This window comes from Equus quagga, chromosome 5 (assembly GCF_021613505.1).
Source record: "Equus quagga isolate Etosha38 chromosome 5, UCLA_HA_Equagga_1.0, whole genome shotgun sequence".
In the NCBI taxonomy this organism is placed as follows: Eukaryota; Metazoa; Chordata; class Mammalia; order Perissodactyla; family Equidae; genus Equus; species Equus quagga.
In genome coordinates, this window is record NC_060271.1 from 24,793,450 (window position 1) to 24,865,538 (window position 72,089).

The following is a 72,089-nucleotide window of genomic DNA, read 5'->3' on the forward strand; positions in this document are numbered from 1 at the left end:
ATTTCTACGGGGAAGGAAAGGACAGGATCCTCTGAGCTCGTTCTGAGGCTCCTTGTCACCTGAGACCCCCTTCCCAAGCTCCCTCCCCTGAGCTTCAAAGCTCAGGGATAAAGGGCCTATTCATGGGGCCTCCCAGAGCTGGGGCTGGAAGCTGGCCCTGGCATCAGCCAGTGGTTAGTCCCTCCCTCCTGGAGACTGCCTCCCTGCCTCTCCCTCTGGACTGACACCTGGTATCTCTTTCCTGTGTCCCTGGGCCCAGGGTGAGTGAGGCCTAGGCAGTCACAGTATCACTTTCTCCCTAAAGTGTCCCTGAAGCAGGGACAATTTTGTGTGCTGCCTGCCCCTGCCGCCAGTGCACACTTTCAAGGGTTCCTGTGGAATCCAGGCTCCGGTAAACACTGGAAGAGGAGGAAGCCGGCCAAGCAATGAGCCTGTGATTGCATCAGGGCTGACGCACTCCCTGCCTTTTCCCCTACCTCAGTCTCAGAGGAGCCCTTTGGGGCCAGGCCCAGGCGCTCTCTCCTTCATTCAGCCCAGGAGAGAGGCTAAGGTCACAGTGAAAAAGGGGATGCTGGAGTGAGAATGCAAACCTCAAGCTGCACCCTCCTTGGACTGAGAAATAGCCAGGCCATTTGGAAGTTAGAGAAGGCACAAAGGTAGAGTAGCCAGAGGAAAGGGTCCAAAAAAGGTTGGGAAAGTAATGTTTACAGAGTGCCAACCGGGTGCCATGTGACAATACTATCAATAATATCTGAGTTAGAACACATCTGGCACTGGAGCTCTACCTCTGTCATCAGAAGTAACTGGCATTATTGTACGCTGGCACTGTGTGGTTTACCTGTGTTATCTAATTCTAGCAACACTCTTTTGAGTTAGTATGATTATGATTACCCTTTTACAGGTGAGGAAACTGAGGCTCAGAGGGGTTAAAGTTCAGAATTATCCAAGATCACCCAGTTGGGCATTGGAGAGTCAGGGTTTGAATCCAGTCTGTCTCCTCTTTGCTTCATCATTATATATTAATTAACATAATTTTTCTCAACAAGAGTAAGATAGTTATTCTTAGCTTTGGTTTATAGATGGGGGAACTGAGGCTCAGGAAAGTGAATTGATTTGCTTGAGGTCATAGTGCAAGTCTCAACTCACCCTTAATGTGATGCCCTCATTGCTGAATTCTTGTGGACCCAAGAGGAAGGAAGCCTTGCTGGAGTGTTCCTAAGAGCCCTTCTCAATGCAGGGTGGGTTTCCTATCGTTTCTCTCCTCCCCACAAGGTCACTTCTCTGGGCAATGAAAGAACCGGCACCTGCCTCTGTGAAATCATCTACCATATTGGCTTGTGATCATGCTGACCCAGCTTTCCCTCTGGACTGCCAGCTTTCTGAGGGGCAACTCTGGCTGTTCAGTCATCTCTCTGTACCTGCTAGTGCCTGGCCCGGAGGAGGGCTTGTTTGAATGAATAAATGGATTCACTGAGGAGCTGGGATTTGAACCTAGGTCAGTTGGGCTCTGCCACAGCCATTTCTACTTCCTCACCCTGCTGCAGGCCCCTTTCACCCAGAGAGGCCTAGTTACACAAGCTGAAAGCAAACAGCCAAAGCAGCAGGCAAGCCGACTTAGATCCTTCCCCTTTCCTCCCCTGTCCTTTCCCAGAAACCATGGAGAAATGTGAAAACTCAAATGTGCCCCGAACCAGTCTCAACCCCCAAGTCAAGGAATGCAAAAGGTGAGGAGTCGCCATGGTAACAGCAGTGCCAGGTGTGTTGGTGAATACTTAGTTCCTGCCACATCAGGAGGTCTGCCCAGGACCTGGCTGAGGGTTTGCGTTTTCTGGTAACGGGGGAGCTGCCTTTCATTTGTTCCTCTTAATGGGACGTTACAGGAGACTTCGGCTTTTCATTACTTCCATTTTCTTATAAGTGAAAGGGGAGGAAAAAAACCCATTTTCTTCCCCCTCCCATCCACTCAGAGAAATGCCAGAAAAACACCAGCATTCCTATCAGAGGCTCTGCTGCCTCTGGTCATGAAACCCCATCATCACTTAAATCGCTCTGTTTTAAAGATTTGTGAAAACTGCACCAAATTGATTTTCCCCATATTACTTCTATGTGTTATTTCTGTGGTTTCCCTTCTTCAGTGCTGCAGTCCCCAGGAGCAGGAGAGCAAGTCTATATGGAAACTGGAAGTACTCTTATGTGGTTTGGGAACCAAAAAATAAAAGTGTTTGAGGGGGTACCCAAATCATTTTTCTATCTTTTACTTACTCATGTCCTTATGTGTTTATTTTTACCTTGGGTCTGTCGCAAAGGATTTGGTTCACAGATTCCAAAGTTAATTTAGCTTTAGGACTTAATCACTGTTCAGCAGAGATTTTTACAACCAGAGAGACAGAAAGAACCTTAGGAGTCACCTGGCTCAGAGGTCCCAGACTTTTAGATGTCATCAATAGTCAAAAGTTTAAAAAATGTGAAAGAGTACCCAGATAGTGTTGTCAGCTTTTAGTTTGACCAAACAAGAAGATTAAAGAAAACAACTGTCAAGTACCACAACCATCACATCATACAAGAAAGGACATTTTAATACCAGAAAAATGGAAGGGTATACTCTCAGAATGAAAGACTGTCCCTTAAAATGATTAAATTTAGCATCTGAAAATTCACCTCTTTATCCTTATTTTTCTTCTTTCCCCATGCACTAGCACCAGTCTGGGGGTAGACATTGGAGAACCACTGGTTTGGTTTACTATTCCTACCAGTATGTCTTGGAGATGGTGTCTTGGCCTCTGCTTGGATGCTTCTGGTGCCTGGGGCACTCACTGCCTTCTCTCTTTGGATAATTCAAGCCGTTCCTTCTTCATCATCACCCTTCTCTTGCCTGCCCTTCTTCAGGCTGGTTAATGTTCCTCCCACAAGCTCCTTTATCTCCCTGCAGCTAACCCTTCAGCAGCACTTACCGCACGGTGTTGTAGTTGCCGACTGGCACGTCCTCGCCGGGACAGAGTCTACAGGTGTTCACTGTCGGATCCTCAGGCCCATCGTGTGGCCGAGGTTCATCAAGAATTGTCGACTGAAGGAACGTCTACTCACCGCACTAATGATATCATGAAATAACAGTAATAATAATCACGAAAATAACTAACATTTCTTTAATGTGTACTATATCCTAAGTACTTTAAGTGATTTTGGTCAGGAACAGGCTTTTATGTCAAGGCATTTGGAATAAGTTGAAATGATAGTTTACGAAGCATGTTGTTTTAAAAGCAACAGTTTCCCTGGGAATTGATCCTACAGAATTCCCCTAAAAAGGCTCCAAGATGTATGTGCAAAAGTGTCCATTGCAGTACTGCTTGTAATAACAAAAAATTGGAAACAATCCAACTATCTATCACCAGGGAACCTGTTAAGTAAATTATAGTTCAGCCATTGTATGTAGGCAGCCTTTAAAAGAATAAGGTAGATCTAAATGTACTGACATGGGAAACTGTCCAAGACATAGTGTTAAGAGAAACAATTCCATTTCTATTAAACACACACACACACACGTGCATGCATATATGACTACACAGAAAAAATATGAGTATACAGAGAAAAATCTGGAGGAACAATGTGATACAAATTGTTAATAGTGGTTCTTTTCCTGGGTATGTTTGTAGGGGACTTTTACTTTATTGAGCATTTATCTCTGTAATTAAAAATTTTTTTACAAGAAGCATCTCTTTTTTTTTCAAATTTAATTAATTAATTAATTTTTGAGGAAGACCAGTCCTGAGCTAACATCTGCTGCCAATCCTCCTCTTTTTGCTGAGGAAGACTGGCCCTGAGCTAACATCTGTGCCCATCTTCCTCTACTTTATATGTGGGATGCCTACCATAGCATGGCTTGCCAAGCGGTGCCATGTCCGCACCTGGGATCCGAACCAGGGAACCCTGGGCCGCTAATTGGAGCATGCACACTTAACCACTGCGCCACCGGGCCAGCCCCAAGAAGCATCTCTTATTTTTTAACAGCTTTATTAAAGTATAATTTACTTACTATAAAATGCACATATCATTTTTAAGGCTGGGGGCACAGATTTTCTAAAACAACTAGAAGGAAAGGCTTCTGACATTGGGGCTAATCTAATCTTTTGCCCTTTTGCCTGCCTTCTATTCCCTTCCCCACATGGGTCCTCCCACCTCCTCCCAGGCCCTCAATATCTCTGAATGGCCTGGGAAACTCCGTTTCTTTACCTGGGCCTATAAATGGAGAAGTTGCACTAGATGAGTTTTGAAGTTCTGTCAGACGTTAATTCAGTGAACTCAAAGTCCTTCTGCTCTCTCTCCTACTGAAACTCATTTTTAGGGAGGATCTGATAATCTTGTTCTCATTACATGGAAATAGCTGGTGAGATCCAGTTTATTTTTCTCTCTTGTGATGTTCGCAGTTTCACAAAAGATGAACTGTCATTTTGGCTTTAAACCGAGAAAGAAACCTTCAACTGTGTACAAGCTGATGATGGGGTTGGGGATATGTTTTGGGGGGCAGGGCAACCTTTTAGGATCCTTGAAAAACATAACAGTAGTCAAGTTAGGATTGTTTGTGTGGACATGGGTACTCCAGGTGACCCCTAGGTAAAGTGGGACCCATTGTGGGGAGAAAGTCGAGATTCTGGCCATGGAGCCTGACAGAATTAAGACAACTCTGGACCATTGGGAAAGGAGTCCTCTCCATTTCACACTGTGACCTTGATTGCCCCATTTAACCTGGTGCTTTGATCTCTCAGTGTGTAGAAACATAATCACGGCCAGAGAGCATATATTAAATATCTATACACACACAGATAATCTAAGTCACTCTGAAAGAGGTTGCCATAATGAAAAGAGCCTACACTGTTAAACCAACATCCGGAATGTAGGTAGATTGTAACCACATTCTCATTAGGAGAGGCAGATGGCAGTGGTTGAGGGAGTGGGGCCTGGGTTCAAATCCTGACTCCATCATACACTAGCTGGGTGACCCTGGTCAAGTGGCTTCGCTGTTATTCATCTCAGTTTCCTCATATGTAAAATGGGGATAACAATAATTTCCTCCTCCTAGGATTGTTGTGAAAATTAAATTAGTTAATACATACACAGTAAAGTGCTTAGAACAACAGTGCATGGCAAATAGTAAGTGCTCAATAAACGTCAGCTGCGAACATCAGTACCTCCTAATCCCTTTGTTGTGTAGGGAGATTTGCTGCTTTTCTTCCAGCAGCTCTTGTCACAGTTATTAATAAATTCTTTGATATTTTCCAGCTGCCAAACGGGGAAACTAAGTCTCCAGGTATTAGAGAATGCTGTGAACTGAATCCAGCAGGCAGGGCAGCGCCCGAGGTTAAAGAGGGGGCCTGGCGTGTGTCCCTGATTTTCAGCACCGCCTTGAGCAGATCCCCGCCCTCTCGGGGCCTGAGTTGCCCCATCTTTAGTAAGATAAAATAAGGAGCCTGAGCTATGTTTGTAAACTTTCCCTTCTCCCTCGCTGCCAGGTCTTGAAGTCGTTTTCTTTCTGGATTTCTGGCTGCAATCCAGTGACACCTGACGGCGGTGGCGAGGGGGATCCTGATAGCTGATTGGCCGCGGCAAGGATCCTGAAGGAGGCCGCGGTCTGCCAGTGCACCCAGGCCCCAGCTGTGACTCAGCCGCCGCTCTCCAGCACGGGGAGAGGGAACTCTCCGCCCGCCCGCGGACCCACCCCCGGCGCGAGCCGTGACGTCTCCCGGAATTCACAGCTGCCCTCTCTCCCCGCTGGGCTCCCCCCATCGGCACGCAGGAGGCTCTTCTGTCGCAGGCGGGAGCTGAGAGCAAACTGCCGGGGTCGTGCACGACTCCCCGGGGTTTCCCGCAGAAGCTGATTGGCAAGGGGGGGTGGGGTGGGGTTCCGGCAGCCGTTGGTAACCCGCGCCCTGTCCCCTCCGCCTCCGCCCCAGTAAGAGAGGGCTGTAAAATTCCGGAAGAGAGATTAGAGGCAGGGGATGGGTGGGGCAGTGAATCAGTACATTCCTTTCTCCCCCTGCCTCCTCCTCCCCTGTTATCACTTTGGGTGGGTTGGGTCCTCTTATGGCCTTCTCCTGACCGGTCCACTGGCAGGGTCCAGACAAGCTAAGCAGTGCTGGGCGGGAACCTCCCAAACTCAGCTGAACTTTGTAGAGCCTGGATCACTTACTTTGCAGTTCATGACCCCATTTGGTTTCGGGTTGGGGAATTTTGGTCCTTGCTGCCAACTGGGTCCCTTCCACAAGAGTAGTTCTTAGGCCTGTCTGTGCATTTGTTAGTAGCTCCCATTAATTGAGCAAGCTCTTGCTCCGAGGCAAGGTCTGTGCTAGGTCAATCAGTCTTATGTTCCTAAAACTTTGCAAGGTAGGCATACCTTCTCTCCTGTTAGGAGCCAGGACTCTGAAAGCTCAGAGAGGTTAGGTAACTTGCTCAAGGTCACACAGTGGCAAAGCCAGGAGTAGTCCCAGCTCTATTAGTTCCATAAATTTTCCACCACACTCCGTGGCTTCCTTTAGCACACTGAAGGCAACACTTATTAGGGGGTGGCGAAGTAACATCTATGGACCACTTCCCACTGTGCTAGGTACTTTAAATATATTGTCTTTAATCATTTACTTTTTTCACAACAACCCCCTGAGAGAGATACGATCACCATGCCCATATTACACAGGAGGAAACTTTCGTTAGGAATTTCGGGGGCAGAGCTGGGATTCCTGTACAGTCATAGTACAAAGCCACAGTTAATGTTTGTATAGTGCTTGACAGTTTCCAAAGCCCTTTCAAGATCTTCATTTCAGTCTATCCCATTTCACAGATGAGGATGAAGTTTCCTTCATGAAGTTAAGCCATCTGGCCAAGGTCACAAACCTAATAGTAAGTAGCAGAGCCTGCAATTTTGAAATAAACTCTATAAAGCCAGTAGTAGCAAAGCTCGTTCCATTTAGTCATTCCACAGTGCCAAGTACCATTCTAATAGTTGTAATAATAGCTAACACTTATTGAACACTTACTGTCTGTCCACTGTGGTGCTACCTGTTATATACACTAACTCCTGTAATGCTCAAAACTACCTTAGGAGGTGGATACTGTTAGCTTTTCCTTACAGATGGGGAAATTGAGACTAGATGAAGTAACTTCCCAGAGTTAACAGCAACTAAGTGGCCATGCAAGGATGCCACATGAAACAGTCTAGAGTCCCAGGGTAGGAAGAAGGCATCTGGGTTGTGTCCCTACCTTTGTCTAAAACCACTTCTCCAAGGGTTTTTGTTTCTTTGCCACACCCCCATTACTCCTTTCTAACCTGTGTGTGTGGCAGGCCCACATAGCTCCCGCTCTCAAGGAGCTAACGCTCTATAAAATCAGTCAAGAATACCACCAGCTTTGCCTCACAGGGGCGCTGGGCAGATTAATAAGCTAATGGCACTTGGAATGCTTCAGCAAAGGCACTGGATAAACTCAGGGCACTTATTATGTGTGAAACTCACTGCCAAGGGTGGTTCACGCTGTAATAAGGTGCCTGCAGCCCCTTTCCTGATCTTTTTGAGGTGTGCAGCCTTACTTGGGAAACTGTGTGGATGAGGTCACTCACGTCAGAGGTGAGAGCATTTCCCTGCTGTCCGCAGGGTGTGGGGAGTTGGTGGCATTGCCGTGGTCTCAGGCCTTTTGCTCTCAGTGGGGGGTGTTTCCAACATCTCGGAAGGGGTTCCAGCTTACGCTAAGGGACACCAGTTATTGACTGGAGTCAGACACTAACATCGCACTTACTTGGGCTTCGGAGGCAGACACTTGGGCTGAATCCTGCTTCTGTCATTTCATCTCTCTGAGCCTCTGATCCCTTTTAAAATGAGGATAATAATATCTTCCTCACAGGGTTATTCTGAAGCATAAACTTGATCATATATTTAAAGACACCTTCCCAGGGCTTGGAAATAGAGTAGATGCTTAATAGATGGTAGCTATTATCATAGCTGTTATCATTATCCTTATGTTATTATATTATTTACTGACATTTTAGGGCCAGGCTGAGAGCTAGATGGAGGGAAGAGCCATTCATTTGTTCAACAATGCGCTAGATTGCCCCAAGTAGGTAGGTCTAAGTAGGAGAGAATCATGAAAATAGGCATTTACAGTACAATGTGGTAAGTGCTATGATAGGGGATTGCATAAGGTGTTTTGAGACTTTAGCGGAACAATCAATAACCAGGAGACTCAGCGAAAGTTTTGCAGAGGAGGTAGTTCTCTGTATCAAGTCTGTGCTTCAAGGAAGTGGAAAATGCTGCCAGCTGGAGGCAGATAGAATGCAAGTGGCAGCTGAGCCTGTGTTCCTCACCGAGGGCCTTGACTCGGATCTGCAGCCCGTCTTGCTTCAAGGCCTCTCAACTCCCACACGGCCCTGCCAGCCAGCCTTGCCCTGGAATACCCTCTCCTGGGCCACCTGCTGGTGATGAACATCCTGGGTTCTGTGCTGTGGCTTGACGTGGCTGAGTCATAAGACCTTTCTTTTTTCTGCTAAGCTCTAATGGAAGCCTTCTGGTCGGGAGCAATGCCCCAGGTCTACCTTGTGGGAAGGCCGAATGATGACTACTGACGATTGCTTCTCCCCACAGAGCCAAATGAACACGTGTGTAGTGGTTGGGGGCGGGGGTGGGGCGGAAAAGGCAGCCTAAGGGGCAGGAGTTCCTTCTAGATAGCTGCCAGTTCTGGGCAGGTGAGACTGCCTAGGGTGGATAGGGAGGACACAGCACACCCCCACCCCAACCCTCCTGGATAACCTTCCCCCCCAGTGCTGCCGGCTGCCATCGGGCAGTGGTCAGATCAGTCTCCCCACTCACCAGTGACCACATTTTTCAAACCAAAACTCAAAACGCGTGGCCTGACAAAGAATTAAAGAATTTCTGGTCACCTTCCAAATGCAAGAGAGAATGCTGGAATCTCTAGGATAATTCCCGTCGTTAAAAGGGACATTAGGTCGGAAACCTTGAAATTCAGGGTCTCCTCTTTATCAGGCATTTTTTCGTACATTATATCATTGATAGGTGAAAAGAACCCCACGAGGTAGCTGATAACTATTTCCATTGAATAGTTGAGAATACTGAGAGTTAATAACTTGCCCAAGATGCTACATCCCGGAAGTTTGAATTTTGGTCTGTCAGGGAAGGTTCGAAGGTGTGTGTGTGTGTGTGTGTGTGTGTGTGTGTGTGTGGGGCGGGGGGGGGGGGGGGTGGCGCAGAAACATCCTTGCAATTGCAGACGCACACGCCATTTATTTGAGGCCTCGAAGAAGGGCAGCCAAGAAGTGAGCTGCCCTGGTTCTCACTTCTGACTTGGAAATCCCCGAGCAAAGGCCTCGGTCGCCGCCCAGTCTCATCAGGATCTGACCCCAGGCCTCACAGCCGGACATGGGGGAAAAAGCCCTTCGACCTTGCGGGTCACCCCGCGGCCTCGGGCCGTGGCCCTAGCCCAGGTGCGGATGGGTGGGCCGCGGCGTGGGCGGAGGACTCCGCAGGCCGCCTTCTGCCCCCTCCCGGGTCACATGGACGCGCCTTCCGCAGTCAGGAGCTCGGAGCGGAACGAACCGCGGGGAGGAGCGGGGGCGGCGCCGAGGGCAGTGGGTCAGCGCCCTGCGGGGCAGGTAGGCGGGCCCAACCGCCCCGCGAGCTGGCCGGCCAGCCAATCAGCGGGCGCGGGGGGCGGGCCGGCGGGCGCGCGCGCCGCGCCCCGCAGCGCCCCCTGAGGGGCGGCGGCAGGAGCTGGTTCCGGCTGCGCGCGCAGCGGTGGTGGCGGCGGCGCTATCGGCCGGGCTGTAACCGTCGTCCGTCCGGTAGCGGCTGGAGCGGCAGCGGCGGCCGGGCACGGCGCGAGGCGACGCCACAGGGCAGCGGCGGCAGCGGGGGCAGCGGCGGCAGCAGGAGACGCAGCGGCGGCCGCAGCAGTTGCAGCAAGACGGACTCGTGGACACGCGCCGCCGTCGCCGCCGCCGGGCCGGGCCGGGTGTCGCGCGCCGAGGCTGGGGGGGAGTCGTCGCCGCCGCCGCCACCGCTACCGCCGCCGCCGCCGCCGCCGAGGTGACTGAGGAGAGAGGCGCCTCCTCGCTCCCGCCGCCGCCGGACTTCAATGCCCAGTCCCCAGCTCGCCAGCGTGAGTGCGCGCCTCCGGGCGGCCCCGCGCCGGCTCCCGGGGCCTCGGGGAAGCGGAGGGCGGGAGGCGCCGCAGCCATTAGTGCAGGCCCGAGACACGTCCCCGGAAGGAGGGCCGGGCCGGGGCCGGGCGGGGGGAGCGCGGCCGGGCTGCGTGGAGGACGAGGGTGGGTGCGGAACGGGGGATCGTGCGCGTGGACGCGGAGGGACGTGTGCTGTGTGGAAGAATGCTGGGTGCGGGGGGAAATGCGTGCGTGAAGGCGAGCGCGAAGGCGAGCGCGTGAGTTGGGGAGAGGGCTGGGTGTGCGTGTGGGGTGAGGGGCGAGGGTGGGAGTTGGGGACAGGATCTGGGGGAGTGTGGGTGAGTGTAGAGGAGAGTGAGTGTGGGTGTGAGTGGGGGGGACGGAGCGTGTGTGGGTGAGTGCAGCGGAGAGTATGAGTGAGCGGATGAGAGTGAGTGTGGGGGGGCGTGTGGGAATGAGTGAGCGAGTGTGGGGAGCACGAGTGTGGGGGAGAGAGGGGTGAATGGCGGAGTGGGAGGGGGAGAGTGGGGCAGCGCGGGGGGAGAACAGGAGTGCCGTGTGCGAGCAAGGGGCCGGGGGGAAGGTGAACGGCGGGCGAGGGAGCGCGGAAGGGTGTTCCTGCGTTCGCCCCTGTGGGAGCGGGCATCCTGGAGGTCTTTCTCCTTGGTCACTGTGAATGGCGATAGTGATCCTGGTGCCCTGGGTTAGGGAGTTCTTTCCAGGAGCATCTTGTCCCGGGTCCTCGGGTTCAAGTATGAGGGAAGGGTTTAGGAATATATTCCACTGGTACTATCATTTTTCTAGCTCTGGGTCTTTTTAAAGAAAGGGTGTGCTTTTTTTTTTTTTGTAAATTTTTCCCCCATGTTTCATGATATCGACATAAATTTCCAAATTTGTCACAAATACGGTGGCCATCGCATCCTACTCTGGGGCTCTAGGAGCTAAGTAAAACAAGCTTGTCCATTGCCCAGGATCGTAGGCTCTTGCCGTTAGCGTGTTCAGAAGCGTAGACTCTTGTAAAGTACTGCTAGTTTTTCAGGTGAGAGGAGTTTTATTGATAGGTAAATTGAAGTAATATTTTTTAGGTTGTGGCTCTTTCTTACCTTCCTGGAGAAAAGCTCTTAAGAAATAATCATAATAATGTAACATATTGATGATGAAGAAGAACCATAGGCTAGTTTATTATTTCCTGGAATTTGTCAGGAAACATACAAAATGTCTGGCAGTTGTACCATCACTATAGGCATTCAGCAAATGCTTGTTTGTTTGGAGTCACCAAACTACAACTCCTCCTGGATTAGAATACCGTGCCTGCTGAGTTGCTGCCATGCTCGGTATTACAGAGTAGTTTCTGACAGGAAGTGAATGAAGTTGTGCTTTGTTCAATGTGCAAAAGGAAATTAAGGCTGGAGAATGACACTTTTTTAAGGCTTCAGAATTACTTGCCAGCACACCATTGTGTTGGTGAAGGTGGTGAGCAGCTGTTTGCCGGTATTCTGATCCTGACGTTTTTTAAGTTGTTTCATATTTGTATTCTGATCCTGACGTTTTTTAAGTTGTTTCATATTGGCTAGTGAGTGGACTAATGATTGTCACGGACTTTCCCCAGATTCTTGTGTTGTAGAATTAGGGGTTCTTGATGAAGAGTACTTTGATGGGTTTTACATGTTAATGATGGGAAGTTTCTTAGAAGTTGGGAGTCTTTCAGTATGATAAGCGAAAGTAGGGTGGTCCTTTTGATAGTAGATGTCATAGATTTACAGGCAAAATCATTGACGTGTGATTAGAAGTCAGAAACTATATTTTTCTTAGAGTATCCTTTTTCTCAATAGCATGCTCTCCAATTTCAGAAATAGTGAACAGTATTGTTACTATTCAGTAGGGGACCAGATTAATTAGTATTAAGCGCCTACTATGCACCAAGTGCTTTTTATACTCATTTAATTCTCACAGCTACTGTAAGGTGGTAGGTGTCCTCATTTGCGTTCACTCGGCACATATTGGGTGGTTTCTATTTGCCAGGCACTAGGGATACAGTGATTCTAAGTATAAGCCGTTGACTTAACAGTGCTGAGATGAAGAGGTAGAGAGACTCCCGAAGGGGGTGAGTAACCTGTCCCAGGCTACAAGATGGTAAGAGTTGGAGCTGGATTAAACACCTAGGTCTGTCTGACTCCCAAGTCCTTGATTTTTCCACTGTACCCTTATTACCCTCACAGTAGCTCGTCTCACTTGGAGCTTTCTCATCCACACAGTGGCCTAGCAGCTTGTAGAAAGATGAGAGATGTTGAAGTTAACGCAGAAGACTGAATGGCTGGGGGCAAGGGGATCATTTAGGAGATGCTGACTTGAGGCTCTTTGGGGCCTGAGCTAGGCTTTTATGTGGGTGGAGATTCTGCCTTGAAACTCTCTTGGGGCCTCAGGGTGTGTGCTTTAAGACAGAGTTTTTATGAGACACCTGGGATATGTCTGGGAGAGGAAAGTCTGATTAAAGAAACCCAGCAGCCTTTTATGTTTTTTATTTTGGGTGAAAGAGAAAGAGTGTTTATTGGGGCTGAGAGTCAACTAGAAGTTGTCACTTCTTTGTGGAAGTTTTTCTGTTCAGCTGTGTGGGATATTTACCTCAGGAGATTGCGAAGATCGAGTGAGAAAATATATATGAAAGCACTTTGTTAATTATAAATTGAACTACAGATTCAAAGTATTATTACCACTCAGACTTTCCTACTAAGGCAACAGTTTAATTGTTATATTTGGTAGCTGGAAAAGGCCAGCGTTTTGGACACCTATACAAGTGAGAAATTGTTTAGAACTGCTGAACCAGGTGTATTCTGACTCAGAACGGCAAGAGTCAAACCACTCCCTCTGTGAGTCAGTCAAGTAAAATTTAGTTTGAACGAACCAAATTTGTAGGCAGAAACCATTTACAACATCGTTGAACTCTGGTGGCAGTAGGGAAGAGTAAATGTTTGAATGCTTTTGCACATAACTTTCTTAAAAAGTCTGAAAGCCCCATGTTTATATTTTCCTTGAAAAGACATTTGTGTAAATGAGGTAAAACAGATTATTTTTCTTAAGATTTAACTTTTTATTTATTTTATCTTTTAAAGGTAGCATTGCTGTATGCAGTAGTTTACAATTTTGAGACGTAAAATTGAAATTCAGTAGAGATTTATTTTACAAGATTTGATTGTACTGTTCCTTTTTGTTGGACTGTGGGATTGGTAACCAGTGACGCATCTAGCAAAAGCATTTACAGTTCAGTTTTAGAGGAGCAGTACACACATTTTTAGCTGTTGCTCTTGGAAGAGTGCAACTTAAGTTAGAGTGAAAGCTAAGTTAGGTTGATTTCTTCAGGTGCTATACCATCCACCTATTCTACTTGTAGAAGTTGAGGGTCTTGAAAAATTTTGAGCAACTGGAAATTAGGATACAGAGTTTTAACATGGTAGACGTAGTTATGTTATTGAGTGGCAGAGATCTTGAGGTCTTGAGATACTTGTGAAGTCCAACATGATGCTTTAGGTTTCAGCATTCCCTTCTTGGGAATCTTCTTTGTGGTAAATCACAAATCATTCTATTTAAAATTCATAGTCTTGTAAGTGGCATTGTTTCAATTTTACAGATAAGGAAATTGATTTATAGGTAAATTTTTGAATCCCAGGTTTTGGAATCCAAGTTAAAGAGTATCAATAAATATATGGTAGTGGACAAAAAACAATTTTTTCCCTTGGGGCTTAAAGTACTTAAATCTCTGGCTGAATTTTTTTTTTTTCCAGTTAACTCTAGTCGTTTTACAGAGAGCTATGTAGGAGTTAAGTACATGGTAAATAGATGTTAAGAAAACTGGCCTTTTTTGCTTGAAATTTAGTATTTTGTTTTTTTAAAAAAAGGATACTTCAGTTACTTGCGTACTTTTTTTACTCTTTTGGGGATGTTGCATTGAGATTTTTCTCACGATACTAGTTGGGTTATATAGAAACTGATGATTATATAAGTTTATGAAGCAAGAGTCCTTGATGTTACAATTCAGATAATTTTGTGCTTTGGGTTTGTTAAATGAATAATGGATGCCACCAATTATAATTACTTTGAGAAATGGTGACTTGAGTCTGTTAATCTGGAGTATCAGAAGAGCCTTTTACCCATTTTCAACTTCAAAACTAGTATATGTGTAGAGGTGTCTGGAAGCTTTCTCCTGGTAGCCTTTGTTTTATTGACTGAACCACATTCTCTGGCTCCTTTGACTTGCTGCCCGCTTGCTTGGGACTCAAAGCCATACAGGATTGCTTGGTGTAGAGCTCAAGTAGATATTGTATGTAAATCTTTTGCTCCTTGGAGTCATAGAGGTCTAGGCTGAACCAGAAACTGTCACTACTCTAGTAGCTCCACAAAACGAGCTGTACAGCACTGCAAACTTTGTCCACTTTCCAGAGATAGCTTGTGGAGTTACCAGGCCCCAGGTGAGAAAATGACCCTTCTTCTTACGTCTTATGGTGGTTTTCCCTGGCACTGTCTGTTCTATCTGTAGATTTACAGGGCACAAAATCTTTCCCAGAAAAATGACTATTAGGAGTTGACACATTATACCAGTAGTTTTTATGTGACTTGAATACAAGTGTTTTTTGTTTGTTTGCACTGATTTCTTGCCCATAGGTTCTGTAACACAGCATCCACTCCATTTTAAGTGGCCTAGAAAGTAAATTTCGTCACTGGAATATAAATTTACATTGCACAACATTGGCTTTAAACTGCAGGGAATTTTAAGATTAAGCTTTTCTATGACCCTTTCTTTGGTAGTTGAGCCTGTTTTGAAAAAATATGTTGACTTAGAATGGTCTTTACCTTTAGAGAACTGTTGTATTTAATTCCTTTAAGAGTATTTTTGGGTTGAAATTTCATTCTCAGAAATGTTAATTCTTTTGGCATAAAATGCACGCATGATATATTTGCTTTAGCAGATCAGCTAAATTACTTTATATTTTTATTTCTGCAGTGGTCAGAAATGTTGGCTCTAAAAGTAATGTATCATTTGACAAGAATTCAAATTCACAATCAGATCTACTTTCTTCCAGTCCTTTAGTTTTAGTTGAGATTTGAGCATAACATTTTTTTTTGCACTGTTTTATAGGAAGCATTCACTAGGTTGTACCACCATAGTATTTGTAAATTGGATTTATATTCATAAGTTGATATTTACTGGTTTTAGTAGCAAGATAAATTGATGTGTTTTCTATTTTCCATTGTTGGTGAAAGCCTATCATGAGGGAACAGAGTGACTGGTTAGTGCAGAAGGATATGAGTCATCAGCAGGATTTGTCAGCAAATTGAGAAGGATATGATGGAGAAACAATAGACTCTAGTGACATTATTCTTCATTTCCACACGTGTGGTTACAAACAAGTTTCTTTTTGGTGACCGGTTTAAATTATTCAAATAATTTAGGTCTTTCTGGATGAAAGACCCTTCTAATGTAAGTCATAGACTACACTCTGAATTGTTTTTCTAGTGAGGTTAGATCTTCATTTGGGGAGGGAGCATCAACAAGTAGAATTTAGTTAAACTCATATGTATTTACTAGGGAAAATATTCAACTATCAGGTAGGGTTTAGTAAGTTGAGAAGCTATATTTGTGAAGCTTATTGGTAATTATGGAGCTGCGCAGCACATCAGAAGATGCCCACCAATATGGCAATATTTGTTCTCTCTCACTGAGCAAAGAGTTACTCCTTGACTCTACTACTCTACTTTTAAATTCCTAAGAGCTTTTATTGTATTTGAATGGGTCTTAAATTCTCAGCATGTTCAAGGCCTCCCCATAGTTGTCTAATCGAAGACTCAGCTCCTTTCTCCTCATGCCACCGTGGCCCTTCACTTTTTCTACGAGTCTACTATCGTAAAAGTTTTGCATTTTCTCAGAAGTCTCAATCCTGCTTTATTCTACTCACGCTTACTTTGTGTTTTTGAAGTATGTAGCATTAATATGAAATTTTAATGTCCATCATCAAATATTTTTATCCACATTGATATTTCTAGGATCTTGATCCTGGATAGTGTTTGTATGATGTGCACACAAGCTCTGCAAATGCTTGTTGTCAGATTGGATGTGCTGCATTTTAGTGTCCTTCAGAGGTGACATATTGTCCTTCATCTCAGTAAGTCTTGGAGGAAGAGCACAAGAAAGATGGAATTTTGCATTCTTTAAGTGGGAAGAGAAGGAAGGATGTTGAAGTAAGCTATTGAGCAAAGAATAATAACTCATTGACATGGCATCTTAGAGGTATTTCACCATTTTTACTTCACATTCATATGTAATGTGAAGCAGTTGCTTTCACTGTATGGTTTTTAAAGATTGTGAATGTTATGTTTTATGAAAATAAACATCAAGCCATTATTGGGCAATTAGTGAGTAGACAGTATATTTTAAAAGGCCATCAGCAGCTCCAAATAGAATGATTTGGGTTCTGGTCGGTTTCTCTTGTACTATACTCAGTACACAGAGAGATGGCTGTGAATTATAGTGTGATTTATAAAAAGCAAATTTAGGAGAGGAAGTGAATTGTAACTTACCCAGTTTTAGGGGAAACTTGGACCAAAATGCCCTAACAGCAGAAAAATTTCTGGGGCTCAAACAAAAGAATTTATGCTGACAAGATGTAATTTGGAATGTTTTTATTCTGTATCCTGTACATAGAGAGCTTCCTTCCCCCCTTTCAGTGGTGAATTCTTGAACAGGAGCTTTAAATATGCTCAATACATTTGACAAAATGGGGAAATGAAAGAGTTAAGCTGACCCATAAACTGCTAAGTTCTGAAACATATATTTTAAATAATGCTAACAATAGCCTAGAAGTTTTAGCTTTGCATGCTGCTCCTGTGCTGTAGGTTATTTTGAAAGGTGATTCAAATAACCTTTTCCCAAGTATGTATTTTGCAACCTCAGGGCACTTGCAGCTGTTACAGTCATTCTAACTGTCCTGATATAGCTCAGAAAACATTTCAGAGTGGTGTTGACAGGGTGAATCCAAGTGTCTTTTTACTACTGAATTTGCTTTATTAAGTTGAAGTGCAGAATCTCAGATACATTTCTTTATTAATGAAATAATCGATTCAGTAGTTCTTGGGTTAATGTATGTTTAGTGAGGATGTTGGAAACTAAATTAAAATGGTTAACACTTAAATTGTTCCCCAGGAAAATTACGTAGCCTTTTGAGATTAAAGAAGGAAGGTTGGAAGGAAAGAAGAAAACAAACATTAGGATTTAATTTTATGAGGATGCAGCTGAATTTGAGGTAGTTCTTATTGTATAAAGGAGGTTACCACAGTTGTTTAGGGGAAAGATGTGCTTAAACTTTATAACAAAGAGGCTTGGGAGTCTTAAAATGCATGTAAATGAAAGTCTTTAAACATAAAGCCCATGGAGAGGATAGCCATGATAGCTTTTCCTGGAAATGAAAGTATGAATGAATAGAATTAAATAGAGCTATGTAACTTAATTTTTAAAAGATTCACTGAAAACAATAAGATTAATGCCCGGTATTAGAATTGTGCAGTTAGGATTTTTAACGTTATTACCACTATTCAAATAATTTTTTAGAAAAAGTCAAAATTGGCCATATTGTTACCGCCATTTAAATTTTACTTAGGAAAAATAACATTTTTGGACAAGAGATTCAGCTGGAGAATTGCTAATCATTAGAGGAATGATGGAGTACAAAACTGAAAACAAATATTTTTGAGTGTAGCATGAAAATATTTAATGCAGTTTTTGTCTTAGAGTTATTTGTAGAAGCAGGAGTTGCTAGAAAAGGACAACTACTTCTAATCACCAGGGTACATACAAATTTGAAAACCACTCCCTTTCCATTTGAGTGGGAACAGGGCCCACAGGACTTCAGTAAATAACTGTCACTGTTCTCAGAAGTGTGATTGTCGGTTAACTGCTTGCTTGCTTTTCTGAGCGGCGGGCCATGTATCTCCTGCTAGTTCTGAAATGTTAAGATATTTTCCCACCATCAAGGTCATAATTTCTTTTTATAGAACTGATTATTGATTTCTGTACTGGAACTTGATTCTCAAGTTCCCTCCTTAAATGAGGAAGTGAAAAGTGGGAATAACCAGGGGAGCAACTATGAAACTTTTTTTGTAGCAGTAAAAAAGCATCTTGCTATTTTTAGCTTGTTTACAGATATTTTGGATCCAAATTTGTGTAGAATTTAATGGATACCTCTCTCCTTACCAACTCCCCAGGACTGTAGCCAGTAGGGGAGGGGGACTAACATTAATTGGAATCTAAGTCTAAGTTTTAAGGAGTCAAATGTATTCGATGTTAGTTTGATAAATGCGGCAGTAGAGGGATGAACAAAGAAAAGCAGCACTGAGTAGAGCTGTTGTTTCTACAGGGCTCTGATGAGTTGGGTGTAGGTCCTGAAAGATGAGTAAAATTTCAGTTTGAGACCACGTAACCAGAAGATGAGCGTTTAGTTAGCAAAATTGAATTCTCTTTAGTTTACACATCTCAAGATACTTTTTTCCTGAAATGATGAAAATGCAGTAAGGACAGTAGTACTTTACAGAGGAATTTCCCTACTTTCTTGATGATTGAGAAGATTTTGTGTTCTGCCTTCTGAATAGTCTCTGAATATTAGGCTTCTCCAAGTTCTTGCAGTTACTCAGGGCCTTGCCTCTTTTTTCACAGTCCTCCTATCCAGGCTGTGGACAAATCCTTTTGAGTTCTACCTCAGAGTACATCTTGAAACTGATCCCTTCTTATCCTCTCCACTGCTGCTACCCTGGACAAGCAACCGGTACCTCTCTCCTGGATTATAGCAAGAGGCTCCTCCTCCAGAATCTCCCTACTTCTACCCTTAGTGCTCATATAACCTGTCTCCACAAGCAGCTAGAGTGATCCTTTTCAACATATGTTGCTACTCTTGCTTGAAACCTCATTTTTCTCCAAATAAAAGCCAAATACTTAAGTGGCCCTTAAGACTCTCTTGTTTCTCTGACCCCGTTCGTTCCCTTGCCCTCTCTGCTCCAGTAGCTCTGTCCCCCTTGCTGTTCCTAGAACACTCCAAGCATGGCCCCACCTCATAACTTTTGCGATGGCTAATCCCTCTGCCTAGAATGCTCCCTCAAATATCTATTTGGCTCACACCCCCAGGTCTTGGATAAATGTCAGTTTTTTCAGTGAGGCCTTTCCTGATAGCCTCACTTAAAATTGGAATCCCCTTTCCCTCTGGCACTGCAGTTTCCCCTACTTTGCATTTTTCTCCGTAGCAGTGGCATATTTTATTTGCCTTTTTCTGCCTACTAAAATATAAAATCCATCCTGACAGGAATTTTTGTTTGTTTTGTTTACTTCTCTTGCGACATGTATAAGAGTATGTGACACGGTGTATGTCCAGTAAATATTTGAATTCATTAATAAATTCTTAACTAGCCAAATTGCAAGGAAAATGTCTTAACTCTTCGTGAGAATGAATTATTTACTGTTGACAGATTATCTATACTTACTTTAAGGGGAAGTGCAGGTGTTTTCATTGAAGTGAAATGAATTTGTTTTAGGAAAAAATTGTGGCAAGGTTTTAGTCTTACATACAGTATTATGCTTTCATGTTGCCTGTTTGTAGAAACCAGGCTAACTCAAATTTGCATGACTTCCTGTAGAATTTCTGGTAAGAAAAGTAACACAGTAAATGTATGCTTGCTGGTTCTTCAGACTTTTGCTTTTAGATTTTATTTTCTTAGATCTAGAATTCTTGATTGTGCATTTCTATTGTCATCTACTGTTTTAATTTGGTGAATACTGGCATAAGCCATTAAATTAGAGGGCTTATGTATCATTTACTTTAATTTGGAAATAGAAAGAGGTGCTTTCTCAGTGGAAAGCTTGATGTGAGTGGCTTGACAGGAATTTTAAAAGGATGCCCAGTAAGTTTGATTACATTAAGTGGGGCTGATTTTGTAAAGTTCCCTCACACCCTTGAATTCTCTATGTTTATATTTGAACTTAGTATTATAGTTGCCAAAGCAGGACCTGAATTTTACTCAATAATTTTGTATTTTTAACAAAAAAGAAAACTGTCTTTCTGGAAATGTATAGATACAGGCCTGTGTGGGAGAGAGGACTTGTCTTTGGCTTGAGGGTTCTTGTAATCCCATGGTTATAGCATTGTTAAAAATGTAGTTATATTGTAAATCGTAGAATTTTTTATCACCCTAAATTTAAAAAAAAGTAAGGTAATATATGTACATGGAAAAAAATTAAAACAGTTCAAAAGGTCTGTATTATGATAAAGTAAACCATGGTCCTGGTCTCCAGCCTCCAGTCTCTTCCACCCCCAGGCAACCACTGTTCCCTCTTATCTTTGTAACCTTCCAGATAGTCCATGGGTATGAAAGCATGTAGAAGAGTACTCACAAATATTTCTCTATATATTGTTCATACTGTCATGTGCCTTGCTCTTTTCACTTAGTAGTTTCTCTTAGCCATCTTTCATGTCAGTTCATAGAGATGTTTTATTCTTTTTAACCTCTGCATAGTTTTCCATTTTGAGAACATGCCATGATTAAATAATGGATATTGTATTACTTCATGCATTTTTGTTTTTGATTCTTATCTAGGTCGATGTTAGCAGTAGTGTTGACGGTGGACATTTAAACTCTAAACATATCCCTCTTCACAGTTTTAAGTAGTCTCTGTTATTGACTTAGTCTTACTGGCAGTGCACTATCTTAGCTTGGTAGGCCGCTGCTTACTTCCTCTCTTCTTTCAGCTCCCTCTTCATTCTTTCTCTTTCTCCCTTCCCTCCCTCCTTCCCCTTCTTAATTTAAAAGGATTTCTCTGTTGCAGAACATCCTTTCTAATCCTTCAGTGAAGTTATATTCTTTTGTTAAAAATGGAAATGTTGTCTAGGAAAAGGAAATATCCCAATTTTGACATTTTACAAGTTACAGTTCTGTAAAAGATAAAATTAAAGAGTGGAGAGAATATTTGGATGTGTATTTGAATTTGACTGCTATTGTATGTTAAGTAAACGAGCTTCTTCCATCACCTAGTAAATAAAAAAAATAATAAATTTCTACTTAAGTAGGAAGAGCAGAATTAATGCTGGAGAGACACCTTTAGAAGAAAGTTTTCCTGTAAGGTGTACAGGTGCTGAGTTTATGCTAAAATGTAGGGTTCTGTAACTTTTGAGTACTTTTCAGCTGTGGCAGGTTGTTTATGATTTTTTTACAGACTCTTTGCTTTGCATTCTTAACATTAGTTTATCTGAATTGACGGGTGCAAGAATATTTTAGTGTTGCTGTGTAGTTGAACTCTTAGGGGAAGGGAAAGGAGCAGAAGCTTGCTTTTATCTCGTATCTGTTAACATTGGTAGAACATACTGTTTGATTTGGGAGAAGTTCCTTTGCTGGGGATCTCAGTATGGTGTTAAGAATTGAAAATCTATTAATGAATTGTCCTTATCCCTGGAAGTGGTCCTTCCAAAATGAGCTTGGAGGAATAGATGGAATAAAGCTTGTTCTGTTTGCTGAGCAGATGAACACTGGAGGCAAGGTAGAAATCTTAATGCTAGAACTGTAACCTTTTAAGCCTGGCCATCACTGCAGTGCAGGTCTTTCATGACTGCTCAGCTGACACACATATTAGCTGAGATAACGTCATTAAACCAAAGGGATTCAAATAGGTGAGAATGTCCTCGTATTGTGCTCTGCACTGCATGCAAACTGTTGTTCTTTGAGTATCCTACTTTAATAATCTTTTAATAATGTTGGTAGTACTTTAATAATCTTTTCTCCGCTTGTTATAAAGTCACAGAATTGCAGATAACTATCCCAGCAAATATTTGAAGAAAAGTTACACTTACGTGAAAAAGGTTATGACTTGGGCCGGCCCCATGGCCAAGTGGTTAAGTTCATACACTCTGCTTCGGCACCCCAGGGTTTTGTCAGTTTGGATCCTGTGTGTGGACCTAGCATCGCTCATCAGGCCATGCTGAGGTGGCGTCCCACATAGCAGAGCCAGAAGGATCTATAACTAGAATATACAACTAGGTACTGAGGGGCCTCAGGGAGAAGAAGAAAAAAAATTTTTTTAAATAAATGATCTGTCTTAAAAAAATTATGACTTAAAAAATATGTAGGTACCTCTGTTAGTCAAAATTGAAGGAAAAAGGGGCCGGCCCCGTGGCCGAGTGGTTAAGTTCTCGCACTCCACTTCGGCGGCCCTGGGTTTTACCAGCTTCGGATCCTGAGTGCAGACATGGCACTGCTCATGAAGCCATGCTGAGGTGGCATCCCACATGCCACAACTAGAAGGACCCATAACTAAAAATACACAACTATGTACAGGGGGCTTTGGGGAGAAAAAGGAAAAAAGGAAAAAAATCTTTAAAAAAAAAATTGAAGGCAAAATAAATAGGGAGTAGGAGACCTGGATTCTTGTCTTTGATCTGCTACCAAGCAGCAATGTGGTCTTAGTTAAGCCATTTTAACCTCTCTCGATCCCACACTTCATCTTTTTTTGAAATGGTCAGAATAGTTGATCTCTAAGTTTCTACTAGTTTTAAAATTCCTTGAGTGGACAAGGAGTACTCTATGAAATGTGTAATCTAAGGTGGCTATGTTCTGGAGTTACAGTTAGAATTATGAGTTAGAAAGAGTGGTGGTCTTTTTGTTTTTCTTAGTTTGAGTGTAGAAGTTTTATGTTTTTATGTAGTAGGTAACTCATTCTGTTGAAGTATTGAAGTTCTTAGAATGCCATTTTGAATTTCTTTTTTTTTTTTGAGGCATATTAGCCCTGAGCTAACTACTGCCAATCTTCCTCTCTTTGCTGAGGAAGACTGGCCCTGAGCTAACATCCGTGCCCATCTTCCTCTACTTTTTATATGTGGGACGCCTGCCACAGCATGGCTTTTGCCAAGCAGTGCCATGTCCGCACCCGGGATCCGAACCGGTGAACCCTGGGCCGCCGAGAAGCGGACTGTGCGCACTTAACCACTGTGCCACCAGGCTGGCCCCCATTTTGAATTTCTTACGTATCTTTCCTATTTTAGGAATGTTTTAGTTTTGTGATTGTGTCCACGGTAATACAATCACAAGTATGTAACTCACAAAATAGAATGCTATAAGAATACCGTAAAAAGAAGACTTGAGGATAGAAGAATAGGCTTGAAAGTTTGCAGGCCTATGTTCTTTTTCATCTGTATTTCAGTTTCTTCCTGGAAATGGTTCTGTAGTCATATCTTTCATGACATTTTCTATCTGGTCACAGTCATCTTTTTTAGAGACTTCTAAATAAGCATTTATTGGTGGCTTAGGGAAGAGGCAAGTGAAAGAACTTAGACCTTGTCCGTGTTTCCGGAGGAATTTAGGATTATGTTGACACTCTGAGCTAGTTGTAAAAATTACTGTGTTTCAAAGCAGCAGGCTTAAAATCCTAATAAAAATTCTGCCGCGTCTCTTTCTTGCCTTTTTTTGGTAGGGATTAATATTTGGGCAGGAGACTGCTGTGTGAATCAGTGACCTTTAGATGCTTTTGTACTCTTGAGGTAGTGATATGAGAAGTAGTAAAAAGGTAAACTGGACTAGAAAGGAGATGATGGGATTTATACATTAGTTGAGTGAGCAGGCATTATGGTACCTTGGAAAAAACCTGGGACTAACAGAAGACTTGGGTTTGAATTGGGGCTCAACTAATTTCATTCACCTTAGACAAGTCACCTCACTTTTCTGATCCTCTTTCCTCATTCCTCATAGGTAGTAACAACAACTGTGAGTTGTGAGAAAAAGGACATAATTTTTTGAAAGTACTTTAAGGATGAATATTATAATTGGGGGCCAATGCATATACTTTGCATAGAGAGAATTAAATCCTCAAAGTGGAATTTTGGTAAATATCCTCCTTCCATTTACAGATATAGCTTATTTTAAGCAAAGTGTATATGTGAAAGACTTAACCGTCAAAGCAGAAAAATGAGATCATTGTGAACTTTATCAAGAGTCCATGCAGGGAAGGTTTCTTTAAGATCTTTCAATCGCTTAAAAATGATTTAAAATGAATTTTAAAATTCAGTCATTTAAAAATGATGTGAGTTAGAAATAATCTTAACAGCACAGAAACTTTGTTGAACCCCATTTTGGAAAAAAAGACATACTTAATCTCTGACTTTTAAAACTCTTGGTATACATCTTTGTCTTCGTAGACAGTAGTAATTTAGAATGGGTGGCATTTCAGATGTCTTTGCACTCATAAAGTTGTGTTTACTGTGCTGTCAGCCTCCAGTTCATTTCACTTATGCTCTTCTCCTGCAGGTTTTTCGTTGGAATATACGTTGCACATTTATGGCGATTCTGAGCGTGAGGGCAGACTTCTGCCAGGCTCAGCACAGCGTTTTCGCTGACAAGTGAGCTTGGGGGTTCTATGTGCCATAATTAAAATTGCCTTGAAGATTCTGGACACCGAGACTGGCCTCAGAAATAGTTGGCTTTTTTTTTATTGCAAGCATATTTCTTTTAATGACTCCAGTAAAATTAAGCATCAAGTAAACAAAAGTGGAAGCTACCTACACTTTTAACTTGTCTCACTAGTGCCTAAATGTAGTAAAGGCTGCTTCAGTTTTGTATGTAGTTGGATTTTTTTGGAGTCCGAAGGTATCCATCTGCACACATTGAGGCCCAAGTTAAATTTGGATTCAAGTGGATTCTAATACGTCTGCTTATCTGGAAGAGAGAAGCTTCTTAAAGAATACACAAGTTGAAAATACAAAACACGGATCGATAATAGGCATTTAAGTGGTCTTTTTAATGTTTTCTGCTGTGAAACATTTCAAGATTTATTGATTTTTGTTTTCATTTTCCCCATCACACTCACACACGCACGCTCACACTTTTTATTTGCCATAATGAACCGTCCAGCCCCTGTGGAGATCTCCTATGAGAACATGCGTTTTCTGATAACTCACAACCCTACCAATGCTACCCTCAACAAGTTCACAGAGGTAAGATTGTAACATAGTCTACTTTTGGACTGATTTATACGTAAAAGCTCATTAAAAATTAACACCAGGGGCCAGCCCTGTGGCCGAGTGGTTAAGTTAGCGCGCTCCACTTTGGCAGCTCAGAGTTTGACTGGTTCGGATCCTGGGCACGGACGTGGCACCGCTGACGCAACGTCCCACATGCCACAACTAGAAGGACCCACAACTAAAATATACAGCTGTGTACTGGGGGGATTTAGGAGGAGGGAAGCAGGAAAAAAAAGAAGATTGGCAATAGTTGTTAGCTCAGGTGCCAATCTTTAATAAATAAATAAATTAAATAAAAATAAAAATTAACATCATTATAAAGAAATCTCTTGTTACAAAAGCATTTATTTCTGTGATTGGAGTATGGATGAGCATTCTACTGATCTTTCTTTGAATTGGTTCAATTAGTTAACATCAGATTTTTAAAAGAACATTCATGGAATTTGGGGAGACCTTAGAAATTATCTAGTACTATGTTTTTTCTTATAGCCTTTCTATATTATTAGCAATTCTTTTGTCATACTTTCAATAATAAAATATTTATCGAACACTTAGTCTTTACCCAGCATTCAATAAGCACTTTTATGCATTATATCATTTACTCCTCACAATAACCCTATGAGGTATAGGTGCCATTTTTATTTCCCTCTTACAGATGAAGAAGCTGAGGTTCAGAGCAGTTTAGTAATGTGCCTGAAGGCATGCAGTACGTGGTAGAGCTGTCTCTGACACTCAGACTCACGTCTGCCTCAAATCTTCTGACCACTCTTGATGAAAAGCTATCCCAGAACTACTTAGCAATGGTAACCATCATATATGAGAGTCCAGAAACGTAGGGGAAGGAGAGGGATCATAGGTAACGTTTTATGTCGGATCCTTCCTTTTTTCCGTCGGTAGTAGTAGAGAAACTCTTTGTACTTCATTCACTGAACATTTGAATGTAAGCTTTTTAATCATTCCCTTGTGTTCACTCTGAATGTGGTTTCTGTTGATGTATTTATGGAGTGGACTTAGAGATCTGGATGAATTGTTAGGGATTCTAATCCACCCCTCTCATTTTACAGATGGCAAAACTGAGTTCAAAAGAAGTTTGACTTGGCTTATGGTCACAAATATTTACCATAAAAAACTCTGCCATAACCTTTCAGAAAATCTTACTATGGAGTTTATTTTAATGGGATTTTATTTTTTTTTTGAAACTTTGTAAAATTCTTGACTCACTAACAACTTTCCTGAGTCTCTTTTGAAAGAGGGCCTTTCTGTGAAAAATAAAGGCCTTTAGCAATAAAAATAACTTTACTCTTTAGATAACCAAATGATAGACACTTCTTGTAGGATATCACTGTTCTTGCTTATTTATACTTTTAATTCCCTGAGCTTCTTAACTTTGTGTACACAGTGTACAAGTTGGTTCCAGGCCTGTGTGCCCTTAGGTTGTTCAGTCACCTTTAAGCCTGGCTGAACTACATGATACTATTTTCAGCCTGTGGATTCCTTGGCCATAGACTCCAAAGTGGCAGAGGCCACTGTCGCCCTGCAACTATAAAAAGATGTTGGTTGCCCCTTGAAGATAGGTAGTCACTGGATTAGACATTACTGTAGGAAAATTTTTAAAGAAGCAAGGCTTCTGGCTGTAATTGTTTGTGTGTTTGTTGGCTTTGTAATCTTAAAGTTGGCTTTTTAAATCTTAATTTCAAACTACTTGTATTTGTTTAAATTTGAAAAAACAGTAAGTACTTACTACATAAAAATCAGAAGATACAGATAAACAAAAGACAGTTTAAAAATACTTAACTGTTAATACCTGGCTTTTAGATGTTTTTCTCTACATGTATGTATATATTTATAAATATACATATAGATAGGATCACACTGTATTTTTAAGAAAATCTTCCCCCGACCTTCTTAGTATTATTTTTATAGCCGTTGTAGTATTCTGTATGGATGTGCCATACTTTCTTTAACTATTCCCCTGTTTTTAGACCATTAATGTTGTTTCCAGCGTTTTACTATTTCGAATAGCCTGTGCTGAACATCCTAGTACCTAAATGTTTGTGTATATCTTTAATTATTTCATTAGTATAAATTCCCAGAAGTAGAATTTCTGGGTCAAAATGTATGTATGCTTTTCAAGTTTTTGTATTATGCTGCCAAATTGCCCTTTATAAAGGTGAGTCTTATTGACACTTCCACTGAGAGTGCAAGAGTGTCCATTATATATGTTGCCACACTGAGAATGATTTTGATCTTTATCTAAGAAGGATGTCTGATTGTTTCAGTTTATCATGGTGCATTTTTAAAGGTTTGGTTGCATATTCTAAAAGCAAGTTCCCTTATATTGGTTGTTCTTTAAAGGAACTTAAGAAGTATGGAGTGACAACTTTGGTTCGAGTTTGTGACGCTACATATGATAAAGCTCCAGTTGAAAAAGAAGGAATCCATGTTCTAGTGAGTGTGTAGTGTTTTAATTTTTCACTGCAAACAACTTGTACCTTTTAAACGTAGATATTTTGCAAACTTGGCACTCAGTGGTTTACTTTTGAGCTTATAATAGGAGTGACAGTGTTCATAGCAGTCTATTTAAAGTCCTTTGGATTGGCAGTTTTGTTCATTTGTGACCTTAAAATCTACACATGCGGAGTATTTTCAGCAAATAAAAATCAAAATTTAGTGCACACTTATTTCAAGAAAATGGAAATTTGCATTTTGTTTTCTCTGGAAAATTAATGCAGTATTTACCTTTGTTTCTAGGCTGCTGGTTTGAATCTAACTGAAAGTAATTTCCATCAGATATTCTTAAGTCACATGGAAATATTCTCTCTCACTTTGCAAGTACAAATTAGTTACTTAATATTTTGTAGATAACTTTTAAGGGACAAAAAGATGGGAGAAGAGGATAAGAAGGGAGGGGGAGAAGGCGTCTTGCTTCAGAGTAATCAGCATCGTTTCTGAGACTTTTTGGTAGGTTTCTAAGAAGGTTTTGTATGGTTAGATTACTTTCATAGTTCAGTTTGAACATAAAGTAATTGGAATGATTTTGAATTAAATTCCTCCCTAGGGGCCACCCCCATGGCCGAGTGGTTAAGTTCGTGTGCTCTGCTTCAGCGGCTCAGGGTTTCGCCGGTTCGGATCCTGGGCGTGGACATGGCACCACTGATCAGGCCATGCTGAGGGGGCATCCCACATGCCACAACTAGAAGGACCTACAACTAAAAATATATAGCTGTGTACTGGGGGGCTTTGTGGAGAAAAAGGAAAAATAAAATCTTTATTAAAAAAAAAATCCTCCCTAGCTCCTAAATATGCTAGTTCATTATCAGAAACAGGAGCCGAAGATTAGGTGAAAGTTTTTTTTGAGTTCATAATAGTTTACATCAATGTGAGATTTCAGTTGTACGTTATTTCTTGACTATCACCACATAAATGCTTCCCTTAACCCCCTGTGCCCACTCCCTACCCCCCTTCCCTTGGTAACCACTGAACTGTTGTCTTTGTCCATGTGTTTGTTCATATTAGATTAGGTAAAATTTTATGCTTTCTTCCCTAAAAAGTCTAAATTGCAGAAGCCTGTAGTGAAATGACCTCATAGTCTTAGAACTATTTTATTTGATTGTTGGGAAGGCAGTGCAGTAGGAAGAGAACTGGAAATTTTTGTAGTAGTTGGTTAGGAAGAAAGTAGTAAGGAAAATATTGGTACAAGGTTATGTTCCTACTTTTTATTGAGAGGTGGTTCTGTAGTCATTATTGCGCTGGTAGTAGTTGGGAAGGCAGTTGATGCAAGAAAATAGATGTCCTGTTGGTCAGGTGGTCATCTCATAGATCCATAAAGTTTCCCCACCTGCATTTTGGTGAAAACAAAAATTAAGTAGCCAAGCATTGTTTTTTAAAAATGTATTTTAATAGTATAGCATGGTAATAATTTGCTTGCATTCCATTTCTAAATGACTTTAAGGTCCCTTGGCTGAAAATCACTGATGATAAGTGTAGCCATGTGTAAAATGTCCTATGTTTAAAAAAATGAAAACACAATTTTAGGTTCTGAAACTAGGCTGAATGCAAGTTCTTTTTCCAGTATTGTGAATATGTTCTCCAGTGGGTAGAAGAGAAATCAGTTTGTTTTGACAGATAGCAGGCTGAGAAAATGAACTGTGGATTGACCGTAGTCTGTTTGAATCGGTAATGTTGGTAAACACCTTTATGAAATTGCAATGAACTAAAGAACTTGAACTAGTTTGTAGAAGATAATGGTAGGTCTGGGATTTACTCCAGGGCTTTAAATCCAGGCTTTTGTTTTGTTTTGTTTTAAATAGCTGTGATCAGATAAAATTAAAAGTCTAACTTAAGCTTGAAAAAACAAGGACATTTAGAATTAAGCTTGGGATTTCTTTCTTTTTCCAAGATAGAGATTTTAAGATGGATTGTTAATTTACTTTTGCTAGGTGAAGAGGGTTTGGAACACTTTATAAGAGGATATCCCCAAAATAAGACCTTTTAATCCTTTGACCAATGCTCTTGCAAATCAGAAGCACATTGGAAAAGACTGATGGTGGTTTCAGCTATGTCAGTTTGAAGTTCAGATGCTTCTAAATTATGACTTTAATGATTTTTTGATAGAAACTGCTTACATGAGAAAGGGAAGCATGTTTCATATTGTTGTTTCTCAACTAGGTGCATTGTAGGGAGTATTAGAGGAAGTAAGCTCTAAACTAAAGTACTTAGTGGTTTTACTGCTATTTACAGTTAAACTATGTAGTGGCATGTATAATGATAACACTGACAGCCCTTTAATTATGGGGCGTAGTTGACAAAGCAAACATAATGTGCTGTCATGGCTAATGGGCTACGTGAAGTGTTCTAGTGGTGCCAGTAATGAGTGCAGAGTCAGTTTAGTGCTCTGTCACTTTTCTCTTTCTCCTGCTCTACTATCTTAAAGTGTCCTTATCCAATCTCATTAGAATAGTCTTAGGTTTAAAAAAAAATTCCCAGTGTTTTTGCATTTCTCTTTTTGAAGCTAGATGGGAGAGAAGGTATATGAAATATGAATCTCCCTTCTCCCCTTTCTTCAAAGCTGATTTATGTTGGTTTCTTAGGACCTCTTGCTAGGTAGCAAGGAAGATAAACCTCTGCCTGTATGTGAATGTACATGGGGTTGGTCTTAACTAAAAAACAACCCAAATCGATGAATAAAAAGAGAAAGGGATACTTGGGGAAACGGTCTCCATTTGCTCAGGACCCTGTCATGTGGCACTGTGCTTGTTAAATGAGATATGTATAATTTAGGCAGAGCTTTAAAAATATTTGGTACTTGCCCTTTTTTTTTAAGTATATAAGCACAAAGATAGTAGTATGTTTCTGTTATGATATGCTAAGCATTGGAGATTTCTTATCAGAGAGCCTTTCTCTAAAGAAAAGATGTCATGACTTAGAGCTATTGGGGTGATAATTCTCAAAAATATTTGTAGAGACCAATGAGACACCAGTTTCTATTCTTCTTTGTCAGAGTGGACCTTAAATCATATGGACAGATGTGTCCTCTCCTGCTTTGTCTTGGCTTTAATTACAGTTGTCTCTCATGTCTAATTACTGCTCTATTCAGATAAATATTTGAAGAATACTAGCCTCTTATCACTGTGATAAGAAATTTCCATAAGATAAAATCAGATGCCTATGATGCTTATTACACTTCATTGGGAAGGCTCAGTTATTTGGCATAGTTGAATTTCGATCTTGGATCATTTTTCAGCAGTGGTCAGATTTGTGTTATTAAGAATAGGTATATATAGGGGCTGGCCCCGTGGCCGAGTGGTTAAGTTCGCGCGCTCCGCTGCAGGCGGCCCAGTGTTTCGTTGGTTCGAGTCCTGGGCGCGGACATGGCGCTGCTCATCAGACCACGCTGAGGCAGCGTCCCACATGCCACAACTAGAAGAACCCACAACGAAGAATACACAACTATGTACTGGGGGGCTTTGGGGAGAAAAAAGGAAAAAATAAAAATCTTTAAAAAAAAAAAAAAAAGAATAGGTATATATAGTATAGTCGGTTCCCTTAGGCCTGCCCTGTGTTACAATGTAGCTATTCTGCATTAGGATGTTAATCCTGGAGAAAATATCAATTTAATGTAAAAGATCTTTTCTTTCCAGGATTGGCCATTTGATGATGGAGCACCACCCCCTAATCAGATAGTAGATGATTGGCTAAACCTACTAAAAACCAAATTTCGTGAAGAGCCAGGTTGCTGTGTTGCAGTGCATTGTGTTGCAGGATTGGGAAGGTAAGTTCTTATCCTTTTGTCGGTGAATTTAGTATCAAAAATTTCAGTTTGGTGGAAATTTGCGTTTATTACACTAAATATTAAATTGCCTGAAAGTAAAGTTAAATGAGAGCTGGCGTAATGATGTCTCAAAATAGCTTGTTGTATTTCATTGGTTCTCTGATTCTGTTGCCATACTGGATTGAGTGGGTGATGGTTCGGAAGTTGTTCTGAAACTGATTTAATGTAATTATCTTTGAGTGAAAAACACAGTTTTAATTGTGTTTTCTTTTTCTCCCCATTTCAAGTAAGCAAAGGTTCAGGTCTTTGAGATGGGCAACAAAATTAAAACAATTTTAGATTTTGAAGAATTTATGTATGGTTAATTTTGGATTGAGATGACTGGGAAGTTATTAGGTAGAGAGCAAATGGCTACACTTTAAACTCTTGAAAGGAGATGTATGGAGAGTGAAGATTAACTTTGATTTTAAAACCTTTTTCCTTGAGCATTGCATGGAATGGTGTTGCAACACTTCCATCAGCAGCAGATTAAATGGCAATTTATAATGTGCACTTTGACTCAAAACATTAGTTCAGGCTGTTGTTGCCTTAAGGTGGTGGTGACTCAGGCTGTTAGGTCTGCTCAGCCCTTTTATTTGCTATTTTTCTTTTTGGCAGTTTAGTGTGGTACAGTTTCTTCTTCAGGGTCAGAAGTTTCAGTCCTTATCCTGAAGGGTGAAGGATTTGACTTGGGGCAGTTTATAACTAGTAGCTATCCTTGTTAGGTACTCCAGAGTTGGTGCCCTGTAATGGACCTTTTTTAAACATCGCTTCCTTTGTTAGATTTTTTTTTTTTTTTGAGGAAGATTAGCCCTGAGCTAACTACTGCCAGTCCTCCTCTTTTTGCTGAGGAAGCATGGCCCTGAGCTAACATCCGTGCCCATCTTCCTCTACTTTATACGTGGGACGCCTACCACAGCATGGCATGCCAAGCGGTGCTGTGTCTGCACCCGGGATCCGAACCAGCGAACCCCGGGCCACCGAAGCAGAACGTGCGCACTTAACCTCTGCGCCACTGGGCCGGCCCCCTTTGTTAGATTTTAAAAAAAATATCTAGAGAACTGTTTCTAATTACCAATTCTCTGACACTCTCCTAACTCATGAAAATGATTTTATTGAAGAAATCTAGCACCCTTTTAGTATTTGATGAGGAAAGGATATTAAAGTCAATTTGTAATGAAAATTCTGAGACACTCATGATAGAAAATACATTTGGTGATTTATTTTACTGTGATAATGGTTAAAGACCAATGAAGAATTTTTGATGACTTATAATGATGCAAAAACTTGAGATATAATGTGGTGATGTTTTAAAGAGTAAAGATACCTTTGCTGTATAGGGAAATATCAGATATTTTAGTATACAAGAGAAAGGAAGGCTCAAGCTTTGCATTGTTTTGGTAATATGTAATCCTGGGTTTTAAAAAATCCTTTAATTCCAAAGACCTGTGAATATTTACAAATGAGTTTCTCTCTGCAGGGCACCTGTGCTGGTTGCACTTGCTTTGATTGAATGTGGAATGAAGTACGAAGATGCAGTTCAGTTTATAAGACAGTGAGTATGAAGTTTTATATTCGGAAACACATAAATCATGATCATATAAGAGGAAGGAATTACGGAAAGTATCCATTTGTAGTATGGAATAATTTGCTCTCTTTGGCTTAAAATATTGTTTCGTTGACTATATCAAAAACAGCAAGTGATAGAGAGACTCAATAATAATACTGGCTGCAGATTTAAAGGTTTTCTAATTTAGGTGGCAAATTTGGACGTTGTAGAATATGTCCAGCGTGTGACTTGAATAAGTAGGAGTCTGTAAAATGAGTAGCTAAGTGGTAGAGCCTCAGTGATCTAGTGTCTCTTTAATGGATGTCCAGAATACCTTCCAGACGCAACTCTGTGACCAAGAGGCAAGGAAAAATCTAGAGAGGAGCAGTTAATCACCTAGGACTCTTAAGTGACCTGTTCTGGCACAAAATCAGGATAGTGGTGCCCAGACAGAATCTTGGCATCAGTCTGGAATAATGGGCCATGCTGTTTTGTTGTCCAGAATTCTTTGGCAATTATTGTCTAGCCCTTTCCCTTTCAACTTTTTCTTTAAAAAAAAAAAAAAGAAAACAAAGACTGTGACACAGGGCATGGAATGTATGGTAGCAGCTCTTGGAAGGCAACATTTCAAGGAATGCCATCTGTGCTTGCTGCTTCATGTAAATACTTGCTACCAATTCTAATCTGAAGAATATATTAATCTAATTGGGAAGAGAGTAGTCAGATGTCTCTGGATAAACCATTCTGATGTTTATTAAATGATTAATAGACTCTAATAAGAGTCAGCAAAGAAAATTTGTCTCCTCTTCTAGGAAGGCACAGCAAGTTCATGTTGCAACTCAGCCCTTTCACTTAGAAGTGATGTTGTATAGGAAATATGCTGATTTTCAGCTGTGTGGAGTTAGAAAGACCTTAGGCCGTAAATAATGCATTTCAGTGAACCAGGCAGCTCTTTTTTTCACATGACAAAGTTTGCCATTTTTGTATTTTCAGAAAAAGAAGGGGAGCATTCAATTCCAAACAGCTGCTTTACCTGGAGAAATACCGACCTAAGATGCGATTGCGCTTCAGAGATACCAATGGGCATTGCTGTGTTCAGTAGAAAGAAGTGTAAACGAAGGCTGATTTGTTGTGGCATTTAGAGGGAACTCTTGGTACCTGGAAATGTGAATCTGGAATCTTAACTGTGTCATCAAAGTAGTGATGGATTCAGTACTCCTCAACCATTCTCCTAATGATTGAAAAAAACAAACAAAAAAGAAATCCCTCTATAACGTGAATAAAATGTTTAAGAAAAGAAAAAGAGAAAGAGAAAAGGGATTAATTCAGTGAAGGATGATTTTCCTCCTAGTATTGGAGTTTGAATTTCTGCCAGGATTGAATTATTTCAAAATCTCCTGTCTTTTTTAACTTTTTCAAAATAGGTCTCTAAGGAAAACCAGCAGAACATTAGCCTGTGCAGAGCCATCGTTTGGGGAGCACACTCTTCCGTTACGCTTGGCACGCAGATCTCCCTGTGGTGGGATTTCTTTCTTTTTTTTTGTTTTTCCTTTTTGTTTCGGGGGGGTATTTCCCCCCTATTTTCTCTTTTCCCTTGATACAAGTTGTAGATGAAATAGGAGAAAGCCCTTGTTGCTATAGATGTGTGTGCAGTCTGGCAGCCTTAAGCCCACCTGGGCACTTTTAGAAAAAAAACAAAAAACACCAAAAAAAACAGTGTCATATGTATTAATGATCCAGGTGGTTTTTAGTCTTTCCTGATGATGGGGTGTTCATGTTAGTTTCTTTTCTTGAAAACCCTATTCAACATTAGGCAAAGTAGCTAAGAGCCTTTTGTTTTGGTAAATTAGTGGGGAAATGGCATTTTAAGAGGACTCTCTTCTCAAAGAACTTAGCTGAGAGTCGAATTCTTCTCTTTTCCAGCTGATGAAGCTAAGTGGGTATCCCAGAAATGTTTGTTTTCTGAAGGGGAGTACTCCAGGCCATCACTGAAGCTGTGTCCAGGCAGAGAGTTAGCACACTTTCTACACCTTGTAGAATTCTGGGCTGTAGCATTACTCTGATTTTCTGTCTAATGAAGGCAGAGAGTACTGGTAGTTTAAAATTTTTATTTTAGGACTTATCTGTACTCTGAATTTTCAGGAATGGTCAAAGGAGTAGCAGCAAAGATACAATATTTTGGACTTGAGAAATGCCTGTGATGAGTATTTTCCAAACTTCCCCCTATTACAATTCAGTTTAACCACTGATTGCCTTGTTATTTTCTTACTAGGTTCTTTATGAGATTAAAAAAAAAAAAAATCACTGGTTCAAAACCAACAATGCCTAGTGAGTATGTGTCCACAGGCCATAACAGGGTAGAAGAGAGACGTAGAGCAACCCAACGAGTAGCAAAGGGACTGTGTTGCTAGTGAAATGATGTAGTATCATTTTTGCAGATTATTTGCTGGGTTCAATGTGCTGATCTAGAAAAGCTGTTTTTTCGCTCCTTTGCAGAAAGTAGTTGTGACTGGGCTGCATTGACAAAGCAAGTTGAAGGACACCATCAAAGGCTCTTGCACTCTTCATCTAAATATTACATCCTTAATAGTGTTCTGCTTCTGAGGATTTGAATAAAGGCTTAGGGTCATCTTGTCCTGCTGGAGTTTGCTGTGCAGAGCCATAAACTTCCCATTTTGTTAGGATCAGCTAGGCCAGTAGGAATGGACTGGGACCTTGTCTCACACTGATGATACCTCAGATGTTGGCTGGCTATGTGAACTGCCTATTTCCTCTGCCGGAGTTGTTTTGATTTTTAACTAAATGAAAATCTGTAGATTCTCTCCTCCCCTAATCCCAGAAAACAAAACAAAACAATGTTTTTTGAAATTGTTTCTAGGATTTCAAAGTGAAAAATGATGGTACTATCCAAAATTCTTTATTTCAGAACATGACAATAGATTCCTTTAATGTAGGCTCAAGATCAAAACAGCATGTCCTGTAAGCTCAGATAGACTCTGTTGACTCCAAGGGTTTTGATCAATATCATAACAAACTTTTCCCTTTGACATGCTCTGATTTTTGTTGTTTGGGGGGAGGGCGTGTGTGTGTGTGCGTGTGTGTGTGTGTGTGCGCGCGCGCGTGTGTGTGCGGTGTCCACCAGTATCAGTGCCTGCCTGCGTTAGGAGAATTACATTCCTGGTTCTGTATGAGGAGAAGGGTGTATAAAGCAACATGAAACATTACCCCTCATTTTGTTTTAAAGGACAAACTAATGTTAATTGTTCTCAGAACTGGATTTTCTTCCTCAAAATTAAACGTTTTCTTTTCTTTTGGATTTAATGAAGTATTGCTAGCTGAAGCCAGTTTGACGTGGTGAGAGAGATGTCAGACTGATGAAAGGTGTGCAGCCTGATTTAAAACCAAACCCCAAACCCTTTTAAAGAACAATAAAACATATTTTACATGCTTTGTCTGTGCATTTGTTTTCCACCTCCAAGTTGAGTTTCATTTATGTCTCCTTAGAAGACTTGGTATTCTCAAGGCCTGTTTTGGGTCCTGCTAATTACTGCAAGGAGGTGAAATAATTAGAGGTTGGGAAGTTCAAAGATTTTATGCCACCCAGGTGTTCAGTAAGGGCCAACTTAACTTTAGTTGGGATATGTCTGGCACATTTTCTGGCTCAGTTCTTGGATACAACACTGTAGGAACTCAGCATCTGCTCTCATTCCCAAGGATTTGTTTATACCATAGGTTTTGATGAAGCATTGCAACTTTTTATTTGCACTCTAAAAGAACAGTGAGGAAGGAGGAACTTTATATATCACAGGATTGTAGGTGGGCAATTTCTCTTAAACCATGGGTTAGCATCCATCTATCCACTCAGATAAACTATGTGCTAAGATACTAAGAATGAAAAAATAAGACACTGATCCCACTTTGGAGGACCTCAGTCTAGAAGAAGAGTTCGATGCAGACATAAACAGAGTGAGTGTCACAGTACTATGTGACTTACAATTTATTGATCCTCTCACTTAGCTTTAATTTTCCACCTCATGGTCTTCATTACCCAGTTTAGATCCGGTGGTCCATTCTTTTTTTTTTTTTTAAAGATTTTATTTTTCCTTTTTCCCCCCAAAGCCTCCTGGTACATAGTTGTATATTTTCAGTTGTGGGCCCCTCCAGTTGTGGCATGTGGGACGCCACCCCAGCGTGGCTTGATGAGCGGTGCCATGTCCGTGCCTGGGATCTGAACCGGCAAAACCCTGGGCCGCTGAAGCGGAGCGTGCGAACCAGAACCATTCGGCCACGGGGCCGGCCCCGAGTGGTCCATTCTTACACTCACTCTTGGCTACACGGTAAACTGCTTTGCCCCATCTCTTGCTTCATTTTACTTGACTGACAACTCCATTTTTGGGTAAGTTCAGTACACCACCTTCTCTGCACTTAGGTATTTGTGCAACTGAAGTTGCTGATTCGGTCTCTGTGTGATGACTCTGAAGTCATGACTTCAGGTAGACCTCAGTACCATCTGACGATCCAACTACATTTCTCTATCCCATTTACTCTTTCACTTGAAAACTTAAATTTTAACATCTTTCCCATCCTCACTCTCAGCTTGACTTTTTTTTTAAACTTAGAAAATAGAAACAAGGAAATTTCCAGAGGCTCCTACCATCACATCTACTTACCTACCTGCATCTGTGCTTTTATGCTCTCACCTCCAGGTATTATAGACAGGTTGACCTTGCCCTACTTAAGGCAGGCTCTTCTACTCGTGTACTAGATTCCATGCCTTAGCTATTCAGAGGACCCAGATTTGGCCATTCTTTGTGTCCTGTTCATTAATTTTACCCTCTACTAGATCGTTCCTATCAGCCTCCAAATATGTATTATTTCTTCCCTTTAAAAAAACGTTCTTGTCTGACCCACACTCACCCCTTCAGCTATCATCCCCTTTCTCTGCTGTTTATAGCAAAACTCAAGCGTTACCTACCTATTAACTGTATTTTTCAAACCTAGTCCAGTGAGTATTTGGACTCCACTGGAACTGCCCGGTGTAAAGATCACCAGAACCTCTATGATACTTTCCTATTGGTCAGTGCTAAATCCTTAACTTTTTGACACGTCAGCATGTGACAGTTGATCACTCCTGTTTGAAATGCTTTGTTCATTTATGGTGTAGGCAGAATAATGCCCCCTTCCCCGCAGATGTTCAGGTTCTAAATCCCTGGAACCTGTAAGTATGTTACTTTACATAGCAAAAGGGACTTACTGGCTCATTAAGTTAACGATTTTGTGTGTGTGAGGAAGATTGGCCCTGAGCTAACATCTATTGCCAATCTTCCTCTTTTTTCTTTTTTTCCTCCCCCAAACCCCAGTACATAGTTGTATAGCATAGCTGTAGGTCATTCTAGTTCTTCTGTGTGGGATGCCGCAACAGCATGGCCTGATGAGCAGTGTGTAGGTCCACGCCCAGGATCCAAAACGGCGAACCCTGGGCTGCCGAAGTGGAGCACACCAACTTAACCACTTGGTCATGGGGCCGGCCCTTAAGGATCTTAAAATGGGGAGATTATCCTGGGTTATGTGAGTGGGCCTGATCTAATTGCATGGGTCCTTCAAAGCAGAGAATCTTTCCTGGCCGAGGTCAGAAAATGTGACTAGGGAAGAATGGTCAGAGAGAGGCAATGTTGCTGACTTTGGAAAACAGGAAGGAGGCTTCTGGAACCTAGGAAAATCAAGGAAACATTCTCCTAGAACCTCCAAAAAGGAACTCAGCCTGTCAACACCTTGATTTTAGTCCCATGAGGGACTTCTACAGAACTGTAGGATAATAAATTTGGGTTGTTTTAAGCCACTAAGTCTGTGTTATTAGAGCAGCAATAGAAAACTAATACAGATTTTTGCTTTCTAGGACACCACGCTCAAGTTTTCTCCTAGTTTAGCAGCCACACCTCAGTTTGAGTTTCTGGTTCCTCAGTAGCTCCTCCACTTCTGCTCTCTCGACCTGGACTTTATTCTCTGGACTCCAGACCCACTATGTAATGCCCGATTGACATCTGTCATGGACGTCTCATAGTTCAATTCTTGCTGAAATGTAACTTCAGTGAGACTTTCCACAACCACTGTATTTAAAATTGCCACCACCATACCACTCGCATGTTCTATTGCCCTGCTATGCTTTAGTTTCCTCCACAGCACTTAACCCGCATCTCACAAACTTCTTACTGTTGTCTCTCCCCACCAGAGTATAAGCTCCATGAGTGCACAGGTTTGTGTGTGTGTGTGCGTGTGTCTATTTTGTTAATGTTCACCTAGAATGGTGCTTGGCAGGTAGTAGGCTCAGTAAATATTGAATAAATGGACGCTAACAGAGGCATAGGTAAGTGATGGTACTGTGGGAGAAGGGAGTAACTGAACTTGCTGTGGAGCATGTTTGAAAGTTCCACAGAGGTTATATTTGAGCTGGGCTTTGAAGTGTGAGGTGGAAAAAGTTGATGCATGAGATAGCACTTCACATCCACTAGGATGGCTGTACTCAAAAAGATGGACAATAACAAGTCTTGGCAAGAATGTGGAGAAATTGGTACCCTGGTACATTGCCGATGGGAATGTAGAGTGGTACAGCTGCTTTTGAAAAGTTTGGCAGTTTCTCAAAAAGTTAAACATAAAGTTGTCATATGACCCAGTAATTCTAGGTATATCCAATATCCAATTTTAGATATATACCTGAAAGAATTGAAAACAATAGTGGTTGCCTGGGGTGGGGGTGGGAGTGGGGATTGACTGCTAATGGATATGGGGTGATGAAAATGATCTGGAATTACATAGTGTTGCTGGTTGCACAACAGTGTGAATGGACGAGATGCCACTGCGTTGTACACTTACAAAAAAGGGTTGATGTGGGGGAAGTAAATTTCAGGCAGAAGAAATAATACAAGGAAGTGGAAGTATGAAAGAGCAAGGTGTTTGGGAGAAGTGGCATGATTTGGTCCCTCTGTAGGGTATGGATTTGTGCCAGGTGGTTTTGATCATCATCAGACTTGGAAATATGCTAGATACTCCTTCCTTGTGCCTCCCTCACCACCCCCAAGGTCACAACTAATTGGGTCAAAGATAGACAGTTGTCCCAAAGCTAACCAGTGGCCAGCAGATCCTCACTTTCAACCGAAGTAGGCTCTTGGATGTGAGGAGCTAGTAGGGCCAGTGTGTATGTTGGATCCTATGTGAGATGAGAAAACAAAGGACAGAGGGAGGAGGATGGAGTAGCAGCCTAGGGAAGCAAAATGGAGAGGCTATGGCCTGGGAGTAGGGGAGGAATGCCTTGGCTCCAGTCAAATTGCGAGTTCCACTTTCCCATGAGGTCCAGCTGTATGCCCTCCCCTGGAGTCCTTTCAGCGGTTTCTACCCCTTCCCTCACCCCTTTTTTGAAGTAGTTTGAGTCAGTTTCTTAATAACCAATAGAGCCTTGACCTCAAGGAATCATACAAATAGCATGTTAAGTGCTGTGACTGAAGTATCTATAGGAAGAGTGATGATCGATTTGGTAAGTATTTGGGCACCTGCCACATACTAAACACTCTTCTAGGCACGAGCATATAGTAGCAAACAAAATAAACTTGCTGCCCTTATAGGGCTTAAATTCTAGTGGAAAAATAGAGAAGAAACAGGTACACCAATAAGTAATATACTTTCCGATAATAATTAGTACTATGAAGACAGGAAGAGTAAAGCGGGTAAAGGGCTGGTGACGCGTTATGTATGGAGTTAGGTGGAATGGTCAGGGAAGGTCTCTGAGGAAGGTAAAGGAGCCTGGTATGTGCAGATGCTATGTGAAGATGGTGGAAGCACTTTCCAAGCAGTATGTGTAACTGTATGTGTAAACTTGCAAGAATGAGCTTGGTCTGTTCAGGGAACAGCAGTGTGGGTAGTATGGCTGGAGTATAGTAAGGAGTGAAGGCGAAATTTAGGCAAAGGCCAAATTCTGCTAATTCGGTGAGACTGGGAAGGTTGAGGTCATATTGTAGAGGGTCTTATGGATCCTAGCAAGAAGTTTGAAAGTTTATCTTCTCTTCCTCAATCAGGAGGAAAGATCAGACACATGGTTTATTCAAAATGTCCATGTCCAGGCACCACGAAGGTCATTATTAATCGGAGTCTCAGGTTGGGAATCTCTGCTTTGGGCGATGGAGAGCCTTTGAAGGTTGGTAAACACAGTGGTCACATGGTCAGACGTGAACTCAAAAAGGTTATTCAAGAAACTCCTTAGAGACCATACGTGTTATCTAAACCACTGCCTGATTCGTACTGTGCTTGCAACAAGTGTCAGTTGAATGAATGAGAAGGAATTGGAGAGAGAAGCCAAGAGACCATTATGGATGGTGGTTTGATGATCTCTTGCAGGAGGCCAGAACAGAGGTGTTGGGGCCTCAACTAAGGGAACAGCAGAGGAACAGAGTAGAACACTCTTTCCTTTCAGCCACCAGAACCCAGATTACGTGAAAAGGTGACCAGTATATCTGCATTCACATTTCAAGAGATTAATTTACATCAACTGGGATTTCTGGTCATGGGAAAGATTCGCAAAATCGCCCTCACCTCTGGTTTCTCTGCAAATCACACATGCAAATGGAAGCAATTAGAATACCTCGCTGTTTGCAACCTTGCCAACCACTCTGGAAGAGTTCACTGGCAAGTGGTACGACAATGTGACGCCTCTGTCTTCTTTGCTGTTTTGGGGTGGGGGAGTGAGGAAAATGGAGGAAGAAGGGGGTAACCCTAGCCAATATCTGCCAAGTATGGCTGCGTTCAGAATTTCACATGCATTATCTCCTTTAATCTTCATAGGCTTCCACTCATTCCTGACCCCATTTTATAGATGAGGAAACTGTGAAATAATAACAAGCTGGTGGCCAGGCCAGTATTTAAATCTGGGCCTGGCTGATTGTAAAATCGGTACTTGACAGCTTGGCTGTACTGCTGTAGTAGACTGGGAAGATGTTTATGTTCAGGGCACTGCTGTGGGTTTTTCATTCAGTAAGTCCCTGTTGACTGAGCTGCATCTTTATGTCAAGTTGGGGTTGGGGAGCGCATGTGCGTGTAGCAGTTCTGTCTAGTCAGTGGATTTAACTTGTGCAAACTGTGTGTAATGGGCCCTACCAGTAACAAACCAGAACATTTGAGCAGAGTGGTTTATAGTTTATAATTGGCTCCCTATTACTGTTGGCTGGTTCTCCCACACATAGAGTATTACTCCAGGATTGGTATTTGATTTAAGAAATTTTCAAATTGATTTTATCTTCAGTGCATTAATGCGTGGCCTAAATTCCTGCAGAGGCATTAGATAACCAGCTTGGACTTGCTTTAACAATCATAACTGGATCTCAGCTGCCAAAGCTACAGCTTTTATTCAGCATAGATAAATCACTTTTCTGAAAATACTTTTCTCTCTAAGCCCTGTGACTTATTTTTTAGGGCACCTCAAGTTTAGGCCCCTTGAAATTGGAATATATTTCCTGAATCATGCTAAAACACATAAATGGGAGTTTGTTAACACTAATAGATTTAATCTCTATCTTCCTGTCAAAACGGAACACATAAATATTCAAGGAACAGTGTGGAAATCAGCCTAATTTTCAAGGGTGCACAATTGTAATGCCTTTTAAAATCAGGAAATATGAAATGTGACCCCACATGAAAATGCTATAAATGTAACTGAGTACATGGAAAACTCGAGAGTGTTCTGCAATTTCATGAGGATTAGCATAGGTGAATGTTTTTAGCAAAAAATGTTTTTCAGTTCTAGAAGTGCAGACACCTAGCTGCATGAAAATACCAATTAATCATCTTTTAATGATTTTATGCAAATAATTATATTTGACTTTCATTTAGAGTTTCCATTAACACCTGGAACCCTAAGATTGATAACAAGTAAAATTTTAGTGAATACATAAATTAAAGATTTCAATCATGTTTAGATTCATTTATAGCACCTTTATTCATTACTTCAAGTCCTCTTGAAACATAAAAATCACAGGATGAGACAGAAAATAGAGAAGAGGAGACAGCCTTTGAACTTATCCACTTTTTTAGTGGTGAAAAAGGATGACTTGGAAATGCTAAACTCTGAAGTGTTTTTCCTGCCCTTTGCAATAATTTGCCCGGGTGATAGGCCTGTGAGCGCTACGGAAGACCGTATTTGCTCGCGCCCTGACACAACACTGATCTTTTTTTTAATAGAGATTTTTCTTCCTCTGCACTCTCCTCGCTTTAAAAAGTATTTTTTTCAGAATGAAAATAAAAATAGGCTTCTTGTAGAAGTTTTGGGAAATTCAGAGGAACTAAAGGGAAAAAACCTCATTGTTCTGCCATCCAGGGACAACTGTTCTTAACGTTATGATATATTCCTTTCACCCCTCCTCCTCACCCCCATGGAGAATTGTAATTATGTCATTATGTATCTTGCTTTTTCACGTACATAGCCACAATAATATTTACAATTTATTGCAAGTTTACTATGTGCCAGGCACTATGCTTAATGTTTTAAGTATATTAAATATAATGTATTATTATATAATATATAATAAGTAATAAACATTAAATATATGTTATCTTTTGAGTGGTAGGTTCTATTATCTGCATTTTACAGCTTAGGACATGAAAACTCAGAGAGGGTAAGTAGCTTGCCCAGTATCACACATCTAATAACTGCCAGTGCCAGAATTCAAACTTGAAATGTCTAACTCAGAAACCCTCATCATATCACTGCACTACACTCCCGTTGCATTCAGTAAGTGAAAACTATTATTATTAACTGAAACCAAGTTGTCCCCTGAGGACACTGCTTTCTCAGCGACCTCAAAAACGGAGGCTACTCATTCTCCCATGACCCATGTACTACAAAGGCCAGTGAGAGATGAGGATTCTGCTCTCCATGACCACATGCAAACTATTGCTCTTTTGCCCTTGGGTAATACCAGCTTGAGACAGTTATCATCAGGCTGTTACAACCACTCCCCTCATTGCTGCTGTCCTCTGCCACCCTCCCCATCACGCAATGCATGGAGTTCCTTGGGCCTTGAAAGCCCACCCCTAGTCATTCTCTCATCCTGGGTAAGTTCAGTGCCTCTTCCAGCCCCTCGGCAATGAAGGCCTTTACTACCTGAATGTGAATGGCCCATTCCCATGGGACTGAGGTTGCTGTGCCTCTGATGTGGTGGGGAGGTTGAACGATGTGTGTGTGGGGAACAATTGTGTGTGTAGGTGTGTATACACATATACATATATACATACACACATATTACTTTACTATAAATTTTACTGATATAAAGGATGAGTAATTTACAATTTAAAAATAATAAAATATGCATTACTCTTTATTGTAAATTCCATAGAGCCAATTGATTCTCACAGAATGCTTCTGTTGGTTTTTGCCAAACTCTTATATCCTAGCTAACCTATGGCTGCAATTGACAAATTCAACATAAAGGTTGGCTGATATTTTCTTTTATGTTAAAGATGCGAAAGTAAGGGGCTGGCCCCGTGGCCGAGTGGTTGAGTTCGCGCGCTCTGCTGCAGGCGGCCCAGTGTTTCGTTACTTCGAATCCTGGGCGCGGACATGGCACTGCTCATCAAACCACGCTGAGGCGGCGTACCACATGCCACAACTAGAAGGACTCACAATGAAGAATATACAACTATGTACCAGGGGGCTTCGGGGAGAAAAAGGAAAAAATAAAATCTTTGAAAAAAAATGCGAAAGTACTACAATGAAGACATGTTAGAACTTCACTCAGTCATCAATGATGTGAGTGACTTCTTTTCCGAATTGGATTATAGTTTTTGAATACTGGAAGACTATTTCCTTGATTTTTTTGGTGCCGTTTACAATGTAATGGCTACAGACACAATGCACTTTTAAGTTTAATATGAGTTACTCACATTTTCCCCATTACTTTCTTAAGTGTAGACAATCAATAGAACAATAAATCAAGCTCTGATTTGTAGCACTTGCCAATTTCCATGGTCTAAACACTCCCACCATGGCCAATTTCAAGCAATCAACTGATGTCACTGAACACAGGGTTGGGAAGGGACATGCAGTGGCACGCTATTATAGTATTTCCACCACACAGATACAACAAATAATAGCATAAATAATAGTGAAACATAGTAAAATAATTAGGAAATGATGAGTTTTAAGAATTTATGAACTTTGTCTTTAATATGATTGATTTAATTATAAGTTTTTACAACTTAGTTTTTAATAATGCCTGTATTTAACAACCAGCTTCCAAAATTCCTAAAATTCAACCGTCACTTGGTTTGAGCTATCCCAGCACACCACTGTGTATAGTCGTCTCTGTACCTACACTCTGGCCACAGCCCGTCAATCCATCTCTCGCTTTCTCATCCGCAGCACATATACTTACCCTTTGATTTGTTTTCTCTTCTCTCCTCAACCCATCACAACCTGACTTTTGTCCTTTTCATGACAGACCCTGTGCTAGAAAGTCTCGTTTTCCTTCACTGGCACCCAGAATTCCAGTTGTCCCCAGGGCTCTGTCTTAAATGGTCTGCTTCTCTCTTCCTACGCATTTTGCTTTGATCATCTCATCCAAATCCCTGACATTAAGTAGGCTGGTGGCTCCCAAATCTGTAAGTCCAGCCCAGGCCCTCTCCTGAGCTCCATTTGTCCAACTGTCTGTTGGCATCTCTCTTGCTTGACTCACGGCAATTCCAACTCAGAATTTCAAGAATGTATTCACTGTTTCCCCAGACTGCAACCTCCATCCTCCAAATATGACTGTGCCCCTCTTTTTCCTGCCTCAATAAATGGAGATGCCTTATTGACTAAGTCTTCCAAATGGGATACCTGGGATCATCCTTGATTCCTCTTTTCATTGCCTCCACCTTTCACCCTGGTACCAAATCCAGATTTACTTGTTCATTCACTCATCCATAGAAACTTTCAGCAAATATTTATTACAATGGCTACATAGTGTATTGGGTAAGAACATCAGAGCTTGCAGTCAGCCCGCCAAACATCAAATCCTGGTTCTGCTATTTACCTAGCTTTGTAACCTTGGGAAATTTACTTGACTACTCTGTGTTTCAGCTTTCTTAAATATAAAGTGGAAATAATAATAATACAATCTTCCTCACAAGGAATTGAGAGGATGAAATGGGTTGCTCTGAGTAAAGCACTTTAAACACAGCCTGACACAGAGTAAGCACTCAAGAAATGTTAGCTATTGGTATTTATTGAGCTTTGTAAGTATGCCAGGACAGCATCCTACGTAAGAGGCAGTATATTAGTTTCTTAGGGCTGCTCTAACAAAGTACTACATACTGGGTGGCGTATACAATAGAAATTTATCATCTCATCGTTTTGGAGATTAGAAGTCCACAGTCCAAATCCAGGGCCACGCTCCCTCTGGAAGCTGTAGGAGACTCTTTCCTTGCCTCTCCTAGCTTCGGGTGGTTTGCTGGCAGTCTTTGGCATTCCTCAATTGCAGCTACGTCACTCCAACCTCTGCCTCCATCATCACATGGCCTTCTCCCTGTGTGTCTCCGTCTTCACATGGCTGTCTTCTCACAAGGCTACCAGTCATATTGGATTAGGAGTCCATCCTACAACACTATGACCTCATCTTAACTAATTATGTCGGCAATGACCCCATTTCCAAATAAGGTCACATTCTGAGGTGCTGGGGTTTAGGACTTCAACATATCTGTTTTGGGGGGGACACAATCCAACCCATAGCAGTCAGGAACCATGATCTAGGGATCCCATCTGGTCCCTGACCTTCTTACCTCCTCTCTCCCCACAGCCAGTCTTCGCTCTCTCTGTCGTGCAACACCTCCTGACTAGACCGTAGGCTGGCCCCACCATCACCCATCCTCCACATGGCTGTCAGGATGCTCTTTACAAAACATAAAGCTGATCGGGTCATCTCCTTCCGAAGCACCTTGAGCTTTCAGGTAAAGGTTTAGCACCAAAGACCCTTCTTGCTCCAGCTCGTTCCTGCCTCTCTGCACTGAACCTTACACCACAGCCCAAAAGCTGTAGTTCCCCAGCTGTATCCTCTTTCACAACTCTGGACAAGTGCCCTTCTTTCTGCCTTGCACACACTGAGCCTCGCATTTCTTCACCTGGCTGGGGAAGGCTCCCCTCGCACCTTTCCCACCTCTCTTCTGAGCTCCTCTGGCACCCTATGCACACCCTGAACATGGGACTTACCGAATTCATTGTTTTTCTTATGCTTCGTTGACAAGACAGAGTGTCCCTTGAGGACTGGACTGTCTTTGTATCCCCTGTTGTTAGATATTCATGTCATTTTCAATCTTTTCACTATTGTAAATAATACCATGATGAGTATCTTTATGTTTAAATACTGCTTCCAATTTAAAAAAATTTTTAGGCACGACTCAACAACAAAAGACAAATGACTTAGTTTAAAGAATGGACAAAAGACTTGAATAGACATTTCTCCAAAGAAGATATACAAGTGGCCAATAAGCACCTGAAAAGATGCTTAGTATCATTAGTCATTAGGGAAATGCAAATCAAAACCACAATGACATACCACTTCAGACCACTAGGGCGGCCACAAGAAAAAAAAACAAAAATGAAAACAAAAAAACAGGTAGAGGATGTGGAAATTCCACTCTTAGGTATATACCCAAAAGAATTGGGGGCCGGCCCGGTGGCACAGCGGTTAAGTTCATATGTTCTGCTTCTCAGCAGCCCGGAGTTCGCCAGTCCGGATCCCCCAGGTGCAGACATGGCACCACTTGGCACGCCATGCTGTGATAGACGTCCCACATATAGAGTAGAGGAAGATGGGCATGGATGTTAGCTCAGGGCCAGTCTTCCTCAGCAAAAAGGGGAGGACTGGCAGTAGTTAGCTCAGGGCTAATCTTCCTCAAAAAAAAAAAAAAAAGAATTGAAAACAAGTCTTTAAACAAAAATTTGTGCATAAATGTCCATGGCAACACTATTCACAATAACCAAAAGATGGAAATGATCCAAATGTCCATCAGTGGAGGAATGGATAAACAAAATGTATATCCATACAATGAAATATTACTCACCCGTAAAAAGGTACGAAGCACTGATACATACCACAATGTGGATGAACCTCGAAAACACCATGCTAAGTGAAAGAAGCCAGACACAAAGGTCACATAATATATAACTCCATTGATGTGAAATATTCAGAATACATAAATCCCTAGAGACAGAAAGTAGATCCATGGTTGCCAGGGGCTGGGGCAGGGGGGGCTGGGAGGGGGTCGGGGAGTGACTATTTAATGGATATGAGGTTTCCTTTTGGGGTAATGAAATGTTCTGGAACTAGACAGTGGTGCTGGTTGCACAACATTATGAATGTATTAAATTGTACACTTTAAAATGATTAAAATGATAAATTTTACGTAATGTGCATTTTACTGCAATAAAAAAATATTTCCTTAGGAAAGATTTTTTTGAAGTGAAGTCAGAGTCAAAGCATGTGGTCTATTGCTGACTTTCTGTTGAGAAGGGGTCACTCATTGCCCTCCCACCGGCAGTGTTTGAGAGAGTCTTTCGTGTCCTCACTAGACTTGGGTATTGTGGTTAAAAAATACAAAACTTCCTTCGACAAAGGAGCTGAGGGCCTACAATGGAGAAAAGAAAGTCTCTTCAACAAATGGTGCTGGGAAAACTGGAAAGCCAAATGTAAAAGGATGAAAATTGACCATTCTTTTTCACCATTCACCAAAATAAACTCAAAATGGATCAAAGATCTAAAGATTAGGCCTGAAACAATAAGTCTTCTAGAAGAGAATATAGGCAGTACACTCTTTGACATCAGTTTCAAAAGAATCTTTTCGGACACCATAACTCCTCAGACGAGGGAAACAATAGAAAGAATAAACAAATGGGACTTCATCAGACTAAAGAGCTTCTTCAAGGCAAGGGAAAACAGCATTGAAACAAAAAAACAGCCCACTAATTGGGAAAAAATATTTACAAGTTATTTATCTGACAAAGGGTTAATCTCCATAATATATAAAGAACTCACACAGCTCAACAACAAAAAATCAAACAACCCGATCAAAAAATGAGCAGGGGACATAAACAGACATTTCTCCAAAGAAGATATAAGGATGGCCAATAGACACATGAAAAGATGCTCATATCACTAATCATCAGGGAAATGCAAATCAAAACTACACTAAGATATCACCTTACACCTGTTAGAATGGCAAAAATATCCAAAACCAAGAGTGACAAATGTTGGAGAGGTTGTGGAGAAAAAGGAACCCTCATCCACTGTTGGTGGGAGTGCAAATTGGTGCAGCCACTATGGAAAACAGTATGGAGATTTCTCAAAAAGTTAAAAATAGAAATACCTTATGACCCAGCCATCCCACTACTGGGTATCTATCCTAAGAACCTGAAATCAGCAATTGCAAGAGTCCCATGCACCCCTGTGTTCATCACAGCATTATTTACAATAGCCAAGACGTGGAACCAACCTAAGTGCCCAGCAACTGATGACTGGATAAAGAAGATATGGTACATATACACAATGGAATACTACTCAGTCATAAAAAAGGACAAAATTGTCCCATTCACAACAACATGGATGGACCTTGAGGGTATTATGTTAAGTGAAATAAGCCAGACAGAGAAAGACGAACTCTGTATGACTCCACTCATAGGTGGAAGTTAACATATAGACAAAGAGAACTGATTGGTGGTTACCAGGGGAAAGGGGGGTGGGGTGGGGGGAGGGCACAAGGGTGAAGTGGTACACCTACAACATGACCAACAATGATGTACAACTGTAATTTCACAAGGTTGTAAGCTATCATAATCTTAATTGAAAAAAAAAACTCCATCAAGACTGAAAACACACACACACACACAAAATTCAAAACTTCACTAACTTGACATAACGTTGTTCCTCTTCAAGAAGTTCCTCGTGCTTCTAAGCATAAGGTTAGATTGAATGAGAAGACTTGTTTAGGAACATAGCCAGAGTAAAGAGATTTTAGAGTTGGGAGGGACCTAGAGAGCATCTAGACCGTTGGATTCCATCCTTATCAGACCAATATTTAGTAACAACCTTACTATTCTGAAATAAAATGCGTAGATAACTTACCTAAAGTCTATATGATGTGGTGCTTTAGACAATGTGAATTTTGGAGTAAACTTCCTGGGCTCAAATTCCTGCTCTGCTGCTTATTAGCTGTGTGAACTAGGGTACTATTCTGTGCCTCAGTTTCTTCATCTATAAAATGGGGCCAATGACAGTATCTTCCTCACAGGATTGTTTTGAGGATTAAATTAGTTTATATGTATACTATGTTTAGGATTATAATATCAACTGTAAAAAAAAGGAGAAATAAAAGGAAAGTAATTTATAATAAAATGCATTTTAAATTTGTGAATACCTAGGCATGATTTCCCTAGAAGAGACCGAAATAGTCAGATGTTTGCCCCTATACACAGACTCACTCTGGGTGTTCCGGCTATAAATGTGAACTGATACAGGTGTGCTGCCCCTCACAAACCATGAGCATTGTTATTGGTGACATGCTCTTCCAAAATCAATGCTTGGGCAAATTTCTAAACAGATCAAAGCTCTTGATTTTCACTTGAGTTGAATTCCTGGGAAGTATTATTATTATTATTTTTTTTTTTGAGGAAGATTAGCTCTGAGCTAACAGCTGCTGCCAATCCTCTTTTTGCTGAGGAAGACTGGCCCTGAGCTCACACCCATGCCCATCTTGGGACGCTTGCCACAGGATGGCTTGACAAGCAGTGCGTAGGTCCACACCCAGGATTCAAACCAGTGAACCCTGGGCCGCTGAAGCAGAACGTTCGAACTTAACCACTGAGCAACCGGGCCAGCCTGTCCTGGGAAGTATTTTTAAAAACCATGCTTGTATGTAAAATGGAGTTAAATGCCGGGTCAGATACTTTTAAAGGTTTTTTTATCTTCCTAAATGTGCAGTGAGGCATTTGAAAGTGGGACATGGGACCATTCTTTATTGTGTGGGACGTCCCACATGTTTCAGGATGTCTAGAATCCCTGGTCCCCTCCTCTAAATGTCAGTATTCTGTAGTGGGTGTTTCCACTCCCACTGAGAACCAGTGAAGCTATTCCAACCATCTCCTTTTCCAGACCAGGTTACTGAGGCTCAGAGAGGGAATTTTAAACGGACGTGGGCACGCACTGCTTTGACTGCCTGTTCTCCCCACCCCCACCGTCAGCCACTTGATGTCAATGGGAGATGCCTTGTTAGTAGCAAGGAGCTCTGCCCCTGCCGCATTTGCCCACCTTACTCCTTTCTTTGCCTACACACCATCCTTCTTCCCTCCCCCTTCTTCTTCCCCAGCGCCCAACCCATTAGCAAGTCCAGTTGGCTGTACCTTCAACATGTACCCTCCTGATTCTCCGCTCCCACACTTGCCCCACTGCAACCCCTTCTCAGAGCGTAGCAGCCAAAGGAGCTTTTGAGAAAAGTCACATCAAGCCAGTCCTCTGCTTCAGCTGTGCCAGAGGCTTTCCAAGACATGGGGAATAAAAGGAAAATTCCTCTCCCGGCCCTGCAAGACCCTCCATGGGCTGGCCTCATCCCCTTCCATTCTCCCGACCATGCTCCAGCCACACTGGCCTCACACACCTGCCTCAGGGTCTTCACACCTGCTGTTCCTTCTACCAGGACCTAACTTCTCTTCAGCCAGATCTTTGGAGAGCTGACCCCTTATCCTTCATGTCTATTAAATGTTACCTCCTCAGAGACCATCCCCGGCCACCTTATCGAACGTCGCCTGTGCCCCATCACTGTCTCTGCCCTTACTCTCATTTTTGTTGTTTAAAGCACTTACCACAGTTTGAAGTGGGAGTGTTCATTTGTTTGCTTGTTTACTGTCTGTCTCCTCAGTAGACTATAGGCTACACTGGGGCGGAGATTTCATTCGTCTCAATCTCCTTGGGATCCCAGGGCCTAGCACCAAGCCTGCAACGGCTGCTCAATACTTTTTTAATAAGTGAACAAAGGCCCAACACACAACTCAAAATGGACCAGTCAGAACCTTTCCCCATGACTTCTGCAACTCGACTCAGAGAGAAGTCTCTTTCTTTTCTTTTTGAATGCCTGGGCCTTAGGATATAAAGGTCAGAAAGTATTGGCAGCTGAATGTTCTGCCTTTGGGCCAGAGAACTGGAAAGGAACCAGCCAGTGGGGAGGTTAGAGAAAGAGAGAGAAGAATGAGGTAGGTATATAGAGAACCAGAGACAAGAGAGAGACAAGCCGAGAGAAAGACAGAGAGAGCATCTTTGCAGCAGTGGCAGGTGGGCACCAGATGTTCCCGGGGCCCAGCTGCAAACCTGTTCTCTGTGTGTGTGTGTGTGCCCGTGTATAGGTCCTCTTTGTTAAAAATCAATTTCATTGAGGTATAATTTACATATAACAAAACCCACTGATGTTAAGCATGCAATTTGATGAGCTTTAACAACTGTATACAGTTGTGTAACTACCACCACAATTAACATACAGAACGTTTCCTTCAACCCAAAAAGCATAAACTGTTTCTCGAGTACCGCATGACACCCCACGATTCTTCTTGTAAAACACAGCTTTGTTGAGATATAATTGATATACAATAAACTGCATGTATTTAAAATGTGTAATTTGATAGGTTTTGACAAACGTGTACACCCATGAAACCATCACTATGATGAAGATAGTAAACATCTCCGTCACCCCCAAAAGTTCTCTCCTGCTCTTTGTCGTCCTTCCCTCCCAGTCCTCTTTGCCTCCCTCTCCAAACAACCACTAATGTGCTGTCTGTCGCGATTAGCCTACAATTTCTAGAGATTTATATAGATGGAATCATACAGTATGCACTCTTTTTTGCCTAGCTTGTTCTCATTCAATATAATTACTTTTAGATTCATCCATGTTGTTTCAAGCATCAGTACTTCATTCTTTTTTATTGCTGAATACTACTCCATAGGATGGATATGCCACAATTTGTTTATCTACTCATCTGTTGATGGACATCTGGGTTGTTTCCAGCTCAGGATTATTACAAATAAAGCTGCTGCGAACATTCCTGTACAAGTCTTTGTATGGACATAATATTTCTTTTTCTGTTGGGTAAATGCCTAGGAATAGAATAGCTGGATCATATATTACCCTTACATTATTCTTAATAATATCTTTCTCTTTTTTGCTTAAGCCAGTCAATTTAGGCTTGGACAGGTCCCTCAGGAGAACTCAGTTCCCTCTCTCCCGACTCCCTCCAAGCCGCCTCTGGTCCTGTGCAAGTCACGCTGCTGCGGCAGGCGGAGGGGGCACCTTACCTTCCCGAGCACGTCGCATTTGCGCAGCAGTCTTGGCTTACATAAGCATACTGACCTCTCGCTTCTTGCCAGAGTCTAAAGGCGTGGAATCTTCTGCAAGTGTGCGCTGGCTGCCTCTGGACTGGAATGTTAAGTGCCGGTGGAGTTGTCTGGCTCAACAGTCTGATCAAAATATGTCTGTGGATAGACAAGGTCAGTGATTGACTCCGCAGAAGGAGAGCCCTAGATGAAAAGACAGTCTGAGGAGCACAGAGCCATGGGGATGAGCTGTGAGCAAGGCTCATGCATTCAGAGCAGCTTAAAGACAGCCTCACCCGGGCAGCATGTTTTACATTTGAGTTTAATTTATTTCTGAAAAAGGAACACATTCAGATGGTTCAAAGTTCGAGAGCTAGGCTGGGTATACAGTCCTGGGAAAAGTCTTTCTCTTACCTGCGTCCCCAGCCGCCAAGTTCCTCTCCCCAGAGGCAACCACAACTCCTCCCCCCAGTTCCTTGTATATTCTTCCAGAGATTTGCATATACAAGTACACATGTGTCTATCTTGTGTGTGTGTGTGTAGCACTTTTTACACAAGTGCTAGCAGACTAAACACGTTGGACGCTTTGATTTTTTTCACTTTGTATATCTTAGAGCTTGGTCTAATGGAAAGACCCTGCTCATTCTTTTTTAATATTTACGTAGTATGCCATTATATTTATTTAACCAGTTGAGGCAGTATTTGACCTCTGGTCTTGGTAGGACAACACAATGACAGGGTGAATAATTTTAGTTTGCACAGTAAATAATGACAAAGCCACAGGTGGCTTCTCTTGGCCTGCTGAACTGCAATATAATCTCGGCGACAGTAGACTGAAGGGAAGGTAATATTTCTAAGCACTTGATATGCCAAATGGTTCATGGAGTAGTGGTTCTTCAACTTTGGTGTCTTTAAGAATTACCAGGGGAGCTAATTAAGAGGGAAGCCGAGCAGACGGCCCCTCTCCTCCACCGCCCCGGAAATTCTGATTCATTGGAGCTAGCGGTGGGGGGAGCACGGAATTCTAATAAAGGTAGTCCTCAGCCCAAACTTGGAGGAAAATAGTGCTCTGCAGAGGGAAAAGAGCTTTCCACTGAAGGAGTAACTGAGTCGTTCATTAATTCAAATTATTAAAAAAATTCCATTCCCATATTTTTAAACCCACAAAGAATTCATGAACATGTAAATGACTTTTTCGAACAGTTGGGAAGGCGATGCAGTCTCCCCACCCCGCCTCCTGGTTTTCTCTCTCTAGAGACAACAGATTCTTGGCAGTCATATTTTTAAAGAGACATAAGGTCCCCACTGCACTGCAGGGAGCACCATTGTCACTGAGGAAGTAGGCCTTGTCCCTACGGAGAGGCAGTGCGTTGGGCTGGGAAGAGCAACAAATTTGCATTTGAGAGTTGCCTTTTTTAAATATCAGCGATTCACTGTGTGCCTGGCACTGAGCTCACGATTTTACGTGCATTATCCTAGTTAATCTTACAACGACCCATTTTATAGAGAGCAAAATCAAGGCTGAGAGGTTTTGTTATTTGCCTGGGTATGGAGAGCTCACACAGCTAAGGAGAAGAACCAGGATTTCAAAGTCTAAGGCCATCGCTCTTCAACACTCTGTTTGAGGTACTAACCACTTCGTCACTGGGCCATTCAGGGAAAAGCTCTTCACCACTCTCAGCTTCTTGGGCCTCCCCAACGCTTTATGGAAACCACTGCATCCTTGTCCTTTTTCCCCACCTTGCGAGCTCTGCGAGGAAGCGTCTGTATCTTGTTCTCCACCGTAGATGGAGCACGTTGCCATCTGGGCAGACGATGGGCACCCAGCAGACGACTCTTGCAATGGGGTTTGGGTGGAATATCGGGGAAAATTCACTTAATTCCCATAAGTGTTGCAACTCCTCAGCCCACTAAATTTTTTAAAGGTCGTTTTAATTTTTAATAAATGTTTCCTAATTATAGACTGCTCAGTGCAGACCAGAAAATCATTTTTTAAAAAATCTAAATAGCCATAATTACATCACCAGGAAAAAACTTTCTTGACCTTCCTCTGATCTTACCTATCTACGTTTTACATATATGATATGTATATAGTATATGATATAGAATACATACATATGTATATGTTGTATGTGTGTATATATATATAAAATGTAGGCAGGCAAGATCATTATATATATATATACACAATTTTTACATAATTCATATATATAAATATATTCAAATTTATATATAAATTTATATATAATATATGTATATAAAATGTGTGTGTGTACATACACACATGTATATATAGATATCCCCTTCCATCTCTCTCCCATTTCCCTTCCGTCAAACAGGCTGAATAATCTCTACGCTTAGGGCTCCAAAGATGCCCCTGAGGGGATTTTCGCCAGCGCAGTGCCCGGCACACACTGGCTTGCTTTTCCTACATGAAAGGAAAAACATGGGTATTTCAGGGAATTAGGGGGGCCCAGGCCTGTCTCGTGTTCTACCAAACAGGAGCCTCGAGATTCACCTTCCACTCCACAGGGCTGACTGCAGGGTCACCGAGCGGCCTCCTGGTTACAGCAGGATTTCTCAGGAAGACTCTCTCCAGGAGAGACACTGTGTTCCCAAAGGACCCACGTGTCTGATACCCGTGGTCTTTCTAATTCTCGCTGTAAACAAACATCTTGACCTCCTGTTTGTCAATTTGGCTCCTTTGAGTTTGGTTAATGTGGGTCAGTCCTCTGGAGACGGAACACTTCTGGAGCTCTCACAAACTGTGGTTTCTACTTTTGCAAAGTGGACCCAGCTTGAACACTTGCTAGCTTCCCCAACAGATTTACTGTCATCTCTCTCAGCTCCAGGAGCATCCCCAGCTGCAGGGCTGTAGTAGATTACATTTCTGTTCAAATTATTCTCTGTCCATCCTAGGAGAGGGTTATATACCTCTGCCCTGTTGAATTCAGGAGTGGCCATAGGACTTGATTTAGTCATTGGAATGTGGGTATAAATGGCCATGTCACTTCTGAGCAGATGTTTTAAGAGCTAGCTTGTGGTCTGCTATCTTTTTCTTTTGTCTCTACCACGAGTCCAGCAATGTCCCCGAGAGGGGCTGCTCCATCAGCTTGGAGTGAAGATAACACGGAGTTGAGACAAGCTGGTCTATGACGACGTGCAACATAAGAGAAAATAAATATTTGTCAGAGGAAAAAATGTTGTCTCTGAGATTATGCTACTACAGCATAACCTAGCCCACCCTTCCTCTCCGTTGCAGTGGCCTTGGACATGTTAGTTGACCTCTCTGAGACTGAGTATCCTCATCTGTAAAGTGGGGATGATTGTGCTTACTTCGTTAACAGGATTGTTTTGAGGATTTTCATAAAACAATGGATTGAAGCCACTTAGTCTAGTTCCTGGAGCTCAGTAGCTGCTTGTTAAATGTTAGTTGAATTTCAAGCTAATCAGCAACTGGAGAGAGGCCAGACACAGGTTGATGCATGGCGACCTTCCATGGAAAAGCCAGATAGAAGATGGACGTCCATAGCAGCACTATTCACAAAAGTCAAAAGACGGAAACAACCCAGATAACCATCCATGGATGAACAGATAAGCAAAATGTGGTACAGATATGAAATGGAATACTATTGTGCCTTAAAGAGGAAGGAAATTCTGACAGCTGCTACAACATGATGAATCTGGAAGACATTATACTAAGTGAAATAAGCCAGACACAAAAGGACAAATAATGTGTGATTCTACTTATATGAGGTGGGTAGATGGCCAAGGACTGGGAGCAGGAGGAATGGGGAGTTATTATTCAACGGGAATAGAATTTCAGTTTGGGAAGATGAAAAAGTTCTGGGGATGGATGTTGGCGATGGTTGCACAACAATGTGAAGGTACTTATGCCACTGAACTGTATACTTTAAAACGGTTCAGATGGTCAACTTTATGCTGTGTCTATTTTATCACAACAAAAAAAGCCGGCTAAAGCTTCTATTTCATTAAAAAAGCAAAAACAAAAACACCTCATTCCTTTTTTATTCTGCTTTGTGTTGGGCAGACCTCATTTGGAGCTCTTGCTTGTTCTGGACCACAGATTTTTATCTTTTCCCTTATTTTTATTACACACATCACACATGGTCATTACTTAACAAGTTAAAATACAGATAAGCAGAAAGAAAAGAAGTGTACCCATGTACTCACCCTGCAGTAATAACCACAGTTAATGGCTTGGTGTATCTCATTGCAAACCTTTTTCTAAGCTCGTATACGTATAATTACACATACATCTATTTACACTACTACAAACTTGCATTTAAATGTAAAATCAGGTCACGGTATATATACTGATATATAACCTGCATTTTTTTCTACTAAATAATAAGTGCGTGAAAAGTTTTCCACGTTATCAAGTGTAGATCTGCACTGAAATTTTTAATGACTGCACGGAATTCCACTGCATAGATGAAGGCAGCATCTTTATTTGACCAATTCCCTATTGATAGACTTTTAGGTTGTTTCCAATTTTTTGTCATTATACACAAGCTTGTGGCAAATATAATAATAATTTATTGATTATTTCCTATGTATCAGATACTGTGCTAAGCCTCCAAACATTATTTAATTTAATCCTCACTAGAATCCTATAAGGTCATATAATTATAATCCCTCTTGTATAGGAGAGGAAACGGCAATTCAGAGAGGTTAAGTCACTTTTCTACATCATTCAGCAACTGGATGACAATACTGGGATTTGAATGCAGCTCCGCCTGGTTCTACGGCCTGCTCTCTTTCCTCTAAATTGTGCTGTGTCTCCACTACTGAAATAGGGCTCCTTAAATTCCCTTTTCTACAGCCACAGAATGAGACAGAACGGTGGGCAAGGAGCCTGGAAGGTCCCCCACCTAACTCTTGAAACCTAAATGGAGTAAAAAAAGTTGTGGACCCATTTCCCCTTAAGAAAGTTTATACACTTGCCAACAAAGATGCCACGGCTTCCCTGGGGACCATCCATAAGGTCTTAGATCTGCGTCACCCCTGTCAGGGAGCAGGCCCAGGAGTGCCTGAAGGCACATGCTCTTGAGTTGCAGGTTTGACTGCTGTCCTCTCAGCCCCAGGAGAAGCATGCTGGGCCCTCCATGCTTACCTGTCAGATGAGGCCTAGAGACTGGCCTGGAGCCTCAGGCTTCCCTGCCAGAGAAGGTGCTCCCATGGGTCAGGTCCATGGTTTCCTTGAGTACACACCCTTGGGAGCAACAGCCACTAAGGGATGGCTCTCATGTCCAGTAACCACTTGGGTAACTGCCTCTCTTAACACAGGACCTGGGGCTGGCCCTGTGGCTGAGTGGTTAAGTTTGCGCGCTCTGCTTCAGTGGCCCAGGGTTTCGCTGGTTCAGATCCTGAGCGTGGACGTGGCACAGCTCATCAAGCCACGCTGAGGCGGCGTCCCACGTACTACAACTAGAAGGACCCATAACTAAAGTATACAACTATGTACTGGGGGAGCTTTGGGGAGAAAACGCAGAAAAAAAAAAACGGATTGGCAACAGTTGTTAGCTCAAGTGCCAATCTTAAAAAAAAAACCAAACAACAAAACACAGGACCTACTTCCTCCAGAAGCTGACCCTGAGACGTGAAAGTAAGTGCACACAGTTCTTCAGAAGTGCAGGAAACACCAGCAGGGGAGTGGGGAAATGATACAGGGAAGGGAAGGCTGCCCAAAAAAGATGTGTTATCATGCAGGCTACCACTTTGCTCAACCAGAGCCAAAGTCCGTGGGGAAACTCTGGAGCCTGGCTCAGGGTGAGCTCACCAGATGGGCAAGGGTGCTGGGGTATTAATACCCTCCCCGTCAGGCACTCTCAGGGCGCAGAGCTCTTTCACAGCTTTGGAAAAAGCCTTCAGGTAACGAGATGCAGAAACTGGAGGACGGAAGTTGACTGGAGCAGACTGAAGTGATGTGGTCTGAGGGCGATGGTGGGAGAACCAGCAGGATCCACCAGATCCAGGTACCAACACTCCTAGGGCCAGGATTCCACTGGTGAACTAAATCTTCCCACACCCAGTCATCGCCCCACCCAGTCCCCAGCTAGAGCTGGAAGCAGTATTTTTACCATCCATGTGGAAGTCCACATGCATTCAAATCTTACATATCCTTGTTTGTAGTTTTGTCTGCTTCTTCTATCAATTATAAGTGAAGTTCGTTATTTTGTCTAGCTTCTTTTTCTGCCCCTCATCAGTTTGGAAGAAGGACTTTCTGTTTCTATTCTTTTTTTTTTCTTGAAGATTGGCACCTGAGCTAACATCTGTTGCCAATCTTTTTTTTCTTCTTCTTCTCCCCAAAGCCCCCCAGTACATAGTAGTATATTCTAGTTGTGAGCGCCTCTGGTTGTGGCATGCGGGACGCCGCCTCAGCATGGCCTGATGAGCGGTGCCGTGTCTGCGTCCAGGATCTGAACTGGCGAAACCCTGGGCCACCGAAGCGGAGCGTGTGAACTTAACCACTCGGCCACGGGGCTGGCCCCCTTTTTTGATTCTTAGGGTAGTTACCCTGGTAATTTCAACTTGCTACCTGACTATCAAAGTCTAAAATCAATCAACATCTTTTTTCCCCTGAACTATGCAACCACCTTAACACTTTAACTCCATCAACCAGCCTCCAACTTCTGTGCTGCTGTTCCTGTATATTTTAGCTTTATCTTATTTTTCTTTTTAACCCCCAGAAGGCATTATCATTATGGTTTTACGTGATCAGTGAATAACATGGATTATTCAGAAGCATAATTCTTAATTTCAAAATACATAGGGATTTTCTGATTATCTTTTCCTTATTAATTTATAAATGCACTGTGGTCTGAAAACACATTCTGTATGATTTTAGTACTGTGAAATTTGTTCAGACTTGCTTGATGGCCCAGGATATGGTTGATTTCTGTAAATGTTCCATGTGTGCTGAAAAAGAATGCGGATTCTGCGTTTGTAGGGTACTGTGTTCTATAGATGTCTACTAGGCCAGGCTTGCAAATCATTAAATCTTCTGTGTTCTTACTGACTACTTTTTCTCCACTTGTTCTAGAAATTATTGAAAGAGATATGTTAAAATTCCCTGCTATGATTGTGGATTTTTCTATTTCTTCTTGTCATTCTACCATTTTTTTCTTTATATCTTTTTAAAAGCATGTTATTAGGTACATAGAAATTTAGAATAGTTATATCTTCCCGACAAATTGAATTTTTACCATTATGAAATGGCCTCTCCTCTTCCATTATGAAGTGTCCTGGTTTTAAAGTCTATTTTTTCTGTAACTCATCTAGTTCTGCCAGCTTTCTTTTGTTTAGTATTTGTGTAATATGCTTTTTCTACCTCTCCACCTTCAACCCTTTTTTGTATACTTATGCTTTAGATATATTTCTTATAGACAATGTATGGTTGGATTTTTATTTTCCAATCTTTGCCTTTTGATTGAAATATTTATTTTTTAAACCTCAAGATATTGTTGTTATGATTGACAGTCGATGTTCATTTAGACTTTCCAGTCTGTTTTTTGTCTGCCTGTAATAAAATATTCAGAATGGCTTTAGTGTATCTGATCTGCTGGCGGCAAACTGTCTCAGTTTTTGTTTGTCTGAAAATGTTGCCTTTATGGTTGTTTTTCTTCCGGATGTTAATATGCTGGAAGAAAACAAATGTCAGTTCAGAATTCTACACCCAGCAGAAATATCCTTCAAGAATGAAGACGACATAAAGACGTATCATTCCACTGAGCTCTTGGTTCTTCCCACCCCAAAGCTGCTCTTCTCTAGCAATTCCAAGAATTGGAGTGGGGAGCACAAAAATATTGAGGTTATCCGAGATTCATCTTCTTTTTTCTTTATCTCATATCCAGTTCTTTGTTACATCTTGTAAACTCTGTTTCAATCTAACCACTTCTTCCTTCCTCTATTTCTACTGCCTTAGCTCAAACCACCATCATCTCTCACCTAATCTGGAGCAACAGCCTCCCATTTGGTGTCTCTACTTCCCCTCTCACCACCCACATGATGTTGACATGGCATCCTTTTATAATGCAAAAGAGATATTGTTATTTCCCTGCTCTGAACCCTCCAATGTCTTCCCATCACATTTAGCATAAAATGCAAACTCTGTACATAGTATGCATGATGTGACTTCTGTCTACCTCCCTGACTTCATTTCATACCATGCTCTCCCTTGTTCCCTGAGCTCCAGTCACACAGGAATCTTCTGTTCCTCGCTCATGCCCCGTTTGTTTCCACCTCAGGGCCCTTCCGCATGCTCTTGCTTCTGCCTGGAGTGCTCCCCCTAGATCGAGCCTGGCTCCCTCCCTCACTTCATTCTGTTTCTGCCCAAATTCATCAGTAAGAGCGTCCCTGAACTCTCCTTCTAAAATAAAGTCCTCTCACTCTTTCTTCCCTTCTCTGCTTTCATTTTCCTCTTAATTATTATAACTACCTGACATTATTTCATATGCACCAGCGTGTAAGCTCCATGAGGATAAGGACTTTATTTTATTCACTTTATTCATCTCTAGTGTCTCAAACAGTCCCTGGCACAGAGGAGGTTCTCAATAAACACCCATTGAATGAATAGATCTGCACTGTTGTTTATTTTACAGAGAGAAAGCATACTAAAAATTTTTAATGCAAATGTAGCCCAAGCATCTAACCTCCTCAGCTTGTCACTGCAAAGCTGGGTTTAATTGCTGAGTTGCCTTTTCGCACTCAACTTATAATGACTTAACACCCCATTCATGTGATGACAAATCCTCAGTCTCTCCTCAAATGGCCCCCCGGTTATTCTGGAAGTCCCCACAGAAGGGCTCCCAGGAGTGGCATGGTAGCGTTAGCATGTGCAGGCTCCCGAGAGCTTATTGTTAAATATTCAGGAATTCTGTGAAGTGACTATTATTCTGTGGTAGCTTGAAATTGGCCACATTGGGAATTTTTACACCATGGAAATCATTGAATGCAACAAATTAGGGTGTTTTTTAAATTAAAAATATTTTTTTAGAACCGGTTTACCAGTGCAAGTAATTAGTAAGCTACTGTCCCCATTTGTTGCCAATCTTCCTCTTTTTTTTTTCTCCCCAAAGCCCCAGTACATAGTTGTATATCCGAGCTGTAGATCATTCTAGTTCTTCTATGTGGGATGCTGCCCCAGCATGGCTTGCTGAGCGGTATGTAGGTCTGCGCCCAGGATCGGAACCAGTGAACTCAGGCTGCCGAAGTGGAGCATGGGAACTTAACCACGCGGCCCTGGGGCCAGCCCCCAACTGCCCATCTTGAGAAGGCCCATGTCCCTGCCGAGGCTGGTCTATCATATACTCTCAGGCAGCCGATGGTGAAATTAAGGGCTGCCTCCTCAGTAGGTACAGAAACAGAATGGACCTTTGAAGATACAGGGTTTCTCCAAAACCTTCCTCAGCTTTTCCTCTCACCAGCTGACTTCTAAAGCTCTTAGACCTTTGGTGTTTTTTGTTTTTTTGTTTTTTTTTAAATCAAGGCTTCATACTGGTGGTCCCAAAGTGTGGCTGGGGGACTTTCTCCCCACAAGGGAAGACTCTGCTAGTTGAGTTTTCCGTTTCCGTTCCTGCTTCTTCCTTATGGTGGCTGTGATGACAGAGCAGTGAATAGCAGAGCAGGAGATAGAAGAAGCCACCATAAGTTCCCTGGGGACAAAATAAAGTCCCTTTACTCACTTACGCCACTGCTGGCTGGCTTACCTGCTGCTTGAATCAATTCCCAGTTGAAACACTTCTCTATAATACCCATCAGCTCCCCCAAGCCACTTAAGTGAAAACACACATTTTCTATGCAAGTACAACAACAAAACAAGACCGCTAGGCATTCTCCGCACAACCAGATCCCTGCCTCCAGGCCCCTACATAGACTCTGGAGCTGCCTTTGTGATTCCACATACGTCCCCTTCCGGCGTATCCTGCGCTACCCCCTCCCCACTAACCCACCCAAGCAGGAGGTACTCAGAAGATCTTTCTCCCGAACCTGCTTCCTGCATAGGTCAAAGCCTTTATGTGGAGAGGACAGTAGACTGTGGGCTTTGAGGCTTGTAGTTTCAGTCCTGGCATTTGTAAGCATCCTGGGGAAGGTTATTTGTTTAATTCCCAGTTTTCTCATCTGTAAAATAGGGTCAATACTCTCAGCCTCATAGGGTTGACTACTGTGAGGATTAAATGAAAAAGTGCCCAGACTAACTGCTCAGTGGGTACTCGTTCTTACAGACTGTGCTGCAATGAACATCATGGTCCACACAATAAACCCGATCATTTCCTTGGGATAAATTCCTAAAAGAGGAATTTCTGGGTTACAGTTTCTGCTCATTCAGAATTTTGACAGATACTGAAAACTGCTCCCCAAAAGGGTTTAAACCAGTTTAAGACTATCCCATTTCTTCAGAACTTCATTAGTACTATGTATTGTCAATCTCTTTATCTTTGTGATCTTTTAGGCAAAAATAGTATCTCATTTTTTTCTCATTAATGTTCAAGTTGGATGTATCTTTAATTACCAACAGGGTTGATCACATTCTCATGTTTGTTAGTCGTTTGAATACCTTTTGCGAATCGCCTGTTCTCACCCTCTGCCCATTTTTCTCTTGGGTTGTCGGGGTGAGGGAGAGGGAGGAGTTGAGGTTGGTTTGGATGACGTGGTCCCTGGCGGTGGAAAAAACAATAAGTAGATGGATGTGAGAGAAGTTTAAAAGGCAGAATGGATGTTGGTTTCGGTGATGGTTTGGATGCAGGTGGAGAGGAGAGAAAGCAGTTCAGAAGGGCATGTGGGTTTCTGGTTTGAAGTTGGTCTCATCAGGTTTCAGTTGGTTAGATGATGGTGGCACTTTCTGAGATGGGGAAGATTGCGAGCGAAGATGATGTTTTTCCACGTGGTCATTTGAGTTTGGGATGCTCTGGGGAAGATCAAGGTTCGCAAATAAACTGTTGGATTTGTCGATCTGGAGCTCTGAAGATCGAGGTGAGGGGCAGAGCCCTTGAACCGCCAGCGGAGACTCTGAGGGAGGAGGTTGTCTGTACTGGAGAAACAGGAGCAGCGCCAATGGTGAAGAGATGGGCAGAGGAAGAAAGGACAGCGGGAAGGCGTGATGGGAAAAATAAATGGGAAACTAGGGGTGTGAGGGTCATGGAAACTAAGAGAAGAAGGTGTTTCAAGAAGGAGGTGGTGAACAGTATCAGAGAAGGTGAACAGGACAAAGACAAAGAAATAGCCATTTGAGTTTAAACATGAGGCAAGAGCAGTTTAAGGACCCAGTGGTGGCGGAAGTCAGACTACAGTGGTTGAGGAGAGAATGGAGGGTGAGGAAGCAGATACCAAGGGTCCAGTCTCTACAGGTTTGGAACTGCTGAGGAAGCAAGAGTGTAGGTAGTGGGTAAGTGGCCATGCCTATTTCCCCACACCCTCACCAACTCCAGATCTGGCCCATTTTTAATCTTCACCTGTCTGATAGGTAAAGCACCTTCTCACTATTTTTATTTTCACTTATTTGATTATCGCTGTGGTTGATTAGTTATTTGTTTTTTCTTAGAAAAGTCTACCCTCCCCAGAGTTGCTAGATTTAGCACATAAAAATACGGGATGCCCAGTTAAATTTGGATTCCAGATAAACAAGAAATCCTTTTTTTTGGTTTTGCTTTTTTACTCCCCAGATCCCCCCAGTATATAGTTGTGTATTTTTAGTTGTGGGTCCTTCTAGTTGTGGCATGAGGGATGCCGCCTCACTGTGGCCTGATGAGCGGTGCCATGTCTGCACCCAGGATCCGAACCGGTGAAACCCTGGGCTGCCGAAGCGGAGCGCGCAAACTTAACCACTCGGCCACAGGGCCAGCCCCAAGAAATCCTTTTGAAGTATAAGTATGTCCCAAATCTTGCATGGGGCATACTTATCCTGTATTTTATCTGGCAACTTTCCCTCCACCTCAAGCTTATAAAAAATATTCACCTATACATCTTTCTAGCATATTATAGTTTCATTTAGATTTTTAAGCCATCTCAAATTTATTTTGTGAGATATGGTCCTAACTTAGCTTTTTCTTAAATGGTTGGTTGTCTCAGCACAATTTATTGAATAATCTAGCAATTTCTCACTGATTTGGAAAGACATCCTTATCATATATTGAATTCTTTTACATACTTTTGGTCTCATCTTTCTGTTTCATTGATCACTTATCTGCTCTGTTGTACTAATCATTTAAAAAATTTTCTGTATTTTATGATGCTTTGATATTTTGGGGCCTTCCTAATCCTGGAGAGACTGCCCCTCCCAGGACTAGTTCATGCCTAGAGATAGTAAACAATTTGCCTACAAGTACGCCTTCCAAAACCCACACCCCCAATCTGCTTTATCTAACTCTTGCGCTAAGCCAATATTCTGCCTGCCCCAAATTACCCCAGGACCAGGGACCAGACAACTAGGGACCACTCCTAGTTGGTCCAAAATTATTCAAACTATCCAATTCTGAATGTTTGGCTGCTTACCCCGCCTCACCCATTCCTTCCTGTGAAAACCACAGTCAAGGCTGCGGCCCACGGTTTCCCCCTCACTCCTTCTGCCTCCTACCAACCCTTTTGATTCCTCACGTGGCCCTGCGCAGTGTGGCGTCCTCCATCCTCTTGGGAATTGTAAGTAATAAGCTCCTCTTTCAAAGGCAGTTATCTTTGTGTCTGTCTCCTTACTATACCTGATTGAAACAAAACCCCAGGTACATTGTAAAACATCTGTGCCAGTACCATATTGTTTTCACCTCCAAAACTTTATAATATTTTAATGGATAGGCAAGTCCTTTCTTACTCTTCATTTTTTCAGAATTTTCCTGAATATTCTTAGAGCGTTATTCTTCAAGTTAACTTTAGAACTGCTTTGTTCAGTTCTAAGATAAGGCCTTTGGGATTTTGAGTTGAAATATGTAAGTTTTTATGGTAATTTGAATAAAATAGTGGATTTTTAACATTGAGTGTTTCTATTCGAGACATGGTGTGTGTCTCCAAGTCTTCTCCCACGTCCCTCAATAGACTTTTCTCCCCATAAAGGTCTTGCACGCTTTCTATAAGTTTATTTCTAGTTATTTTATATCTTTACGGATATTATAAATGGGACCTTTCCTCATTGTATTTTATGACTGCTTCTTATTGTTTGATGGGAATGCTATTGATTTTTGCATATTTATTTTGTAATTGGCCATATTCCTGGACTCATTGAATATTTTAATGGATTTTGAGGGAATTTCCAGATAAATAATCATATTAACTTTAAATAATGGATCATTTTGCCTACTTCTTTCTAATACTTACACCTTTTTTAACGTGTTTCCCTAATTAAATCAACTAGAACCTTCAGAACCATGTTAATTAACAGTTGTGGTAGGGATCCTCAATTGTTCTTTACCTAATGGAACTATTTCTAGAGTTTCATTGTGAAGCATGATGCTTAAAGTTGGTTTGAGACATTTAAAAAAGTAATCATAAGAAAGCATTTTCTTTCTGTTTTAGTAAGATTTTAAAAACTTAGTTATGGAAATTAAATTTATCAAATGCATTTTCATTATCTTTTGGTAATATTATATGGTTTTATTTTTCTACTTATTAATAAGATAAATTTTATTAATAGATTTTCTAATATTCATCTATCTTTTTATTTCTGTAAAGGAATACCACTTGGTCACGGTATATTTTTCTTTTAAACTATTAATGTAGTCTCTTTTCTAGAATAAATTATATTAATAGATTTATTAATATTGAACTAACAACATTCCTATAATAAATACCACTTGATCCTGGCATATTTCTCTCTTAATACACTATTAGATTCTCTTTGCTAATATTTTTTAAAGAGTGTAACTCAGTTATAAACTCAGTTGCACAAGAAATATCACCTTTCTCATTCTGCCACAATCTTGTTCAGAAGTTTTGCATTAATATGAGTAAATGAGGTTGGTCTATTGTTTCCATTTTCTGCACTGTCCTTGAGTTTGGGGGACAAGGTCTTCCTAAAGAAAACCAGCAATATTTCCTTCTTTCTCTGTGCCCTGGTACAGTTGTCCCTGATGAGTGACATAACTGTCCAATACGTAGGCTGCATTCTTCCCATGTTTTCCTGGAGACCGGGGTTCAGACCGGCCTTCATGAAGCCTGGCATCCAGGCCTCGGGGAGGCCAACCTCGTCAGTGGAAGGCAATGGAGCATGGCGGTTAAGAGTCTGGGATCTAGGGCTAAGCTAACCAGCCAGGTGACCTGGAGTTCTTATGAGACTTTAACAAGATGATTGTGTACAGAACTGAGAACAATACCTGGCACGTAGTAGATACGAAATAGACAGGAATTGAAAACAGAAGGGGAACAAAACCAAACCCAGGAGGCTATTGGATGAACCAGGAATCAGGCTAACGAAGGACAGTCCTGAGGATGGCTCCTTCTGAGCTGAGGAAAAGCCATAGAAACTCTCTCTGCCCATGGCAGCACCCCGACTCTAGAACCCGCATCGCATGTGCCTTCCAGATTCAGCACCCCTTGCCAGGACAGAATTGCAGGGGCCGGCCCGGTGGAGCAGCGGTTAATTCCCACATTCTGCTTTGGCAGCCCAGGGTTCGCCAGCCCAGATCCCTGGTGCGGACATGGCACTGCTTGGCACACCATGCTGTGGTAGGTGTCCCACATACAAAGTAGAGGAAGATGCGCACGGATGTTAGCTCAGAGCCAGTCTTCCTCAGCAAAAAAAGGAGGATTGGCAGCAGTTAGCTCAGGGCTAATCTTCAAAAAAAAAAAAACAACAACAAAAAAACGAATTGCAGGGACCATCTCAACAGTCAGCTTTCTGCCTGGAGACCCCAGATTCTCCTAAACCAGGGCCCTACATGGTCCATCTGGGGCTTGGGATTGTATTTGGTTGCTGTATGTTCAGCAACCAAAGTAAAAACAATTCACACTTTTACTGGCGTGTCTTAAATAACGTAAAAGGGGATTCAATGAAGACTATTCATACCTAAAATTGCCTCCTTGCCTCTCAATTTGTCTCGCTTACACCTCCCAGTTGCCTTGAACACTCAGCCATTCACTCGCAGCTCCCCCTCCAGCCGGGTGATCATCTTCTCTCTCCTTCCTGTCCTCCCAGCCCCGTTCCCTTCCTTCTCCACGCTGTGCCCGCTCACGGCCCCCAGCCCCTCGGCACGACCCTCCCCTGGTAGCTTGTCTGGGCTCTGATTGCTTCTGCCGCAGGAAGCGGCTGTCCCTGGGCTTGTCGATGCGGTTCTTTGGTGCCCTTGAGGATGACTTTTGTCTACAGAGAAGACGATTTGAAGGTTTGTTTTTGGTTTTAAAAATGGAGTCAGTTTATTAAAATTACAAATTCAACAACCTTAGTTCTTCCTCAGGCTTTTATGTTCAGCTTACAAAACTTACTATTCTATTTATAAGCCTAATACATTTTAAGAATAATTTTAAAGGAGACTCTGAATCATGTTTGGTCCCATTTACGAACTCAGTTAATTGAACACCTTCACCGTTGTGAAACTGCGCTGATAAATTTAAATACATTCAATTTCTTTTTAAATGTTTAAATTTCCTCAGTTCACAAACGAAACCTTCCTAAGTACAAAATAATTCTTAGCAGTCTAGAAAATTTAGCTAATAAATGCGGTGAGCCTAAAACTCACTTAGATGGTCTGATACTGTGCATTACTTGAGTAAGATTTCAACTTGTAATCGTAAGTCTTAGTGAATTACTCGATTACACGTTTACATTGGAGTGACATGGTTGTCATTCTAATGGACCAAATACTCTTAAACATTACAAATACATAAAATACCAAACATGAGTAGATTTCTTCTTATCATAACGTTATTCGTGCTATGGTTTGAGTCTCTTTTTCTACACTATTTTAAATAATAATCAGCTAACGCTTATGTCGTATTTTCTGTGTGCCAGCTTCTGCTCCAAGTGCTTCTCATATATTGTATATTAGCTGGTTTAATTCTCGCCATTCTTGACCACAGATGTCTTCAAGTGGGCCCTGAAGGCTGCCTGGCTATCACACTATATACCAACAGACCCTTCACTCTCACCTGCTTTTAAGCGGCTATTTCATCCATTCTGCTCTCTTCTCAACCGCCAAACACCTTCTTCCCGCCTCAGTCTCAGCCAGTGACCTGTCTCACGATGATGCACTGGATTATTCCCATCAGCAAACAAATAGAGATGTTGTGATTTCTCCTAGCTGATAAAACAAAATAGACATTTCTTACCAGATTTTCCTTACCAGTTATCAGCCCGCTTTTAAAAATTCACCTTTGCAGCAAAACTCAAAAGCATCGTTGTCGTTGTTCTCCATTCCTCTCCCTCCATTCCCTTCTAAACCCACTCCAAGGAGCCCTTCTCTTCCGCTCTCCACCTAAATCGCCTTCCTTCACCTATCTGACCCGTCATTGGCGTTTGACCCTGCTCTTCACTCTCTTCATCCGTCTCCCTAGGTTTTCCTCCTAACTCACTGGTCATCCCAACTCTGTCTGCTTTGTCCTTCTTCCTCTTCTCTCTTCTCTCCTGATGTTGGATGCCTCGGTCTTGGTCCTTGCTGCTCTTCTCTTGCCTAAGTGCTCTCATCCAGTCCCATGGTTTTTAATACATGTATTTAATGACTCTCAAATTTTTATCATCGGCCCAGATCTCTCTTTTCAACTCCATACTCAAGTCTCCAACCACCTATTCAACACTTCTCCTTGGATACCTAATAGACATCTCAAACTAAACCTGTTCAAAACTGGATTCCTGATCTTTCCCCCACCCCAAAACCTGCTCCAGCCGAAGCTTCTCCCATCTCAGTTGATGAGCGTCCTTCTAGTTGCTCAGACCAAAATCTGTGGATTCCACTCTTTCTCTCACAACCCATATTCCAATTGGGAAATTACCTTGGTTTTGCCATCAAAATATATCCAGAATTCAACCACTGCTTACCGCCTCCACTGCTCTCACCCTTGTCTGAACCACCATCTCTCTTGGATTACCACAACAGCTTCCTAACTAGTCTCCCTGCTTCTACTCTGTCCACAGGCATTCTATTCTTAACATCGTAGCCAGAGGGATCCTTTGAAAATGTAATTCAGATCATGTCACTCCTCTGCTCAAAACGTTCAGTGGCTCCCCATTTCACTCAGAGCAAAAGCCAAAGTCCTTGCAGTGGCCTCCAGGACCCTCCTCTGTCGGATTCCTTTTCCTCCTCGTTTTCCCCTACTCAGCTCCAGCCACATTGGCCTCCTTATTGTTTCTCCAGCATCACAAGCAAGCTCCTGCTGTGCGGCCCTTATACCAGCTGTTCCCTTGGCCTGGAAAGCTTTCCCCAGATACCTGCTTTTACTCACTCCACCTCCTTCACGTCCTCACTCAAATCTCACCATTTCAATGAGGCCAACTCTGACCACCCTATTAATACAGCAACAGCCCTCCCGGCCCTCTCTCCATCTTACTCTGCTCTGCTTTTCCTTCCCACAGCACTTATCGTCTCCAAAAAGACAGGTAACTTACCTGTGTATTGTGCTTACTGTTTGTCTCCCCTGCTAGAGGCCAAAATCTTTGTTCCCTGATGGCTCCTAAATGCCTAGAATAATGCCTGACATTTGTAAGCACTCAGTCAAATACTTTTTACATGAACAATCCCATTAGAGAAGTACAATTTTTATTTCCATGTTACAGATGAGGAAGCTGAGGCACAGAGAAGATAAGGAACTTGTCCCAGGTCACCCAGCCAATAAGTGGTGCAGCTGGGAATAGAACTGAGAATCCACGTGCTTAATCACTTCTCTAAACTACTTTTTTGAAACTTAGAAAGTGGGAACCTCCTTGTAGGCTACTCCCTGGCTGCAAGTTACTCAAAGGAGGCTGTACTCCCACTCAGGTTGGGGCTGGATTTTGCATTTCTTTATCTCTTAACATATGTAAACATGGTTTTCCATTTTACAGGAAAGACCTTGGAACTGGATGGGGTCTTTCATTCCACCATGTTCTTATGGTCTCACAATTCTACAGACAAGCTCCATGAGGACACGTAGTCTTGAATACTCTGTCTTTTTTGTTCCTTATTGATTCCCCAGTGCCTAGAACAGTGTCTGGAGCAAAGGACATGCTCCACTAACGTTTGTTAAATGTTGAGTGGATGATATCTAGCTACATTTAACTATATCACATGGCTTTGTCTAACTCGCAGTCACAATTCATCATACCATTCTTCAATTTGTACACACTACTTGATCCTTTCCTGATTTCATTGTCTGAAGGTGCCGGAGTGCCTACCGTAGACTGTGCTCCTCCCCCAGTTCATGGGCCCTTGAGTAACTCCTCCCACCTCCACGTGATCTGGGTGGATCTATCGATCATGGTGCCCCAACCCCACAACCATGGAGTGGAGGAGCATGACCCAGCCCGGGCCAATCCTGGGATTGACTGACCGGCAACCCAAGCTAGGCAATCAGCCAGGAGTTTTTATTATTGTTGTAAGTATTATTATTACTATTAACAGGACAGGTGGCATTCTTTCTTATATTTCACAAGGCAGAGAGGAGTAGGCTGTCAGTGAGGTCGCCTCTGAGGTTGCCAGTGGATCTCTTTTTGGTCACATAGAGACTGTGTAACATGAGGGCATGG

The 72,089-nt window shown here is 42.0% G+C and overlaps 1 protein-coding gene across 2 annotated transcripts; it reads left to right on the top strand.

Moving 5' to 3' along the window:
* The first annotated feature begins 9,764 nt into the window (after window positions 1-9,764).
* Window positions 9,765-36,510, top strand: PTP4A2 (protein tyrosine phosphatase 4A2). 2 transcript variants are annotated; one of them, XM_046661139.1, is made up of 7 exons: window positions 9,765-10,149; window positions 23,936-24,068; window positions 24,491-25,176; window positions 27,559-27,651; window positions 31,344-31,474; window positions 32,994-33,068; window positions 34,056-36,510. In XM_046661139.1, exons 3-7 carry the CDS (start codon window positions 25,081-25,083, stop codon window positions 34,162-34,164), a joined length of 504 nt encoding a protein of 167 aa, XP_046517095.1. In that variant the 5' UTR covers window positions 9,765-10,149; window positions 23,936-24,068; window positions 24,491-25,080; the 3' UTR covers window positions 34,165-36,510. The 2 variants fall into 2 exon arrangements, with proteins under 2 accessions (XP_046517095.1, XP_046517094.1); XM_046661138.1 differs by lacking the exon at window positions 23,936-24,068.
* Window positions 36,511-72,089: the final 35,579 nt, after the last annotated feature.

What these genes read in the sequence shown, in the direction of transcription:
- PTP4A2 (XM_046661139.1), top strand. Translation starts at nt 25,081, where the DNA reads ATGAACCGTCCAGCCCCTGTGGAGATCTCCTATGAGAACATGCGTTTT. An exon ending in AAGAAGGAATCCATGTTCTA is followed by an intron (nt 27,652 to 31,343) that starts GTGAGTGTGTAG and finishes TTTTCTTTCCAG; the next exon opens with GATTGGCCATTTGATGATGG. An exon ending in TGTGTTGCAGGATTGGGAAG is followed by an intron (nt 31,475 to 32,993) that starts GTAAGTTCTTAT and finishes TTCTCTCTGCAG; the next exon opens with GGCACCTGTGCTGGTTGCAC.